Here is a 64,471-nt window from a genome sequence, read left to right on the forward strand (position 1 = left end):
TTCCTGAGAGCTGGATCATGTCCAAGCCGCCCTTCCCTGCACACTGGGCCTGGTTTTGGGAAGGCTCTGTGCCCCATCTCCCCTTGCTGCAGGCGCTCTTCCTCAGGGATACAGTCCCACCTCCCGTGGGGGACCAACATCCCCAGGCTCTTGCATTCAATGGGCACCCACTGCCACTGTGGGGATGCGCATCCCCGGCTGGTTTTGGCCAGGACTCAGCCATTTGATTTCCATCCCTCCCTTCCCAAAGCACCCCTTGGCTATTCCCAAGCCGAGGAGCGCCGTTATGTACTGCGTGCGTCGCCTGCTGCGCTAGGATGAATGCCTACAGAATCCTAAAGCTATTTTTCAGGCAGTTTATGATCATTTCCCTCCCACCCCATCCCATCCCTTCCCCATAACCTGTTCCACCCCATCCCTCCCATCCCTCCCTCCCCTTCCCTGCGGCGCCGGCAGCGCTGCCAAGGGATGGCGAGGACCCCGTTATGTGACCCAGGTATCCAACCGCATGCGCTTTACGGAGGGGCTCTCGCCCTCGGGCTCGCTGTTGGCTCGCAGGAGGCCCAGGGATGAGCCGAAATCGGAGCGGGTGGGATCATCCCGCTCGCTGCTGCCTTCGTAGGAGCTGGTGTTGCTGCTGAGGCTGTCAACGGGCGAGCGGCCGGTGGGCTCGTGCCGGGGCTGGTGGGGGAAGGTGCTGAGCGGGGTGGCAGTGTTCCTCTCCCGGTTGGGTGAGACGGGCTCCGACTTGATGCTGATGTTGGGGTTGGTGTTGACAGTCAAAGTGGTGGTGTGGGATAAGTGACTCCCTTGTCTGGGCGGGCGGAAGGCAGGGGGTGAGGTTGGGAAAGGAGGAGGAGGGGAGCGGGAAGGGGGGAAAGGGGGAGAAATGGAGGAGGAGATAACGGGAAGTTGCTCATTATTATCTCTGCGGTGGCCTTTCAGGTGCCTGAGCACAGAACTCACATCCCACATCCGAATGAATCCACAACTGCCAATCTGGTTCAGATTATGAATTTGATTCCACAATAAATCCGGACTCACAGCCAGAACTAGGAATTATGATGGCCCCAGGATCACAATCCATGCGCTCACCATGAAACAGTCACTGCCACGCCAGGATCAGACCCTGTACAACCCTAATGGGCAGCATCAACTGAGTGCCCACTGGTACCCATTATGAGAATCATTGAGCCAAAGGATGGTTTGGGCTGAAGGGACCTTAAAACTCCTCCAGCTCCAACCCCTGCCATGGTCAGGGACCCCTTCCACTGGAGCAGGATGCTCCAAGCCCCTGGCCTTGAACAGTGCCAGGGATGGGGCAGCTACAGCTTCCCTGGGCACCCTGTGCCAGCGCCTCAGCACCCTCCCAGGGAAGAGCTTCTGCCTAAGATCTCATCTCCATCTCCCCCCCTGCAGATTAAAGCCATTCCCCTTGGCCTGTCCCTGCATCACTTGCCCAAAGCCCCTCTCCAGGTTTCTTGTCAGCCTTTCACTTACATTAAATTCCCTAGTGATACAGGAACCAGATGCTGCTGTGGCTGCTGCTGCGGCTGTTGCTGCTGCTGTTGCTGCTGCTGTTGTTGCTGCTGCTGCTGCTGTTGCTGCTGTTGTTGCTGTTGTTGCTGCTGTTGCTGCTGCTGCTGCTGCTGCTGCCAGGCAGAGATGTTGCCAAGGGACAGCCCACCGGGTGAGCTGAATGCTGGCAGCGAAGACAACTCAGCACTCGGCAGCTGATAATCTGGAAAGGAAGGAGCCCTTCGGTCACTTCAATGTCAAAGCTTCTCCAGCAGAGCCCTGAGCACTGCGAGGAGATGGAGACCAGAGACACAAATCAGCCACGACTTCAGAGTGTCAGCTACTGCAGGGAATCACACACGGAGGCTGGGCACTGGACATGCCTCTTAGCATCCCAGACTGGGTTGAGATGGAAGCCACCATAAGGTCACCCAGCTCCAACCACTGCCATGGGCAGGGACCCCTTCCACTAGAGCAGGATGCTCCAAGCCCCATCCAACCTTGAACACTGTTAGGGATGGGGCAGCCATAGCTCCCTTGTGCACCCTGTGCCAGCACCTCAGCACCCTCCCAGGGAAGGATTTCATCCTTATATCCATCCTTCTTCCATGCCCAGGACGTGGGTTAAGGCTCAGGGACAGGGTTCAGGCCAACAGCCCCCTCTGCCCCACGTCCCCGCGGGCAGCAGAGGGCGCTCCCTGCCCACTGCCGATTCCCACCACCCTCTGGTCCATTCCCCCCCTTTGCAGGGTCTGGGAGGGATGAAGGACGGGGGTGATGCTCTTCCCAAACGCGGAGCATCCTGCTCCAGTGGAAGGCTGGAACCAGAGGCGCTTTAAGGCCCCTCAACCCAAACCATTCCCTGATGTGCTCCCCCCAGCGCCTCCTCCCCCTTTCTCGCTGCCGTTTTGGGTGTCCCCACCCCAGCATGGGCCCCGCTCACCAGCAGCAGCCGAGCACAAAGAGGTGGCTGCAAAGGTGCTGAACGGCTGCCAATGCTGCGGGCTGAGCTGAGCACACCCTGAGAGAGGCCCAGGGCCTGGCTCTTCGCCTTGCGCAGCCCTCTCAGCCCCAGCACCAGCTCGTCTGGTTTAGGAGCTCCCGACACCCACTGGTTACGACAGCCGCCACCAGAGTCAATGGCAAGAGCTGGAGCTGGAGCCATCCCATAGACTGGGTTGGGTTGGAAGGGACCTTAAAGCTCCTCCAGTTCCAACCCCTTGCCAAGGGCAGGGACACCTCCCACTGGAGCAGGATGCTCCAAGCCCTATCCAACCTTGAACACTGTTAGGGATGGGGCAGCCATAGCTCCCTTGGGCACCCTGTGCCTCAGCACCCTCACAGGGAACATGATCCCATACCTCTTTTGTCACATTTTACGTGAGTTTTCTCTCTCAGAGCTGAGAACAGTTGGGTTTGACTCAACCATGGGAAAGGGCAAGGCTGGCCAGTGAGAAGCTCAACACAACCTCACTGACCCGCAATGGAGACAGCTCCCACCCAATTCATAGGATAACCCTGGGAAGAACAAGGGCCAGTGCCCCAGGCTTGGAGCCTGCTCAGGGCATCAGCACCCTCCAGCAGGGTTTTCATCCAGGCGATGATAACCTCTGATACCATCCCAGCCACAGGCACAGAAGGCACTCGTGTGGGATTGCTTCCGTGCCTGTGGTCATCTGCAGGAGGAAAACAAGCCCGGAAAGCTGGAATTCAGCTCCTCTCCCCACCCTGAGTGGAAGCAGCACAGGGCACAATTAAAACCTATTTTGGGCCCTTGGGCTGGTGGACCACAGGGCTGGTGCTGCCTTCCATGGAGCCTCCTCGTCACGCACAGACAGGCTTCTTGTGGCTACACCTACTAATTAGGAGAGGGAGTTCCCAACGTGCCTATTCCGGGCTCTTCCAGACAAGCAGCTTTTGACATCTCTGCTGCTCTGAGCCCCAGTGAGCTATGGAGGAAATGCAGTGAGTCCTTAAGGTCCTGGTTGATGGGTTGCAGATGATCCCCCCCCAGCCTCATGGCCCACAAGCAGGCTGGGTTGCATTCTTCCCAAAGTTTTCGGGGCCCTGATGCTCATTTCCATTAAGCCCCTATTACAACATCACCCCCAGCTCTCGAGAGCCTGGAGACGGGTGGAGCTGTAATTAGCATCCACTTAAAAGCACCTTCACCCTGCCAGCGCAGCGCAATGGGTTCCAGAGGGACAGAATTGTGCCCTCACAGCCCTTCTGGATTTGACAGGGAGCTCTTAGGGGTTAGACAATGATTCTCCCCTTGATTTTAATGCTGGGAAACCCTTGGACTCAACCATGTCTTGGGGCAGTGACGATCCCAGGAGTGATGATGGAGCCGAGGAGGATGCTTGCACATATCCCCCCCTGCCCATCACAGGGGGCTGAGGCTCTTACCTGTGTTGTAGGCTGTGGGCATGGCAGAGAAAGGCAGCCCCTGCGTCAGCAAACTCGGAGTGGCCACAGAAACAACCGGGGTGGTTAAAGAGTGAGTGGCTTGGGAGACACCCAACCGCTGCGTGTTCTGCTGGGGAAGCAAAGGGAGAAGGAGTCACAAGGCTGGGGTATGGCACTGTTATCCCCCCCAAAACCTCAGTCTCTAGCTGCCCCCCCCAAGGCATGCACCAGGGCTGAGCTCTGGCCATTCCTCACTGCAGCAAAGTGCAAACCACACCAGCTCCAGGCATTCAGGGCCCTCGTGATGCTCATTTGCAGGTCACTTGGCATTGCCCTTAGGTCACTTCTGTACCCTGGGCTGGGCTTCACCTGCAGGGACCCACAGTGTCCCTGCATGCACAGAGGGGATGCCTTGGTCTGCATCCGCTCTGGGGTAACAAAGGGTTCACATCAAACCAGGGGAAGTTCAGGTTGGAGATAAGGAAGCTCTTCCCTGTGAGGGTGCAGAGGCGCTGGGGCTGCCCCATCCCTGGCAGAGCTCAAGGCCAGGTTGGATGCAGCTTGGAGCATCCTGCTCTAGTGCAAGGGGATGGGGCCTGGAGGAGCTTTAAGATCCCTCTGACCCAGCCCACCCTGCAGCCCTCGGGTACCCTTACACAAGCCCAGTGCTCAGCACCCTGCCAGCTGGGTGCCCTGGTTGAGGTTTGGGTGACTCAGGCATTAGCAGGTCCGCTATGGAAAAACCCTGCCCTTGGACCTGTGCAAGGCAGCCCCCCCCTCTGTGGCTTTCCAGGCAGTGACGTGGGCAGATCTGCAGGGCAGATCCAGCCCTGTTTACAAGGCAGATAATCTGGGCTGTGTCTGCTGAGCTGATTTCAATCGGCCTCAAGAGCCTTGCCTCTAAGCACCCCAGCACACGGCACCTTGTGAAGACCGGGGCAGTGCCCAGCTCCAATCAGTGCCTGGCACTGCATCCCCAGGGCCTTGGAGGGCTGGGTATGGGTTCATGGCCATGCAGGACCCTCCTGGGATAAGGCTGGAGGCTAAAACCCCTGCACTTGCCACCTCCGGAGGTGACAGCCCCCCTGGCACCCACCGATGCCTCCCCAGCACCCATTGAAGGCGATTACCAGTGCTCTAATTGCTCAAGCCCTGGGGCTCTAGGAGCAGGTTTTCCTGGCTCCTATCCCATTGGCAACCACCCTGGGCCATGCCCACAGCCTGCCGGTTAAGGAGGCTGCAGGGAAATGTCTTCAGGATGGGCAGAATCCAGCCCCATCCTGCTCCTGCCTGCACCAGAGCCTGAGTTAGAGCAGCAGGATGTGACCCCACAGCCCCTTTGCTCCCCTATAGCTGGTTTTCCCAGGAGAGCCCCGGCGTGGGGATGAATCCGACTGCAACCGAGGGTAGGGATGAGGGGATGCTGTTGAGCAGGGGGGTATCAGCCCACCCCTATTTACACCATGAGTGCGGGGATGTTAAATCTGGAAGCACCCAGATCCGCATCCTGATTGATGCCAGAAGAATGCTGAGGGTACATAAGCTGCCCCCAGCCCCACACCACACACTGTGCCCCTTGCAAGATGCTCCTGCTTGCAAAGTGCATTCCCATGGGCTTGGTGACGGGATCCTGCTCCACTCTTTGGATCAGGGACAGAGGGGGGACACATCCGAACCCCATAAAAGATCAGATTGTGCTCAGAGCCGAAAACTGCACCCCTAAAGCAGGCAGGGCAAAGGGTTAAGGGCAGCGTGAGGGGCAGCTGACTCATCCCTGTGTGTGTGAAGAGGTGGGAGTTGCCATGTGGAGAGATCTGCTGTGTAGGTTGAGCAATATGGAAAGAGCAAATCCAGGGAGAAGGTTAACGGAGCAAGGAACGGGGGGATCTGCACCACGAGGGGTGAACGCACAGAGACAATGTTGGGGTCCCCTCGTCCCGATCCAGCTGTGCCGAGCCCCCTGTTCCCCCCTGCCCGGATCTCATCCCCCCGGCTGCCACCTCCTTGCGCTTGGCTCCAGGCAGAGCCCAAGCCGGTGAGCTCAGCCTAACAATGAACGCTGCTCATGCCAAGGCTCAGTTCTTGCCTGGAGCAAGCTGCTCCTCCAGCTCGGAGACAGGCAATGCCCTCTGGCAAGTGGGAATGGTGACATGGGAGCAGATGGGGAGGCGGGAGCTGACTGCTTCCATTCTGCGCATGGGGAAACTGAGGCACAGAGCGGCTTGGGAGGGGTTTTGAGGCATGGCAAACAGCATAATTCGAGGCTCCCAAAGCTTTCCCCTTGGCCCAGTGGCTCCTTACAGCCTGCGGGAGGTATTGGCTTACTCCTGGGATTCTGGAGAGCTTTTCCCTGGCTGCTTTAGCTGCATCCTAGAGCAGCGCTCGCCCTTTCCTCGCTGCGCTGACCTGTCGCCCATCTGCCTTGCACCAGAATAGCAACAGAACAGAGTGAATCATTGCCACAAACAAGGTGGCATTCACTTTGCTGGCAAGGGAGGGCACAAAAACCCCCCAAAAGCCATAAAAAGAACACGAAACACTGCCCCTGGGTACAAAGGAGGTTTAGGGAGGGCAGGAGCCAGCCAGTGCCTTTACACAGGCTTTAAACAATGTCCTTAATATGGGAAGAGCCTGATTCCCTCCCTATCTCTCACGGGGTGGCAATGGGCCAGGTATTCCCGTGCTGGCTCAGTGAAGCCCGTGGGGCAGATCCCAGTCCCCAAAGGGCTCTGCCCTGGAGGCACCAGCCCAGCTTGGTGGAGAAGCAGGCACATTCCAGCTTGTGTCAGCTCCTCCTTTTCCACAGGGAGCCCAGTTTTCCTTAAAGCCTTGTTTTCCTCGGGATTGCCAGGGCTGGATGTGACATTTGCACTGGTGCCCGCATCCCAACGGAGGGCAGAGGGAACAGTGTCCAGCCCCATGGGCCCCCACCCCAACCATGATGCTCATCTCAACAGGGAACTCACCAGAGCCAAGTGGTCCTCGGTCTGCGCACCGGAGAATAGGGAGAAAACCAAGAGGTACCATTAACACCAACCAGCACCACCACGCTCACCAGCACCACACCCTCGCCTACCACAGGGCATGTACTGGTCATACTGGTGGCCAGCACAGCATGGGGCAAATGAGCTCTGAGGTCAAAGTGCCTGCCTTTGGGCCACAACAACCCCCTGCAATGCTCCAGGCTTGGGGAAGAGCATCTGGAGCCTGCTCATGGAGCCGGGGGTGCTGATTGATGGAGCTGAGCATGAGCAGCTTGTGCCCAGGCAGCCAGGAAGCCACCAGCATCATGGGCTGGATCAGCACCAGTGTGGCTGCAGGGCCAGGGCAGTGGTTGTGCCCCTGCACTGGGCACTGGTGAGGCCACAGCATCCCTGCATGTGATCACAAAGCCCTCAGTGCCATGGGTCCATGGTGGCCTTGGCAGTGCTGGGGAATGGGTTGGACTGGATGAGTTTAAAGGGCTTTTCCCCCCTGGTTGATTCCCTGGTTCCATGAATGGGAAGCCAAGCCCCGGGCAGCTCCCACTGCTACAGCAGGGTATAGGTGCCCGCGCTGCGTCTATGCCAGCGCCTGCAAGGTGAGGGACCCGCTCCCACCACAGTGGCCATGCTCTGCTTGGGCACTCACCAAATGATGCATCAAGCCCTTGCTGCTCTGCGAGGTGATCACGCGCAGATCCGGCTTGCGGCTGTTGCCGGCCAGCTGGGTGCTGTGCGACGGCGGCGGCGGCGACTTGGCCGGGATGAGCTTGCCCATGCTGCTGCCGTTGGACACGGGAAGGAGCCCCGGGGAGGCTCTGGCACTGACGTAGCCGTTGCCTGTGGGATAAGGGGTAAGGAGGTGAATGCAGGATGCTGGGAGCTGGATGCAGGGTGTGCAGCGCTGCACCGGGGATAGGAGCTGCAGCAGCCCCAAGTGCCCCCAGGCACCCTATGCACACGGAGCAGGTTCAAGCCCAGCCCCTGGGCAGGTACCCGTGGGCTCTGCAGCACTCAGATGCCTGCATCGAGGGCATCATCCCCAGCAGGAGTGAACCAACCTGCCCCAAGCTGCCTGCAAGGGGCAGCTCCTGGACCTGCAGGAGCCACCGTTGTTACTGCAGTAACAACCAACAAGAGGCCTGATGTGCAGCAAGGGCTCTGGGCACTGCCCTGGCAGGGTCCTGGTGCCCTGGCAAAGGGGGATAATGACTGTTCCATTCACTTTTAAGGTCTCTTTACGGTACCAGAGTAGCAGAAAAGGGACTGTGGCAGAGCGAGGACTCAGTTTATTGCTCCCACTGCCCCTTTGAAGATCTGAGGTTTCCTCCTCCTGCTGCTGCCCCACTTAAGGATTTGATGTGCAAAGAGGGATGGGGAGGGCGGGGGGAGAAAGAAACAGAAAGGAAAGGAAGACAAAAATGTAAAAAGGAAAAGATTTGATGAACATCAGGAAAGGAATAAATTGGATCAGATTACTGCTCTGATGAGGGCTGGGCTTGCTTTATGAATAGGCCCCAAAGATAGCAAAGCGTTTAGCAATCACCAGGATTCAGCCCTCATATTCATGGCACGTTAGACCGGGAAAAATAGGTCGCTGATTGCATTATTAATCACATCTACCATTGCGCTGCATCTGCATTTCAGCAGGCGGCTGGTGGCAGCCCTGGCGCCTGCTCAGCAGGGACCAAGCACCAGCCACCGGCTCTGCCAGAGCCATCCCATCGTGGCCACACCGCTCCTGGGCTCAAGCAGGCCACAGACCCGGGGCCGGTCCCATGCATGCTGCCAGGGATCAGGGATGCTGTGCCGGGAGGGATGCTCGTGGTGGCAGCTGCATCTCGTGATTCGCATCCCTGCTCCAGGGAGGGGATTTGTCCCCAGCAAGGTGCTCTCCCGATCCCAAATCACTGTGAGCAGCCGTGGATCAGGTCCTGGCTACCCCAATGCACCATGAACCAGATGCATTTTGCTTGCAAAGCCACTGGCTTTGGTATCTATGAGCAACAAAGGTGCATAAAACGTCCCGGGTGACCTTCTCTACCTGCAGTGCTGGTGGCCAAGGAGAAGCCAGTGAAGGCAAAGCCAAAAGACACGTTAAACCCCTCAATATTCCCCTTCCCAAGATGGCACCGACACGGATGCACACGTGTGTCCCACAGTAACTGCCCCTTGGAGGAACACCACATTCCTGTGCCTGTCAGAGCCTTTGCACCACCCTGGTGTGAATTAGAGCCTGGCAGCACCCTGTGCCCTCACCAAGCTGGGGGCACCCAGGGCACAGCACCCTGGTGATGGGGCAGGCAGGGTGGGCAGCATGACTCCCACCCCCAGAGGCACTGAGGACGGCTGGGGCATGCCATGCTGCAGGGATGCAGCCCGCATCGCAGCGCATCATCGCATCACGGCAGGATGAGGCCAGAGGCACCCGGTGGCTGATGATTCAGAGGCAGCAGGTGATCACACTGCAAGGAGGAGGAGGAGGAGGAGGAGAAAGAGAAGGAAGAAATGTCCCAGGTACCCCAAAAACCACAGGAGCGGTGCCAGAGCCGGAGCCGTGCGCTCATCCCGCAGCCGGTGCAGGGAGCCCCATGGGGACAGTGGGGGTCCGGGGCTGGCCATGGCCGGGCTGTCCCTGCTCCTTGTGCCTGTTTCCTGGAGCAGCAGCAGGAACGCAGGGAATGCTCCGGTGACGTCAATGCTGACATTCACGGGCCCTGCCAAGCTCTGTGCTGCCGCGGCTGCTCCCAGCAGCTGACGTTGGGATGGCCTTGGGATGGGGGGGGAAAGGGCCATGAAGGTGGTTGGGGGCTGCAGTGTTGGGAGATGCCAACCCCATGGATTGTCCTGGCAGGGTTTGCTGCAAGAACCCCCCCTTCCATAGGGAAAAGGTCCGGTTGTGGTGCCAGGGAAAGGGGATGCGCAGCCACGGTGCTGCGCAACTGAGCCTGGACCAGCCCCATCCACACAACAGTGGGACCTGGGCTCCGCTGTGGTTTGAACTGGGGCAAAGCTGAACTTCACCCTCCTCCTCCATGCCTGGAGCCCCATGGCAAAGAGCCCCCGAGGGGGTGCTGAGCCAGGCCGCTGGTGCAGGGCAGCCTTCCCCCTGCACCTCACTGGGATGGCCACATCCACTCTGCTAAGCCCTGGACCGCAGCCCACAGCAGCGGTGCTGGGAGCAGCAGCTGCTTCCCAGCAGGATCCAGGGGCTGGTGCTGGCGTTCGGGAGGTCCCGACGCAAGCACTGGTCCCAAAGAGCTCGCCCTGCAGCTGGTGGAGGCAGAGCATGGGGCAGGAGGTATTAGAGCATCTGATAGCTGGGGAGCTGAGCTACAACACTGAGCCTTGTTCGCACCCAGGCTCTCGCACTGGAACGACCTAAAGGAGCTTTTTCCCTTGCAGTAAAATACCTTTATAGGGCCCAAGCGCACGGAGGAATCAGGTGTTAAGTGGGGAGGAAGGGGGAACTAAACCCAGAGCTGCCCAAATTGTGGTCCCCGGTGGCCACCTCCATCAGCCCCTTGGTTTGCAGCTCTCCCAAAGAGCCAGGGATGATGCTGGCCCTGGGCCATGTACCCTGCTCATGGGGTCCCTCCTGAGCCCAGCAGCCCCAGTGAAGGTACTGATGGTTTTTGGTACATGAAGGAGAACCATGCACTGGAATCTTCCCTTAGCACATCTCCACCGACCAATGGTGCCGAATGGCAAAGCAAAATCCTATGTTAGACATGGGGAAACTGAGGCAAGGAGCAGCAAACTGAGCCAAGGGCACTTGCCCAAAGGGGATGATGGCTCTTCACTTACCCACAGGGCTCGGGCAGGCTCCGTTTGTGTTGTTCAGCTCCCCTCCGAGCATCGCCCCTGCAAAGCAATAGGAAACATGGGATCACCATCCGCCTGGGAACAGGGTGAGCATCCCTCCTTTTGGGAAGGAGGGAGAGGGAGAGCAGGAGGGAGGAACACAGGGGAAAACGAGCAGCGTTGGCTTCTCAGGGAGAAAGTCCTGGGCAAAATGAGCAGCATTCCTGGTGATCAGGTTGGGAAACATTACCCAGTCATATCCATTTCCTTTGGGAAGGAGCCAGGCAGCACAGGAGCCTGCTCCAAAGGAGGCAGCTTGGAAAACACTGTGCCTATTCTATTCCAAACCCTGCTTTGGGGGGACACGGGGCTGGTGCTGCTGGAGAAGAGAGCCCCAGCAGCAAGACATGAAACACAACCTCCCCTGTAATGTTCACACCGAATGGAAACCATCCCTGTGCTGCCAGGACGGGGCTGCAATCCGGCCTCCCGTGGTCCCGGCGCTTGGAAAGCACCACTGCTCCCTGCTGTGCCGGGAAGAACCATTCCAGAGCCCTTCTTATCCCAAGAAACTGAATGTTTTGCCTCTCCTGCAAGGAGATTTTCCTTCTTTTCAGCCTTGCTGCTGAGGTATTTCTCAAAGCCACCTATTGACAGCCCAAGGGTGCCTTGGCCACGCTGCAGGCAGTGATTTTCCAGCACTGGAGCTGCAACCGCAGTCATCCCGGAGCCCTGGGCAGGGGAATGAAGAGCCTCGGATCCCAAACCCCTCCATTAACCACTGCCCAGATGGGGAAACCTGAGCCACGAACCTTTCTTCCAGTCCCGTGCTCTTGGTTTGGGCTCACAAAGCCCTGAATGCGGGAGTGCTTCCTGAGCCGCTTCCATGCAGGGAAGTTGCTTGCTCCCCACATGGGAGCAGGACTGGGGATGCTGCGGGTCCCTAAAGGACTTTACAGCTTGAAACAGGGGAAGGTGGCCTCCAAACAAGGCACCCTCTTTTGTGTGATCACCACAAAGTGGGGTCATCCCCTTGGGTGAGTGATGCCAGCCCCATTCCCAGCCCTGCAGACCCCCTTGGGTCCCTGAGCTGACACTGGGTACTGACCCACGGCTGTGCTGCTCGTTGGCTTTGGGAAGGCGGCTCCGCTCCCCATTGCTGTAAAGAGAAGAACAAAGGGAAAAAAGAGCTCTAATGTGCAAGGCTCTGGCTCCTATAAACAGGATTCGGCCGTGTCCCAGGCAGGGAATGAATGAGATGCAGATGGTTGGACTTGGAACACCTCCGTGCTCGCAACCACGAAACGATCCCCCTTCAGATGAGCGACGGGATGGAAACACGAGGAGCCTCCAGCGCATTCTGCACTGCAGAGAAGCCTCTTTCTTTTCAGCAGAGGGGCCTGGGAGAGGGCAGGGACCCAGAGCTATGGTTTTCCATACCCAAGGAAGGCTCTGCTGCTCAGGCGGCTCTTTTCAGAGCAGGAAGACCCCTCTCCATCAGGTCTGAGGGCTCATCGTGGTACCTGAGCGCTTCAAACCATCATGAGACCATGCGGAGAGAGCAGTAAGCGAACAAGGCAGCTCCAACCACTGCTCCTGTTGCATCCCAGCCCTGGCAACCCTTTCTGCTCGCTCTGATCCCACTCAACCAGGATGCACTCCTCCAGTGCTTCTCCCACCTCTCCAAAGCCCCTTTACAAGCCCCCTTGGAGCTCTCAGCACCCAGATGTCCGGGCGGTCACAGTCACTGGCTCTGCCGTTTGCAGCCTGTTGTGATTCCTCCAGACCATCTGTGACAACCGGAACAGCAGGCAGGGCTTTCTGCATGCTATTCTTATTCATGATCACCCTGCAGGGCTGTGGTCACACCTCGTGTGTGTGTGTGTGTGTGTGTGTGTGTGTGTGCCCCCCTCTGCTGCTGCAGGGTGCGATGGGTGAGGAGCTGCTCCTCTCCCCATCCTGCCCTCCGCCACCCATGGCCGGTCCCCACTGGCGATGCCTGCTCCCTGCGATCTGTCACCGGATCCACATGAGGAATCGCTCGGCCACCAACTGCAACAAGCACAGCCTCACTTAAAAAAAGCCCTTTTTAGGCAGCAGTCCCATGTCACCGGAGTGCCACCGGCGATGGGATGCCGCCAGCCACCCCCAAGGCTGGGAACGGCGCCGGGTGACTCATCCCCTTGTGCTTCCCAACCTCAAAACAGATCCCTGCAGGGATCCAGCTCTCAACAAGACCTAGGGTAGGTGGGGGGGGGGGGTCACCTCTCATCAGAGGTGATGCTCACACTGAGACCCTTGGCCTGGACCCATGGCCGCGGGGGTCTCCTGCATCCCGGGATGCTCCACACACACCAAGCAAGGCTCCCCCAGTGAGGATGAGGAGGAAGGGGTGCGAAGGGGCACGGCATGGCTCACCTGCACTGGCCGGCCTCTGCGGCAGCCCCGGGGACACGGTGTTCCTCTGCAGCGTTGGCTGCTGTGGCGAGAGGAGCCGTGGGTCCGTCAGGGAGGATGTCACCAGGGACTGTGTCACCAGCGAGCTGCCGGGGTTGCTGAACTGCAGCGTGTTCTGGTTGCTCACCGGCACCGTCACGGGCATGGCGAAGTTGGGAGCCGGCACTGCGGACTGAGCAGAGAGCAGCGGTGAAGGGGAGCAGGGCTGGAGGTCCTCACCTTGCAAGCTCTGAGCGAGAGGGGGCCTCATCCTGCTGGGAAAGGGGGGGGGGGGGGCAGTGCCTCAAAGCCCCACTTCACTGCTGACCTGCACCACTGTGGTTGCACCCTGCCCATGCTGGCATCTCACAGGGATGCACCAGAGCATCCCTCCAGGGATGGGGCAGCCACAGCTTCTCTGGGCACCCAGTGCCTCAGCACCCTCAGAGGGAATAACTTCCTAATATCTAATTCCTAATACCTCATCTAAACCTTCCCTCTGTGATGGGAAGAGCCAGCACTGGATCACCACCACAGGCTGGCACTGCTGCCAGTGGACAAACAGCTGGGAAAGGCTCATTTTGCCTTGTATGGTCCCGGGGTGACACTGGGATTCATCCTGGCACCTCTGGGAGCTGCTGGGAAGGAGGAGCTGACCCTGGGAAGCAGGAGCATCGCTCAAGCCCTATCCTTGGCTGTGGGTTGAGGACCAGCTTCACCTACCGGTGCCCTGCCTGAGCCAGACTCCCTGCGATTATCCCAGCGGCTGTCTTATGTCACTGATTTGCTCTTGGTTAACAGGAGCAGGCACCTGCTTTAGCAGGCTTTAGCAGGGGCTTTGCTAAAGTCCCACTTTAATTTGCTCAGGGACGGAGGGGCAGAGCAGCCGGATGGGACCATCATGGGGCTGGAGCTGGGAGTGGTGAGGGCAGAGGGAGCCGAGCATCTCCCCACTGCACAATGATGGGGGCCCATTGCCCCTTCAGAAACCTGCTCCTAGATGGGTGATTGTCCTCTGGGGATGGAGAGGAGGCCGGGAGGAAGGAGTGGGATGGTGCTTACCCACGCCTGGCTGCTGGAAACCCTCCCCACCAGCCTCTCAAGGGCATCCCGTCCTTCAGAGAGATCCTGTGGCTGCAGCCAAGCTCCGGGAACGCCGGCTCTGAGCCTGCGCTGCGGCACCACGGTCACAGGGACCCGGCTCGGCCTTTCCCAGACCTTTACCCACTGCTGGGGGAGCTGGAATCGCTCTGCTCCTGCCGGCAGCTGCAAAGCCAGGAGGAGGAAGGTGGCTTGGGCATTGCAGGAACACCGGGAGCGGCATCGGGGATAAATCACAGCATCCCACACAGAGTCACAGTATGGTTTGGGTTGGAACGGACCTTAAGATCATCCAGTTCCAACCCCCTGTCATGGGCAGGACACCTTCCAATCATGGGTTTCCATCACTGCAAACCCACCAGTGTCCATGCACAAGGGAAAGGAAGGGAAAAGCTACCCCTTGTGCATCGCATCTTCAACAAGGCCTCGATAAAACCAAGAGGCTCACACCCCACCTGCAGAGAGGAGGTTTGCTTCTCATCTGTCTCTTATCTCATTGCACAACCCAGGCCACCAGCTACATGGTCCCAGCTCCCCCCGACCCCCAGGGAGGACACAGCTAGGGAAGGCAGCTTGCACATCAATCCAAAACATGGGCCAGAAGATGCACGCAGCAGCCAAACCTCAAGGATTCCTGTTCCCACTCAAAGCAATTCCAAACACCAAACACAGAAGCCACGCCGAGGCCTCTCTCGAGCAAACAAGGCTGTTGTTAAGCTTCCCCGGGTGCTGAGGCCGGTTAGTTCTTGTCACACACAAAACCAACCCAGCTGGTTATAAAGGAAGCAGCATCTTCTTCAACTGCATCACCCGGTCCCTTTGCTGCACAGGGAGGTTTAGTGGGGGAGCCAGACGCTATGCCCTGACTATGACACCTGAATGCCACCAGCCAAAATGACTTTAGGGGATGGAGTGTTCCTTTGTGGCACAGCTGGATGCTGCCTCCAATGATGGGAGCCTGCTTGGAGCCCTCCCTTTGCAGCAGGAACACACAGATGCTGAGCAGATCCTGCTTTCTGACGTTATTCTACACTCAGCTTAAACCTCTGCACCAGTGACAGGGCTTGTGTCAGGTACTGGGGTGGTACCAGGGCTAAAACCTGCTCCCTAGTAGTGAAATCATGGAGGCCAAGGCAGAGCCAAGCCTTACAGGAGCTCATCCTGCACTAAAGCCAGCCTGGAGGGCACAGTTCTGAGCATCCATCACTGCCTACATCCCATTTGGCTTCCCCTCCCCAGCTCTCCCATGGCTCAGGGCAGCCACCCCCATCACCCCTGAGATGCAGGGGATGGAGATGCAGATGCTGGGGACCTTGGGAGGCTCCTGGAGCTCACCTGCTGAGTCAGCAAAAGGAAGAGCTGTGCACATCACAAGAGCTAATTCTCAAGGGGAGATGGAGTTTTAACTCGTGGGGGTTGCACAGCACCAAAGAGCAGGTTATTTGGGGGGGGGGGTGTCTGCGTGTGTGTAATTACAACACTGCTTCATCCAGCCCTTAGGAATGAGCCTCCATCCTGCTCCAGGCAGCATCAGTTGTGGCTGCAGCAGCTCAGGGCTAATCCCTCTGAAGGAGCCTCCCCTGCACCAAGAGCCTCTGCTCCCTTGAACTAACAACTAATTTGAAGTGTGTCCCCCCCTCCTCCTCCTGTCTCCTGACACAAATCCCTTTCAGCACTGTCCTGATGCCACCCCGGTGCCGGCTCTGGGATCACAGGCTAAAACCTCCCTGGATTCCTGCCACGGCCACCAGCTGCCCCGAGGGCTCGGTGGATTTGGGGGGGAATTAATGTGGAATAGCCCAGAGTCTCACAGGGATGTGAGGGGCTGGCAGGGCATGAACCTGGAGTCCTAATCCAGGCAAAACAACCTGGTTTTGGGGGGGAAAAAGGAGGCCTTTATCCAGTATTTGCAGCACAGATGGGGAGAACATCCTCCTTCACTGCCAAGCTGTAGCCACAGAGGCTCAGGAATGCTGGAGCTAATGGGAATGGTTTTCCCAAAGGATGTTCCTGCTCCTCCAGGTGGGAAACAGGAGGGACCCCTAAGGCCCCTCATGCCTCTCAGCCATAGGGTGCATTCGGGACTGCAGTGGGCTGCACGCATCGGCTCCCAAGGCAGGGCACGGCTCCGAAGCAAAGCCATGCACAAGGCAGCCCCTCCATCACCTGGAAGGGACAGGAGGGAGGCTGCAGACCACCAGCTACTCACTGCGAGCCGGTAACTCTGCATCATTTTATCAAACTCCTCATCAATCTTTTTATACTTCTCTTCGGTCTGCGGGGTCAGGGCAAACACTTCATCCCCTTCCGGGCTCTCGCATTCCCTGTGCTTCTTGTTCAGCGCCTGTCACGTTCGGGATGGGGGACACAGGACACGGAGGGGGGTGTCGGGGAGGGGGAATGGAACAAGAGGAGAACAAAACAGAAGAAGAACATATAATGAAGGTTTTCCAGCCAGGGAGCACGGTACTTACACCATAGCGCTTGAACAGGATATCCAGATCCTCGCTGCCTTTACGGTACTTATCCTCCATCAAGGGGCTCTGGTCTATCGAGTCATCGCCGTCGGGCTCCGGGCTGTCACAGCCGTTAAAACCTTTCTTTCTTAACGTCTGCAAACACAACCGGGACAGTTTGAGATCTGGGAGTGGGGATGGAGAACATGGGGAGATGCCCGAAACGGGAAGGTCTCCCCCAAAACAGCCCCTGGACCAGAAAGGTGATGACTTTGCCCTCGCGCAAATTCACCCCAAGACATCATTGACCTTTGTGGAGTTAGAGTCAGGATCTGGCCCTCGGGTTTTGACATCAGGCTGTCCCTAAGTCAGGAATTACAACATGGGGATGCATGGATGGATGGATGGAGAGAAACTTCTTTGCTTTCAAAGGATCTGTTTATGCCAGAGCTGACTTTAGGCCCGTACCAGCTTAGGTGCATCCATCACCTACAATGAGTACAATGGCAAGGAGGGGAAATAAACTTCAATATCTGCTCTCCTGCTAAAAACAGGGAAAAACCTTCTTCCAAATAGCAAAATAAGGACCAAAACAATAAGCAAAGAGCAGCTTGTCCTGGCAAAACCCAGCTGGCTTATAATGGGGGGCACTTTCCATGCGCAACGGTACCGCATCAAGAGCATCGCATCAAGAGCATGGCACAGGTGATACAGGAGGATGACAGTGACAACACCCCAGGGCAGCAAACCCCACACCAAGCCCTGGCTGCACAAGCAGCAAAGGGGTAGAGAGCTACTGCTGTGACATCTCCTCCTTCGTTAACAGGAGCCTGGTAATCACACGCATGGTGGAAGCCCCCATAGCTCCTCTTGCGAGCACAGTAGCCGATCTGCAGATTGTGTTACCCATGCACATTTAATCGTTCTATTTTCAAAATACCAAAAGCAATTAGATGCTATTACAGAACCATCTCTTGCCAATTCAGGGGGGTTGTATTTAGAAGTCAAAGCTACAGAATTTCCTGGAAGTCTTGATCTCTTTTCATGCCAAATTCAGCAGGAGGAAAGAAAAGAAGCAGGGAGCCTTGACAATTCTCCTCTTGTCTTTCTTAAACTGTAACAAACATCAAGGCCAGGTTGGATGGGGCTTGGAGCAACCTGCTCTAATAGAAGGTGTCCCTGCCTGTGGCAGGGGGTTGGGACTGGAGGAGCTTTAAGCTCCCTTCCAATCTAAACCATTCCATGGTTCTCTGATGAGAACCGAATGGATCTGCCTTTTCCCATTGGTCCTGCTTGGTGGATGCCTGACATTGGTCAAGCAACAAGCACCAAACCCATCACAGAATCCCAGAATCCCAGCTGAAGCTTTTCACCCTGTTTCCAGTTGGACTTACTCCTTCACCATCATCAGTTGAGCACTCCACACTTAGATATGAGCAGTGGGGAGAAGTCCTCATCCACATCCAGCTCCACCAGGGAAGGGCCTGGCTCACTCTTGATCACAGTGGCATCTGAAGCCCTGTTTGGTGTTACTGATATTTCCTGCCTCCTAATAATCAGTCCCTGTCCCTGATCACAGACTTCATAATGTTAGTTATAACTTAACTGTCTTTGGGTCTGACCCCCACCACCACGTTCAGATCAGAGCATCCCGAGCTGTGACAAGTGGCTGGGATGCCACCGTCCCATTAAAAATCCAGCAGCAGCCCCAGGAAACATCAGGCCAGTTGTGCATGGGGAGAAAAATCCCTCCTGGATGCTACAGGCAGCTGCCTGCAGGCACAGAGGGGAGGAATGGAATGGAGATGGGCTCCAGAGCTGGCACAGCAGAGGATGGAGATGATCTGCATTGTGGTGGGACAGGAAGCACTGGAACCCAAGTTGCAGTAGGTCAAGAGCCAAAGTAAAATCTGCTGCTCCAAAGGAGCTTTGGGACAACAAAATGCCATTTCCAGCCATGTGAGCTGCTGGGGTTTTCATTTCTTTGGGATAAAATAATGTGTGTCCCACATTTTCTGCTCCCTGACAAGATGATGTAAAAGGAAAACCATCCGGCTGGAGCAGGAATCAACCCCAACCATTCCCATTTTCAGGATCTCTGCAAGGTCTTTTGGAAAAGAGCTTTCCTTCTCATTCCTCCTCATTCCCTTTTCCAGGGGAACAGCAGAAGCCGCAAAGAGGCACAAAACCTCTTTATCACCAGGCTGCACCCCAAGGAGCACCACTCTCTTCCCATAGAAAACAGACCTAAAATCAATCCCTTCACAGCAGAAAGTTTTCAAGGAAAACCAGGGGGAGAACTTCACATGGCAAAGAAACTCCATTCATTGCCTTCCATCTCCCTGCCACCCCCAGCCCCCCCCATTCTAGTGGGTGTACCCCCCCATGGCAGGACCCTCTGCAGGTCCCGCTCTTCCAGGCGGTGTTCCCACTCCCATGATCCCAGCTCATATGGGAACAAACTTCTAACCCCAAGAGCAGCAGGAAATGCAGAACATGTGAGAGGAAACGATGCTCAACCAGGATGTGGTTGACTTCCCTTCGAGGAGGGGGACTCAACCAGCCCAGGCTTTGGGGAAGTCTGGATAAGGACAAGGATGAGGATGCAAACACGGCACCGGCAGCTGCCTCTGCAGCATCCTGCATGATGCCCTGTGAGGAATGCCAGCCCCAGGAATTAGGGAGCTCTCAGCCTTCCCTGTGACATTCAGCCAAGGAAAGCAAGGAGAGGCACTGTTGTGTGGCTTGAAGTGGCTCTGGAGCATCCCCGTGCCCGGCTCGCTCTGCCCTCATCCCGGTCCCTGGCACATCAGCCTGGCTGCAAGGAAACGAGAAGCGACAGCGAGGAGCAAAGCCGGCGTGATCCCGGCACGTGGGCCCCCAGCGTGCCTGGCCGGGGGCCTCAGCTGTCCCCCGCCTGATTAAGGAAACCCCCCTCTGCATGGAGAGAGATTTGCTCTGACTTAAAAGCTTCCAACGGCCAGGACTGTGCCAGGCACAGAGAGAGCCGCAGGGGTTTGCAGGGCTCCATCCCACTGCTGCCAATCCCCAGCGCGGAGCTGTCCCCACAGGGGATGCCATGGGGTTATAGAATAGAACCAGAGTGGTTTGGGTTGAAGGGACCTTAAAGCTCATCCAGTTCCATGGGCAGGGACCCCTTCCACTGGAACAGGATGCTCCAAGCCCCATCCAGCCTGGCCTTGAGCACTGCCAGGGATGAGGCAGCCACAGCTTGCTGCTGGGGAAGCCTCAAGGATGCAAAGATGCACTTGGAGGAGTCAGGTTCAACTGGGAGTCACCAAAAAGCATGAGATAGACTGGGTCTGTGGGTGATGGGGACAAAGCCAGGCTGGGAGGACCTGAGCTGGGCAAGAGGACATGGCTGGAGGCGAGGGGATTGAAATCAGCACCCGGTGCGGGAATGGTCTGAGCAACCCTAACCCTGCCCCAAGACGAGATGAGGATAAGGAGGGATGCTTGAGCAGCCTCAAAACCTGCCTCCCCCCCAGTCGGTTTCACTCCAAAGCAGCTCTTCCAACCAGACATGCCGAGCCTGGCGTGTTTGGGCTCTGTTCCTTGCCATCCACCAATATCCTTCCGCTGCCGATGTTTCTCTCCTCGGCTTTGGATGCGGCTCCAGCTTTTCATGTGGTGCAAACACAGTATTTCTTTGGGTGCCAAGGACTGTGTGTAACTTGTCGGCTTGGGAGTGTTTGCAGCTTGGACCATAAGGGAACAGCGAACGCTGCCCAAAATGTTTATGGTATTTTTAGGCCAAGACAAATCTGTTCGACGCCGCGAGCGCCACGGTCGGAGCATCCCGGAGAGGCAGGAGGAGACGGCGCTGAGGAGCAGGCAGGGAGCGGTGCCGGAACAACCCTGGCATGGGCACAGGGGATGGGCATCACCGGGCTCAAAGAGGCCAAAAAGGGACAATTCAGAACCATTCCTATGGCCCCTCCACAAGCGGGCATTGGCAGACAAGGAGCCAAACCCCAGGGAGGGCAGGCAGGAGCTGCTGGATGCTTGGCCATGGCCATGGCCCTGTTGGTGGAAACCAACGAGGTGAAAACCTGAATCCAAACCTCTCCAAAAAAGACATTTCACAGAGAAAACACCAGAAAAAGCAGGATTTAGGAAGGACGTTGGTTGGGGTTTTCCTTCTTCATGAAACCAAAGCCCAAATGTGCTACCCAAGGTGCACCAAAGGGATTCCAAGGCCTGAATGGCAGCAGAAGCCGATTCCTCCAGCAGCGCTTTGACATGAAGCTCTGTGCCACGTGAGCTCCAAGTCTCTGACCCACGCAGGGCTCTCTGTGGGGCTGTGCTGCTCCGCTCCATCGGGGTTAATTCATGCCCCCCTGGAACATCAGTGACCAGCCAGGCAAGGGCCGATCAGCTTGGACTCACCATCCTTAGGAGACCCCCAACCGCAGCTGGACAAGTCTTGAGCAACCCCATCTACACAAGAGAGTGGCCACACTTGGAGCAGGTTGGACCACAGGCACCCAACGGTTCAGTCCCTGGTGCCCTCCTACAACCCCACCATGTGTCTCTGAAACAGACAGGGGCAACATCACCATTGCACCCCAATGCAACCCTGGGAGATGCCTCCTAAACTCCATGGTTTGCCTGGACCACAGGGAAGTCCCACAATGCAGTATCCCAAAAAGTCCAATTTTATGGCACTAGATCAATACATGAACCAAGACAGCTTCAAACTCTACTACCCAGACCCAAGTCTCTTCATAGCCTGGACCAAAACCATGGACCAAACCCATGCCACATCAGGTTGGCACCAAGTCCTGCAGATCTCCTTGCTCCCATCCCCACCCAGCACCGACCTCCTGCATCCATCCGGCTGTGGTGCCAGACCCGGCGCTGGCTCCACCACCACGGCAAAGCCCGGACAAGGATGGGTGACCTCACCTCGATGATGTCCGCATTGGTCCGGCTCTCATGGGGCTCGTTGTACTCGGTGTACTTGAGCAGCACCTTGTCCATGTCGGTGCTGGCATACTGGAACAGCTTGTTGGAGTGGTTGAAGATGATGAGGGCGATCTCGCAGTCGCACAGGACACTCAGCTCGTAGGCTTTCTTCATCAAACCGAACTTGCGCTTGGTGAAGGTCACCTGAAAGCAAGAACCACGGTCAGGAGCCATCCCCATGCTGCCAAACCGCCCCAAGAAAACCGGGATGACCCATGGAGGAAGAACAAAAGGAAGAGGAGGGCAGAGGGAATCTTCTCTCCTCAGCTTTCCCAACTGGACACCACAGCCCAAGCTCTCCTCTCCCACCTCCCTCTTCCAACCAGTTCCTATTGCTGCCTATTTTGGGCTCCTCCCAAGGCAGACACTTCACAAGCACAGAGATGATGATCAGCGTTGGAAATCATCACATCTTGCCAAATCAAGAGCAAATGAATCTCAGCCCCCCCCAACAAGCAGAGCTGCCATCTGTCCGGGGGCTGTGTGGCGCTGGGTGCTCATCAAGTTGAACATACAAGCACTGGAGATCTCATCCTCACTCATTGCAGCAGTGCTGGGAGCACCCAACCCTGTGTGCCAGGAGGTGGGGGCTCAGCCACCCCAAAGCTGCCCCATCCCATCCCACCCCAGCCCTGACCTGCTCTCATCAGAGCTGTCACCTAACGAGGCATCTTCTGCCAGCCTGATGATGGAATGGGTTGGGTTGAAGGGACCTTAAAGCTCATCCAGTTCCAACCCCTGCCACGGGCATGGACCCCTTCCACTGGAGCAGGATGCTCCAAGCCCCTGTGTCCAACCTGGCCTTGAGCACTGCCAGGGATGGGGCAGCCACAGCTCCTCTGGGCACCCTGTGCCAGGGCCTCAGCACCCTAATAGTTAAAGAGCTTCCTCCTTGCCTCCAGTCTCTCCAACCTCCATCCATCACCCCTTGTCCTATCACTCCAGTTCCTAATGAAGAGTCCCTCTCCAGCATCCTTGTAGCCCCTTCCAGACACTGGGAGCTGCTCTGAGGTCTCCATGCAGCTTCTCTGCTCCAGGCTGAACAGCCCAAGTGTTCCCAAGCCTGACTCCAGCCCCTGCTCATCCTCATGGCCTCCTCTGGACTTGCTCCAACAGCTCCATGTCCTTCTTATGCTGGGGACAGCAGAACCCAGATCCTTGCAAGCTGGCTGGGGGATGAGGACAGAGCTGGGTGCAGGCTCCAAAACACAACCCAGATGCCAGACAGATGCTGGGCTGCATTTCCCAGCCAAGGCTCCTAACAGGACCCAGCTGGTGGGGAAGGAGCTGGTTTGGGCTCTCCACCGTGGCCACTGAAGGTCCCACAGCTCCTGCAAGGAGCAAATGCACCCCACTTGGGCAATGCCCTCTTAGCAAATGAACCATACCCTAACCCTAATGGTGCACCCCTCAAGCAGCAGCAGGCGCATCCCTCTGTGCAGTGGGAGGGCAGAGGAGGGGCACACAACGGCCTGTCCTGCCCCTCCATCATCCAGAGATGATTAAGCAGTAACAAGATTGGGCTCTAATCTCCTCATCCCTTGGGAAACACAGGCCTGGCCCCGCGTGCCACGTGCGCCTGCTCTCAGCATTGCTCACATTGCCCATGTCCCCCTTCCCGGTGGCATCCAGGACCTCTCAGCCTCCCAGAATCCCTCCTGAGATGCTGGGATGCTCCCAGAACACAACGGTGGCACCACCAGGACAGAGGGAACAGCTGAGGATGGTGGTTCCTGCAGTGCCCAGTGCTGGGGACCCACTTTGCTGGGCACCGTGAGACCCCTTGATCCAAGATCATGGAATCATGGAATCAACTGGGCTGGAAAAGCCCTTTCAGCTCCTCCAGTCCAACCACTGCCCAGCACTGCCAAGGCCACCACTAACCCATGGCACTGACGGCCTCATCTACACTTTCAGGGATGGTGACTGCAGCCCTGCCCTGGGCAGCCTGGTCCAGTGGGGCAGGAATTGGTCCTCAGCTCCATCTAAACCTGCCCTGGTGCAGCTTGAGGCCGTTTCCTCTTGTCCCATCCCTTGTTCATGGGGAGAGACAACTGGATGAGGCTATAGTGTGTGAGCAAGGAGGCAAGTCATAGGGGGTATTGTCATAGAATCATAGAATGGTTTGGGTTGGAAAGGACCTCAAAATCACCCAGTTCCAACCCCTGCCATGGGCAGGGACAACTCACACTAGACCAGGTCACCCAAGGCTGTGTCCAACCCGGCCTTGAACACTGCCAGGGATGCAGCATTTACCACTTCTTTGTCATCCTTGAGCAATGAAGGAGAGCATGGGGTTACCTGCCCCAAATCAACCAACAACCTGAGCTGAGCCAAGCAGAACCCAAAGCACCAAAGCATCCCTCTATAGACAAGGGGTTATTCGCTCTGCAGGTAGGGACAGGGTGGAGGAACATCCTTTTGCCTTGGTAGTGCAGAGAAAAGCAAAGCCTTGCCATTTAGTCAGCCCCAATACACAGAAGGATCAGCCAACACTGCCTTGCACATCTCCCTGTGACCTGGGACAGAAACCCCAAACCTTCCCCTACCACCGTGCATGAGTCTCATCTAGAAGAATTAACCTTCTAAGTCTAAGAGGGTAATCAAATCTCATGCTCCACGGCATAAGCTGATCACCAAAGGGGTCAGGAAGGAATTACTGCCCCACACTAGCAGGGGATTTTTGCCTTTCCCCTGATGTAGACCATATTGGTCGCTGCCAGAGTCAGCAGGCTGGCCCTGACGGCCTGATGGTCTGATCTGTTATGGCAAATCCTCTCCACTAAGTCCTTTAATGACATTAGTGACTCTTACTTGCTCTCCTCCCCTGGTTTTGGCTTCTGCTGTCATTCTGCTCTCCTCTGTGTGGGCTCATGGTCCATGCACCCATGGGAGGCAAGGCACAGGGTGAGAACAGGGTCGGACTCACTGATGCTGCAGGTTGGATGTAGGATGCATGGGAAGAACTTCACCTCGCAGCAAAGGCTTTGGAAAGCTCCTGTTCACCCTTTACTCCTGAGTGTGCTTCAATCCTGCCCCATCCCTGGCCAGGCTTTCCTGAAGCTCCTACAACAGGGCTCAGCTGTGCCATCAACCCCCAGCACTACCAAATACCTTCTGCTCACCTCAACTTCTACTGGGGCTCCAAGAGCTGCAAATCCCTCCCCCCCGTGCAACATTGACCAGTGCTGCCCCATAAAACACACTCCAGCTTTGTTACTAACCCTTCTAATTATGGGACTAAGCAGTGCCATGAGCAACTAGGAGATTATCAAAAAGCATTTTATGCCCATTGCATGCCCCAGTCCTAATGAAGAAAACCTGCAATTTCCTCTGGTTTTGCTGTGGAGCAATAAAGAAGCTCACCCAGTGCTGGCATTGCCCCTTCTGAAGCATTAGGATATAGAAAACAATCCTGTTTTCCGGAATAAAAAGCAGGAGAAAAAGTGGGGCAGCCCAAACTGGGGCATCGGCAGCAGTGGCTGCACTGGAGGCACAGGCTTGGATGTGCTGAGCCTGACTCAAGGACCGCAGGAAGCCACGGAGCAAAGGGATCCGCCTGGAAGTCTTGTGGTTATGGCAAAATCCAGCAGTGGAGTCACCCCAGAGCCAGCCTGGTGTGGCCAAATGCTGCCACCCAGTTGGTGCTGCTCAGGAACATGAGCACGAGGGAGAAATGGGGTTCTTTTCATCTCTGAGATACACACGGGCATCTCTACCCACGCGTGATAGGGCTTGGCTTCAAGGGTGCCCAAGGGGGAAAAAAACCCTGGATCCATCCGAGTTTTCAGTTGAGAAAAACAAGGAAAAAAGGGAATAATTTGGGCTGTTTGCATCCCCCAAAGCTGGAGACTTGCTGTGGCTGCTTTGCATTGGAAAAACCTCATGGAAAATGTCAACTGAAATGGGTTTTCTGCAAGACACACGAAAGAGAAAAGGGAACTAAGCGGAGAAGAGACTTCCTTCTGGAAAAGAGCTTAGATGGAAACAGCATGAGGAGCTCCTGGATGAGGAACAACGCCCGGGTAAGGCAGAAGCGGTGCTGGGATCCGCCTGGATGTGGCCCTGAGGCTGAGTTTCTGCTTCTTTTTATGGGTTAGGCACAAGAAAAAGGCATCGGTTGGGCTCAAATGGGTCACTTGGAAGCAGAACCCTTCCAAGCCCCAAGACAAGAGTGGGTGAGGAGGAGCAGAGAGGAAGGCACTGACCTGCCGATTGCGCTCGTCCGTGATCCGCTGGATCTGGATCTTTTTCCTCCCCATCTTCTCTGGAATTCCTCACTGCAGCCGGGACGACTTCGCTCCAGGGCAGGGGAAGAGGAACCCCCGGTTAAAACGCTGTCATGAAAGGCTATGGGATGGCTTTGGGTCAACAGGAAAACCAACCCCCAGACAAGGCTGTGGCAGGGGCTGCGTGCTCAGTTCATGGTACCCTCCGGCGCAGCTGAGCTCTCAATGGCTGCTCAGGAACCTATGCAAGGACAGAAACAAGAGTGAGACCCCTCTGGCCCCAAACCCCATCCAGGGTCCAGCACCCTCCCCATCCCCAGCATCGCTCCAACCCTGCAGCCAAGCGGAGTCTCTGCTGCATCCTCCTGCCCAGCTTGGGGCCAGGAGGAGTTTCACAGACTCAGAGAATCCCAAACTGGTTTGGGTTGAAGGGAGCTTAAAGCTCATCCCGTTCCAATCCCCTGCCATAGACAGGGACCCCTTCCATAGAGCAGGATGCTCCAAGCCCCTGTGTCCAACCTGGCCTTGAGCACTGCCAGGGATGGGGCAGCCACAGCTTCTCTGTGCCAGCACCTCAGCACCCTCACAGGGAAGAGCTTCTGCCTGAGAGCTCATCCCCTGCTTCAGGTTAAAGCCATTCCCCTTGTCCTGTCCCCATTGAAGCCGGGTCATGGAGAGCTTCTCACCCAACACCCCCAAGTCCCCCTCCTCAGGTCTGCTCCATCCAGCCTTGTGTTTGTGCTTGGAATTGCCCTGGCGCAGCTGCAGCCAGGCTGCATTTATCCAGCCTGGTCCCAGTTCACCCCAGGGATGGAGCCCAAAACCGCCTGCACTGCAGGACACGTGTGGGCTGGACACAGCGATGCTCATGGAGGAGGAGGAGAAGACAGCACCGAGCCCATGAATCATTATCCCTCTGTGACACTCCAGGCTTTTTTTTCCCCCTAATAAAGTCAGCAGCAGCCGAGCGGCTGGTGATTAACTTGGGCAATTTAAATCCGTCTCCAATTCCTGCATTAATCTTCAATTGGGAATTTTAAGAAGTCTTTATTTGATTACTTTATATATATATATATATATAAAATCAGGCACAGAAACCTACTTCTTATGGGCATGCTTCTTACTCCATGATTCCACACCAGATAATGGGACAGGGGCTCGGCATTCCCCAGCACTCGCATCCTTAGATGCAAGGGGGATAAAAGGGAAACCCACCAGTTCATTCTTCAATAGGGATGTTTTCCTCCTGGTTCTCTCTCCAAGTGGCCGGATAAGGGCAGTGATAACACTGCATTTAAGGCAAGGGTGTCCCATGCCAAGACAAAGGCAGAGGGAAAAGCCAGTCCCAAAATAGCTTCCTATCTGCCTCCACTTGGCAGGCCCCAGTCCTCGGTCGTTACCAAAAGCATGGGGGAAAAGGCTTTTTCTCCTCCTCCCATCATCCCAAATTCACCTGCAGCATCTGCAACCCAGCTCCTCCTGCTCCTCTCCCACCCCAGAGGATGGAGCCCCTCTGGACCTCACTGAAGCCTCCCAGGGACTGTGACCCCATCCTTTGCCTCCTCATAGGACCATGCTGGGACAACAAACAAGTCCTGATGGTCTCACTTCCACACTTGTGTTTTGGGGGTTCACTGAGTCATGAGAGTCACTCAATCTTGTTTTCTGCTTCTTTTAGGGGAAAAAGTATTCATTGTGCAGCATGTCCTATGGTTTCAGTGCTGGTTCAGGCAGCCAAGAGGCAAGCAGGGAAACCTCTCCCCTCCTGATATCCGTAAATTGCCTTCTAGGGAAGATGAACCATGGGGAGCCCAGGAAGGAGACCAGAGAGAAAACGGGCAGCAAAAATCCTAGAGCATCACTGGTCCTAGAGCATCACTGGTCTCAAAGTACTGCCGATTCAGAGCATCACTGGTCCTAGAGCATCAATGGTCCCAGAGTACCACCGATTCAGAGCATCACTGGTCCTAGAGCATCACTGCTGAGCCTGGCACCTGTGAGCAGCAGATGAAGGCACCAGCTGCCACAGGAACATCCCTCAAAGGTTGATGATACAGGAAGAACCCAAAGGAAAACAAGGATCTCTGTTTCATCCATCCAGGGTGTCCACTTGGCATTTCCACCAGCCTGAGCCCACGAGGGAGAGAGGATGAGGTGAGGTGAGGCTGTGACATGCACGGAGAACACTTGGCAGAGGAGGAACTTTCTGCCCCATTTGCTTTGCAGCTTTTCCCTTTGGGGTTGTCATTTCTTTAAACCAGCTGCAGAATATTCACCTTCATCATCTTCAACACCCCCGGCAGCAGTGGGAAGCAGCAACAGCTCCACATCCGGACCCAAGGCAAGATGTTCATTCTTTCCTTGTGCTGCAGCTCTTGGCCAGAGAAACCCTCTGAAAAGATGACGGATTTACTGTCCAAACCAGAGCAGAACTCTCCAGAGCAACAATAAACACTGGAGAACCAGGGGCAGTGAATTGAAACCGACTGAAAGGAAACATATTTTAACACAATTTGGTTGTGGGACTTCTTCACAGGACGCTCTCGTGGCCAAAAGGGTTAGGAAAAGAGATGGGATTAGGAGAAAAACCCAGCACTGCACATCCCTGCCCCAAGCTTCCCACAACCTGGTGCTTCTTACGTGGGAGTGGTGGCATCTGTGCCACAAATAAACCCAGGTGCTTCCGTACAAATCACCTTTTTCAACCACCAGACCACATTCCTCACGCTGCTCTTGAATCCCAGCTCCTGTATCCTCATCCTGCTGCCTGGATAGGGACCATTGTCCCAGCCTCAGGGTTTGCTCATGCTGCTGGATAAAGTCCCACGCAGGAAAAATGGGACTTAGCAACACTTGGCTTGACACCATGGGGAGAAAAGGAGCTGGCCCCTTGATGCTCTTCATCCCTCTCTCCTATGCAGGAAGGAAAACACCCACAGAGCATGCAGTCCATGGATGGGATGAAAAGGAGGGATGGGGAAAAGCACAGCTGGGATTTCAAACCCCCTCTTTTCCTCTTCATGGTCCTGGTGTCGGAGTTTTGGGGTGGGTTCCTGCGGTTTGAGGGTGTTTTGCTCCCCACACCATGTTTTCAAGGCATGTTCACGTTTCCTGCCCAGGTGGCTGTTTCAGAAAGTCCCACCACAGGCTTGAGTTTCTGATCAGCATCAGTGAGCCCAAATAACCTGGAGAACCTCTTGCTCCCCTGCTCAGCATCCATGCACTGCCACTGCATGCTCGGGTCCAGCCCAGAAGCAGCCACTCTGCACCAAGCACCAGGACAAGAGCCTCCAGAGCTCCCTAAGCAAATTGCTCCATTACCACACCAAACCATCAGGATGACCCAGGACCCTCCTCCCTGATCAGGTGGAACTGAAGCACCTAAAGGTACACATTGTCAAGCACCCAAAGCACAGCACCCTTCCTGCTGCTCACGCTCTGGGGGTGCTGCACAGCACACAGGTCATGGGGAGCTTCTCATCAACCAACACCCTTATGTCCCTCTCCTCAGGGCTCCATCCATTCTCCACCCAGGTGATGTCTGTGCTTGGGATTGTCCTTTCCCACACACAGGGCCTGGGTGACACTGAAAGACACGAGAGAACCTCTGCAGCCCTCTAAGGCAGATTAACTTGACCAATATGTGACTCAGTGCAGTCCTGAACCAGGCTTGGGATGGCTCAAACATCACAAGACCAGGACAGGGCCAACCCAGGCACCCACAGCCTCCCCTCCATGATGCCGCTACACCCAGTGGTACCCGTCTCCATGGTGACCATCTCCACGCAACCACTGAGCATCTCGGCTGCTCCACCACCGCAGCACAGGGACTTTTGACAAGGGTCTGCAGGGACAGGACAAAGGGAATGGCTCTAACCTGCCAGAGGGGAGGCTGAGCTGAGCTCTTAGGCAGGAGCTCTTCCCTGGGAGGGTGGTGGGACACTGGGATGGGTTGAATGGAGAAGGTTTGGATGCCCCATCCCTGGCAGTGCTCAAGGCCAGGTTGGACACAGGGGCTTGGAGCAGCTGCTCCAGTGGAAGGTGTCCCTGCCCATGGCAGGGGTTGGAGCCAGAGGAGCTTTAAGGTCCCTTCATCCCAACCCAGTGTGTGAAATTCAGCATCGCCCCAGGGAAGCAAGCAGAAGCACCAGGATGGAGGCAGCCTATTAGCACCCGCATCCCTCCCTCTGCCCTCCACCCCCCCGCCTCACGCTCGCACGCCTATGACTATGGCAGCAATTAACACACTCGCTAATTAACTCGGAGCAGGTGCTGGTTAACTCTGTGCTGAGTAATTCCAAGCCGGCTCCAAGGAAGGGATCCAAGCAGGGATGGCATTTTGCAACTGGGGGAAGAAGGAGGAATCTCAGCTGGGAGATGCTTTCACAAAACAAGGAATTTGGGGGTGCTGCATCCACAGCTCCAGAACCTGGGAAGGGGGAGGGGGGCACGAGAGCTGCTCTCTCTTCCAAGTCTTTGTTTCAGGATCTTTTCAGCCACTACACCCATTTCCCAGCTCTTTGCCCTATAATGCTTTCCCCTTGGCACTGGAAGCAGCAGGGTTCTGTGCATCCTCCCTTTCCCATCGCTTCCAGATAGCCCCGTGTTTCCCCCTATGTGCTTAAAGCCACTTGGACTTCTCACCCCCACTTCCTCCAGCCATTTGCTGTTTTGACTGGACTTTTATCGCATCCCTTTTTAGTCGCCTCCATGCTAAGGCCGGCCTCGCTGCGGCCGCTCCTCTCGGAGGTGAGGCTATTCAGCTGTCCTTCCTTAAACCTCCACCTTGGAAAGCCTTGTGTGCTCCCAGCACGATGTCAGCTTAAATAAACCAAACCTCGGCTGCGCAGCTGCGAGGGGAAGATCAAAAAGCTGAAGCCAAAAGCTTTAGGAAGAGAAATCAAGGCAAAGCAACGCCTCCTTTCCAAAAGTGGAGCTTCCTTTCGGGCCCTCCACAGCCTTAATTTTCCCAGCATCTGCTCCTGCTGCTTCCCAATCCTGTGCTGAAATACATAGGAGAGCCAAAGTGAGGCCAAAATGTGGATGGGTTCATCCCAGCACTGGTTCAAGGGGTGTTTTCCCCATCTCTGTCCCCCAAAGCAGGCCAGCGCCACAGGGATGTCCTTGGCCACAGGGAAACCTGCAAAAGCAGCTCAAAGGACAGTTGGAGGCTGGGGAGAAAAAGGAAGGAAAAGGGAAAAGAAGAAAATCTCTCCTGTGAAGATGCTGAAAGGACCAACGTGGTTCATGTTACAGAGGACATGAATGGAGGATGTCTGATAACGGCATAGAAAGTCCAGAATCAAAGGGATAAAAGCAGATGACAGCTACAGCAGCCCATTCTGCCCAGGCACCAGATGCAATTCCTGCAGGACAAACCCATCCTTTACCCAGGATTTGCAGGAATTCTTCCAAAGATGGGGTTATCCTTATCTGGCTCCAGCAAACCAAGGGGCTGGCTCAGCATAATGGGACCAAGCATCCTTCCCCTGGCACCCAACAGGACTAATCCACCCAACCCAGCCCAGTGGGATCAACATCTGGGGGGGGGATCAGCATTTATCCACGTACAGAAACACCCTCAGTACCACGTTCCATGGACACCTTCCCCATCTTGGAGCACCTCCAGGTGAGGAGGAGCATTGCAAGAGAGTTCCAGCACACAGCCCATGGGCACAGGGGGTTACAAGGGGCAGGGTTTGTCCCATCTCCCTGCCCATGACGGGACAAAGCCCACGCTGGGGCAATGCTGCTGTGCTGCAAAGCAGCCTGTGAGCTGAGCCTGCCATGGGAAGTGGTTCACAGCCTCTGTGCTGCTGCTGAGCCCTTCACTGTGCTGGGGGAACCGGCCAAGCCAAGGGAGGGACTGATGCTGCTCTGGAGGTGATGATGCTGCTTCAGCAGCAGGGAGAGCAGCCCTGGTGTGATGCTCCCCACTGCACACCTGCAGGTCTGCCCATGGCAAGGGGTTGAGTGGAGGAGTGATGGGGCACAAGCAGCAGCACCCATGCGATGCTCGGACTCGTCCTCCAGCTGCAGGAGAGCTTTAAGAATCACTGCAAACAAAGGCAGCAAAGCACAACCGAGGGCTCCAAACCTCAGCTTGAGGCTGCCCAGGTCCTGCCCCAACACGGCCACTTCCCTGGCTGCGGACAGGGCTGGACTTCCATCCCTTAAGGATATGGACTTAGCTCAAGTCACCTCTTGAACCCGACTGTTTAAGTTCAGTTCTTGCCTTCCTGTTTCCTGCCTTTTGTGACTTAGTGGTTGTTTTTTTAACATATCCTCTCTGCTGACACCAAGGACTCTGAGTTTCCTTCTCGGTGGTTTCTGGATGTGCAGGACCAGCTTCCTCCTCCTCTGCAGCAGGGCGGGGGGAAGAGCCACCCTCCCTCAAATCCAGTCTGCATCCATGTTAATGATGCCCTTCCCATAGAATCACAGAGGCCCAGACTGGTTTGGGCTGAAGGGACCTTAAAGCTCATCCAGTTCCAACCCCTGCCATGGGAAGGGACCCCTTCCACTAGAGCAGCTTGCTCCAACCTGGCCTTGACCACTGCCAGGGATGGGGCAGCCGCAGCTTCTCCCTTCAATCCATTCCAGTTCCTCAGCATTCTCATAGGGAACAGCTTCTGCCTAAGAGCTCATCTCCATCTCCCCTCTGGCAGGTTAAAGCCATTCCCCTTGGCCTGTCACTGTCCCCATTAGCCTGCAAAGGCATTGACATGGCTCTTGCCATCACCACTGACCCAAGCCGGCTTTGCTGCGGGATGCAGCAAAGAGGATGTGCACCCATACAGCGATGTCCTTGGCACTGCAGCGGGCAGTGAGCACAGCCATGAAGGACTCCATCTCGCCAGCGTAGCATTGTTTAGCACCTCTTTATCTCCAAACCAAGATCAAAACCACACCAACAAGCTAAAGTCTGCTCCAAAGCTTCTATTCTGGTTTCAGGATGATGCTATCTGGGTTCCTGTGTCGAGCCTCCAGATGCAGGCAGGGGGAGGGGAAGAGGAAGGCGGCCGAAACATGGCTCCGGAGCACAGCTCCTGCTCACAAACGCAGCTGGAGCCTCCCCGGGGCCGAATCCTGCTCATCCACAGCAAGTGCAAACCCAGCACCACAGCCCCAATCCCCCCCGCATGCCTATGGTAAGGTCCCCACTTCCCCAGCATCAACAGCAAACCCGGCGGCTCAGGTACAGGATCCATCCCAGCGGCTGCAGGTACAAACCTCGGGAGGCTCAGGAGAGGAGGAATGAAGCTGGATTGGATCAGGTCCCTGAGGAATAGGAACAAGACACGGATATTCCTGACCCAGATTCAGGATGCTCTCTGGAGGGAAGCAGATGCCAACCAGCTCTGCTGAGCTGTAACAAAACCATGCACCGTGCCAAGACCGGCAGAGTCTGGGGAGGGAGCAAGGCACATCCCATAGTGATGCCGGAGAGCTGGCATTTGCCTGTGCAAGGGCAGGGAGACGGGAAGGACATGGAGGCAATTACTAACTGGGGGGTACCCAGAGAAGCTGTGGCTGCACCATCCCTGGCAGTGCTCAAGGCCAGGTTGGATGGGGCTTGGAGCAGCTGCTCCAATGGAAGGTGTCCCTGGAAAAAGGGAGCCTGGGCAAGGCCATCAGGGAGCCATCATCACCCCGTGCCAAGGCAAGGACACAGCTTCCTGGAGGAAGAGCCCAGGGGACAGCATCCCCTTTCCCTGGGCCCAGTCTCTTGCATGGAGCATCCCTGTGCCACCTCCATCCATCCCCAGGGCAGAGCAGCCGGACCACAAGGAGCCACATTCCCCTTCCCTCCTGTCCTTATCCATCAGCAGCTCCAGCGCTGGAGGCTGGGGGTAATTTTCCCCTCTGTGCTAAGTAGGGTTTTCTAAATGAAGGGAAGTGAGAGCCCATTATCCAGCTCCATCACCCACCCCACGGCTCCCTGCAGGGCATGAAATAACCAGCTGCCAGCTCCCCATAGCCCCGCGCCGTGGCAATGAGATCGCAGCTTCCCCTGTCACTATTGTCAGAGCAGGATTTAGATACCTGGTAATGAGGAGGTTGAATGTGACAGATGAGAGGTTGACTCATTAAAAAAGAACGGAGCGAGAAGGAGGGAGCGGAATCCGGGCTCGGATCCTGTGCTCAGAAATCGGGAGGTTGCCAATGTTGTCCCCGGAGCATGGAAGGGATCCTAAAGCAGGTCTCAAGCCCACCTCAGACCCGCTTGCCCCAGTGCTGAGGCCACAGGGAGGGATGGAGGAGCAGGGCATGGGGCCACCAGTTCCTACCCCCAACACACAACGCACCAAGAGGGGGTAACTGCTGCCTTCAGCTCCTGCACCGGAGGTGGGATCCCAGCACTGGGACACAGGAATGGGGTCCCCAGTGGTCTGAGGAGGAAACCTTCCCTGCAGGGAATTTAGGGGCTCTCCTTGCAAGGGGATGGGATTCCCCCCCCGGTAGCACTGTGCACAACGCTCACCATGGTGGGTTTTACCCAGGGGAAACTCCATGAGACCCAATTGCTGCTCTGCACCCTCTGTGAGTGATGGAAACCCATGGCAGCCCCACGGAACACAGCAGAGAGTGGAGCTGTCCCAAGGGAAATAACAGCACCCCCACCTCCCCCCCATTCCCGTGTCCATGGGGATGGGGGTTGCACCCTCCACGGCCAGCACAGGGCATCCTGCTGTCACCTTCCCTTCATCCGAGGGCAGCAGGGTACCAAGCTCCATCCCCAGCCCTCGAGCACATTCCCAAAGGCTCAGCCCTTCCCCAAAGGCCACCAAGATCTTTCAAACCAGCCTCCCCAAACCACTTCTTGTTCTTCCTCCACCCCCAGGCTCTGGTGAGTAAGAGCAGCAATGCCCTAAGTCATGGGGCTGCAGTCTTATTTGCATCTCCTCGCTGTCAAACCACAGCATGCCCACAGCAGCCCTCACATCCAGCAGCTCTACACATGTGAAGGCAATGCTGAAGCAGATGCTGCTCCTGCATTGCCCCATCCCACCCTCAGGTCAGGGTTTCACCCCTAAGCTCCCAGGCAGTGAGCACCAGCATCCTCAGGGTCTGCAGGGTCCAGCACAGGTACTGAGGAGCTGGTGAAGCCAGGAGCTTCCCAGCATTGGGAAGGGGATGGGAATCACCAGCTCCTCCTGACCAGGAGAAGAAGGATATGAACTTAAGCAAACTCAAGCTTAGGAGTGTAACTGATGCAAATGAACCCAATTTGCCACTGCTGTGACAATGCTGAATAGTGGGAGGGTGACAGCAGAGAGAGGGGAGATGGATGGGCAAGATGTGGCCAGCACCACGAGGCCCAGGCCCCTGCCTCCATCCCAATGCTCAGCCTCAACCATCACAGCTCTGATCAGCCCTTGGCACTTCCAACATGCAAATAAACCCACAGAAATCCATGTCCTGCCCAGCTCCTTTTCTCAGGGGTGGACCCTGCACATCCCCACCACTGCCATCCCAAAACCTACTCTGGTCCATAGCCACGGGCTCATCAAACACATGGATCCTTACATGTCCACAAACAGCATTAATCATCTGGGCCTATAAGAGCACCATGACCTGCAAGCAGAAAGGAAAGCCCCGCTGCCCTGGCTCAGCAGCAGGATGCATGCCCATGGTGGGATGGGGACAGCTCCTCACCCCGTGTCCCTGCATCACAAGGCAGGTGGGTGAGGATCCAGCCCCGACAGCTGGTGCTCAGCTGTTGCTGCTCACTCACAAGAACCATTCCAGACCCAGGGACACCAATCCTGCTCTGCCTGTGCCGCCAACATCAAGCCAAGCCAATGGCCATCACTGGCAGCTCCAGCCAGACCCATTGGTGATGGTTCCCATCAGCAGGGAGCAACCAACTCCTGCAGACCCCTCTAACCCCCCCACCCCCTCCCACATCCTGCATCCCACTCTGGGACAACACAAGAGGGACATGGAGGTGCTGGAGCGGGGCTGGAGCATCCCTGCTCTGGAGTCAGGTTGAGAGCTGGGCTGGGGCAGCCTGGACAAGAGAAGGCTCCTGAAGGGGAGACCTGAGAGCAGCTCCAGTGCCTAAAGGGGCTGCAGGAAACCTGGAGAGGAGCTTGGGACCAGGGATGCAGGGGCAGGACAAGGGGAATGGCTTTAACCTGCCAGAGGGGAGATGGAGATGGGATCTGAGGCAGAAGCTCTTCCCTGGGAGGGTGGTGGGACACTGGGATGGGTTGAATGGAGAAGGTTTGGATGCCCCATCCCTGACAGTGCTCAAGGCCAGGTTGGACACATGGGCTTGGAGCATCCTGCTCCAGTGGAAGGGGTCCCTGCCCATGGCAGGGGTTGGAGCCAGAGGAGCTTTAAGGTCCCTTCATCCCAACCCATTCCATAACTGTATGATTAAGATGGAAAAAGCTTTTCCTGGGATGAGCCAAGCCCAGCCCCAGTCCCAGCCCCACCACATCCACCCCTCCTCTGGCCAGGCTGGACTCTGGAGCAAAGAGTTAACAGAAGGCACTAAAACCCCCAACACCAACCTCAAGAGGAAGCACAATAACTCACCTCCCCAGCACGAGGATGGAGCAAACACGATGCCTGCTCCCTGCTTTCCTGTTTGCTGTCACACATCCAAGCTGGAACAACCACTTCCAACCAGCCACAGCACCCGTGTCCGGCCCCAGCATCATCCCTACCATGGGGGACCATGTATTTGAGCTTCCCCATAGGGGCTGGCTTTATCCCCACTCCATCTGCCTGCTGTGCTTTCCTTCCGCACCTATATCCTCACAGGAGGGAATCTCTGCTCACCCACTCCCCATCGGTGAGCCGCATCCTCCCTCCCTGCCTCAGTTTCCCCCTCTCCATGCAGCTCAACCTCCCAACACTGGAATTTCCCCCCCCCCCCTTTTCCGCCCCCCAGATCCAAAGCAACGGGTCCTGATTTCCAGGCACTTTTGTGCTTTACCACAAACACAAAGGAGAAAGGGGGAAAAACCCACAAAATAGAGGCAGACTCACATTGAAAGAGCTGTGTCAGGAGCAAAAAAGGGGGGGTCTGGGGCAAACACCCCCACCCCCCCCCCCGGCAGAGCAGCGGTGACCGTGGTGGAGGCTGACCATAGATAAGGGCTCTATATTCGGCGCTGTAAGGCGATCGGGCTGGGGGTGTGCCGGGGCTGTTGCTCTGGCTCCAAACTCAGCCCCGAGCCTGCAGCGTCACCCGTGTTTCAATAAGGAAGGAACGAAAAGAGGAGGAGGAAGGAGGAGGGGAAATCAATAAGGGGGGGGAGAAAAGCGCCTGTATCAACAGCACCGAAATCCCCCCCCCCAAATCCAGGGAAAAGCAGGCACGGGGAGGGGAAAGGAATGAAAGGAAACCCGGTTTGGGGCTGGGGAGCTTGGGAGCGACGCCTGCTTTATAAAAAGAAGTTGCTAATTTTAACTCTCCAGTGGAAAGAGGGAGAGGTGCTCCAGGAGCCAGGGCGGCTGCGTCCTTCTCCTGCCGGGAGCGAGGATGGAGCCGCTGGTCCCACATGGAATCGCCCCAAAGACCCCTGGTTTGGGTGCCTGAAGGGTTGGAGGAGGCAGGGAAGAGAGCACCCAGAAGGGCTCACTTCAAACAGCCTGAGAGCAGCACCTCCGGGCTCACTTCCTCCATCATCCCAAACCTGAGGCCAAGGAGGCAGGATGGGGATGGACCACAGGGCTGCAGCGGGAGGATGAGCCCGGCTGCTGGGTCACTGTGGGCAGAGGACATTTCTGCACACACATTCCTGACCAAGCTGGCTTCTCCCCACGGGAAAAGGGCTTTGAAGGCATTTCCCCAGCACCACCCCCCAAAGAGTGGGTGAGCTCAGGCAACCAGAGCAGAGCTGGCACCACCAGAGGCCACGTGGCTCCATAGGGAGCTAAAAGGTGATGTCCAGCAGCATGGAGAGCAGGAAACCAGGATCCCACCTCTCCCAAAGCCAGAAAGAGCCAAGAAGTTGAGCCCATCAGTTGGTTTTCACAAGCTCTCTCCAGAGATAGGGAGGATCCTGCTGGATGCAAACAGCTCGGGACTAAGAAGGTGGCACACTCATGCTTGGAGCTGCAAACTGGAGCATTAAACCTCAAGACAACTCAATGCAAGGCCTTAGAGGGCAGAGGAGCAGAGCTGCTGACCCAAAGGCTCTTCCAAAACAACGGGAAAACAACCTTGGGCTGCAAAACCCCATGGAGAGACAAGGAGGTTGGCACAACCCCTGCAGCTCATCCCTGCGGCTCTAAGGGCCACGTGCTTTCCCTGCACGGCTGCAGCGAGATGATGTGACCATCTCCAGGACATGAAAGAGTCGATTCAGTTCAGGTCACAGGGCCTAGGAGATGGGATTGGGCTGCGTGAGGTTTTCCTGGTGCACCTCAAATGGGGCTGGCCTCAGGAAGACAAAATGCCTATTGATCGTGGGCAGTGATGCTGCACGTCGCAGGACGCGGCTGCCTTGGGATGAAAGCTCCCGGTGCACTCATCGCACGCTCCCAAGCCCGGGTCGATGCTGCTCTTCTCATTGCTCAGCTCCTGTGGCTCACAGGGTGAAGGGGATGAGCTTCAGAGCAGCCCCCAGAGAGGCTCTGGGTCCCCCCGAGCTGCACATTGCTGCTCCTTGGAGCGAGCAAGGATGCGGCTGAGCAACCACTTGCACTGCTCCTCCTCCCCTGCTCAGATCACTGTGCTGGCACCAGCAGCAGCACGGGGCTCTGTGGGAGGATGCTGCCAACCCAAAAAGCTGGGATTTGTGGGAGCCGAGGAAATAAGGAGCCGTTGGAGCCGGTCGGAATGGAGCTGCTGGAGCAGAGCATCCTCCTCCAGCAGCAAGCAGGGGGTTTGGGGGAGAACGCAGTTCTCATCACAGAGTGGTTTGGGTTGGAAGGGATCTTAAAGCTCATCCAGTTCCAACCCCCTGCCATGGGCCATTCGCCCTCATCCATGCACAGAGACCCTGCCAGGGTCCTGGTGTACCAGGCCCATGGCACTCAGTTGCTGTGTAGATCCTGCCCTCCATTCCCAGCTGAGCCATCCCAGTCCCGCTTTCCTCCAGCATTCCACAGCCCAGCCCTGGCACAAACCGAGATACAGCAGGGCCCTTCCTCTGCTTACCCTGACACAAGCCTGAGGAGCTGCTCTTGGTTTCTGCCATCATAAGTGATGGCAGGATGAAGCCCTTGGTGCTGACCTTGCAGAGGAAGCAGTGACTGCTCTCCCCATCACCCATCACCGAGCCTCCGGATAAATCACTGCCCCTTCTCCAGCATGAAAAACCCATCTGAAGCCAGCCAAAGTGCTCCCTAAGCAGCAGTGACAGAGCCCCCTCCTTCAGGAGCTGCGCTCCCATTCTCCTTCCTTGTATTGATTTCAGTATCAGGTACAGAAGATGCATCCCATCAAACCACAGAGCCCTCATAAATCGGGGCCATGGCGTTGTCTCTACCACAACCTCCCTGCAGCCAAGGGAGATGCCAACATTTACTGGAACAGCAATAAACAGGCAGAGAAGGTGGAGAAGGGAGAAAACCAGGATACGGAGAAGGGAGAAAACCGGGATACGAGGCCCTCACCCAACAAGGAACAAGAGAAGAGTGGGTTTGCCCAGAGCAGGGGGGATGCACAGCCCCTAGCAAGGGAACTCAAGGGGGAAGGAGCTCCAGGAGGTTGGGATTTCCCCTCCTACCTGCTACACAGCCTCCTGCATCTCTGTTCCTGCCAGAGGATGAGCTGCAGGCACCGCTCCTCAATCACACTGCAAAGGAAAAGCAAGCAGACATCAGGGCGAGGGGCTGGAGGCAAGGACAAGGCTCCCCATGCTTCAGAGGGGACACTGAGAGGGTCCCAGACCCCCCCCGAATGAGGGGAAGGGAGCTGGGGATCCCCTCCTGCACTGCCCTGATCCTGAGCATCACTGCAAGGATCCAGGAGCCCCAGTGCTGTGAAAGGCAGAGCATCCCAGTGCTCGGAGGTGGGGATGGGACACAGGAACCTGTGGGAGCACAAAACCAAAGGGGGGAAAGGAGTTTTCTGCCCCTTTCTCCTGCTGAACAAAAGGGAAACTGAGGCAGCAGGGCCAGAACCTGGCTCTGGGAATGCGTCGGAGCCTCACCCCCAATGCTGCAACAGAGCAGGGAATTGTGCTGGGCTCCCTCATCCTCTGCTCCAAGCAGGGACCCAGCCTCCCTCCCCTCCCACAGCAGCTCACTTCCTGATGTGACCAAATCCAGCCCCAACAAAGCCCCGGAGGGGAGTGCATGGCTCCGGCCGGGAATGCACATGGAGAGGACATCCCAAAGCAGGCACTTTCTGGCTTGCCAAGAACATCAAACCCTGTGCCATGTATCCGGGGTCCTGCTGATGGGTGCATGAGGTTGGCACCCAGGCTACAAAGGGTGGTCCAGGAGCATCCTCTCCTGGGAGCAGATGAACCAGTGTGATAGAATCAGAGAAGCCCAGCCTGGGTTGGGTTGAAGGGACCTTAAAGCTCCTCCAGCTCCATCCCCCTGCCATGGGCAGGGACAGCTTCCACTGGAGCAGCTGCTCCAAACAACCAACCTGGAAGGTCTGAAAGGGAGAAAAGCTGCCCAGGAAGAGGGAAAAGGATCATGGTTTCATAATGCTCCTTTATGAGCTGAGGTGGGGAAAAGCATGGAGGGGAGGGATGGAGGCAGCAAAGGCGAGTGAATTCCCCTTTCTAAGGGAAGAAACGCAGGGGAGGAAAAGGGGGGAAGAGCACACAAGCTTCCTGTCCAGCTCTGGGGCAGAAATGCTGAGCAGGCAAGAAAACGGTTCCTGTTTGACAACCAAAGCTTTAGTTTCATCAAGCGACAAAGGAAAAGGTCTTGGAGTGAGATCTGCCCCAGGAACAGTGGGAAACCCAGAGCTTTAAGGGATGGACTCAGGCTGGTGCAAGCTGACAGGGAAAGGATGCTCCAACCTGCCTGGAAGGATCCCAGAGGATGTGAAGGGATGGCACCAGGTGACTACCCTGGATGCTCGGGTACCTGCTCGGCTGATGCTCAGCACAGAGAGCCTTTGCTAATACCCCCAAATACATAGAATCATAGACGGGTCTCCCCTTAAAGAGCCTTCTCCAGGCTGGACAAGCCCAGCCTTCTCAGCCTGCCATATATGTATTTAGATATATATATATTTATATACACACATATACATATAAATCCCTAAATATATATATATACACCCATATCCCCAATATATACAACCCCATATATATATATATATACATATATATACACACACACACACCTGATTACATCATATATATATGTAATACCCCCAAATAAATAAACCCCTTGAGCCATTAGAGGAAGGGTCTGAGGCGAAGCCCATCCTCGCTGTACACAGAAGGCTGGAAGCCACTAAATCCCTCAAGTGAGCTCCCAGCTGGGTGCTGGTGTCCCATGGGATACCCTGCAGGGCCATGGGGACATCCCAAAGCCGAGGGGAGATGGATGGAGCTCCTCTGGGCTGATGGGGACAAGAGGGAGGCGCAGATTGCGGAGGGGAAGCAGCCGACCGCAGCCTCTCCTTCCCCTTTCTCTGTGTTTCCTTTAGCAGTGGGCTCAGGGCTGCAAACATCTGGATGCCAAACCCAAACTTCCCCCCCCCCCCCGCCCCCCATCTCCATGTTCCTGACCTGCTCCATGGCTTCTCTGGCAGGAATCCTGGACCCCCATCCCAAAGAGGCTGACCCCAGGCCCCAGCACCTGGAGCTGGGCCATGCCGAGCTCAGAGGGTCCCAGCAACAGCATGGATCAAAACCCAAGCCCCAAAAGGACATTCTCCTTTTCTCCAGCCCATGAACCCAAAGCATCTCAGCCATAACTCAGCCACAGGGAACACCCCCCAGGGCTTACTTAGGCCTGATGAGTCTTTTCCATTTGGGTTTCCTCTGCCTTGCCACCAAGAGATGGGAAGGGACAAACTGGGAGAGATCCCACTGCAGGCAGGAGCACTGGGCAGGACAGTGCTGGTGGTTAAACGGAGCAAGAAACCACAGCTCCCAACCGCCCATCGTGCCGGATCCTGCACCGAGTCACAGGGATGGGAGCCAGGAGGGAGAAATCCTCCTCCAGCAGCACCAGATGCTCAGTTGGAGATGCTGGGATGAGCAATGGCACGGGAGCGATGGCACAAGCCACTTGTGCCAAGGACACATCCTCACCATGCAGAAGGTGCAGCCACCACCACTGATGCTCCTCCAAAGCCTGCACAGGGATGGGGCAAAAGCATCCCCAGCTCAAGGCAGGCTGGGAATCATTGGGGGGGGGACACCCCCACACAGGGTCCCAGCATGGGCTTCCTGCCCAAATCCACCCCTTGGGTGCTCTCTGTCGCCAGGGATGGTCACAGCCACCATGGAGGGGTTGAGATGTTGGCCAATGGCCCTGCCAGGACCTGGGGGACACCAAGGGGGTGCTGGGGGGGGGGGAGTGCAACCGTTGTAGCCGCTGAGTTTCGCTCTCACCACCCGAGTTCCCCCTTGGGTGAAGATGCAGAACTGAAACCTCCAGATGTATGGACATGGGTGGGGGAGATGGGAGGGCTGGGGACCAGCATGGGGCTCAGCAGGGGGATGGAGAGGGGACCAGGAGTTGCCATAGATTCACAGAATGGTTTGGGTTGGCAAAGACCTTAAGATCATCCCTGCCACAGGCAGGGACCCCTTCCACTGGAGCAGGATGCTCCAAGCCCCTGTGTCCAACCTGGCCTTGGACACTGCCAGGGATGGGGCAGCCACAGCTCCTCTGGGCACCCTGTGCCAGCGCCTCAGCACCCTCCCAGGGAAGAGCTTGTGCCTTATCTCCAACCTGAACATCCCCTGGTTCAGTCTGAACCCATCACCCCTTGTCCTAGTGCTGCGCTCCCTGATGAAGAGTCCCCCCTCCAACATGCAGATACCATACATTGCCTTGCATGGGGGTCCCAGCTCCCCTATTCAGGAATAGCATCCCCATGGGCCCCAAGGGGGTGTTCCCAGGCTGATGCAGCACTTCCCGAGCGCAGGAAGCCAGGAAGAGGAAACCACCATCATGAGCAGCAAAGCCCTTTTGCTTTGCTCTGAGTCGTGCTCTGCTGTCGCCTGAGTCAGCAGCCTGCACCCAGCCTCTCCCTATGGAAACCAAACAAACACCTTCCCCCGGGTCCAAACCCTTCAGCCCATCCATCTCCCTGCTCTGACAAGCAGTGGCAGGTCCCCAGTCACCTCCTGCCTGCCATCGAGGTGACACAGTGGGGTGGCTGCTGCCTGTCCCCTAACCCCTGTGCCAGCACAACCACGGATGCAGAGGGAGGAGGTGGGAAGTCACTAGGAAGGACCAGGCTAAAACACTGCACATCCTCCATCCCATGGTGGCAATGGGGACACGCTGGAAAATCCCAGCCCAGCTCCATGGCTGCAAGCTGGGAGCTTCTGTTGGGCTGTTTATAAAGGGTGACTTGCAAGCAAGCAAGAAGAAGGCCCTCCCTATGCACAGGAGAGGGCAATGGGAGATTGGCATCTCATGCTGGCTTGTGCCACAGACCCTCCTGTATGTCCTGAGCTAAACCAGCCTCTGCTGATGCTCCAGGCACCCAGCACCTCTCCACAGCCCATCGGGTGACTCCAGCGCTGCCTGTTCCAATGCCTGAGCACCCTTTGGGGAAGGAATTGCTCCTCAGCTCCATCTAAACCACATCCCAACAAAGCCAACATCCACCAGGACCATCACCCCTGGCCTTAACCAAGGGTTTAAGCCCCCAGACCCCCTTGGTAGCCCCGTGCAGGGAAGGGAACTGCTCCCCAAACCCCACATCCACTTCTTTGATGCTGGAGACAAGAAAACCTCCGGATGAAGCTATTTCTCCCCAGCGAGGTGCACAGCATCACTCGCACATTCGGTGCCGTCGTCAGCAACTCCCACACTGCCCCCCACGTACAGCACTGAGAGGGGAAGGCACGAGGTTGGGGGGGGGAGTTGGAGGTACCTACAAAGAGAAGGAGAAGATCTGGGTGTGATTGGGTGAGCAGTGAAGGGACCAGCATGAATCCATAGAACACCCCCCCCATGGGGCAATGACACCTCCATGGGCAGCACAAGCAGCACTTTCCAGGATGGGAAGTGATGGATCTGCCCCAGTCACCCTGGGAAAAACCCCCAAGGCAACCCTCACCCGCACCAGCCAACACAAAACATGGGGTTTACCAAGTGCTGGAATCCCAGCCTGGTTTGGGATGAAGGGACCTTAAAGCTCATCCAGCTCCATGGGCAGGGACACCTTCCCCTCGAGCAGGGTGCTCCAAGCCCCATCCAACGCTGCCAGGGATGGTTCATCCCAACCTGCCCTCTTGGACCAATTTTCAGTGGAAACCATAGCGTTCTGATGCAGAAGGATGGAGCAGAAGCAGCTCTGGGGCCTGGGAGCCAATCCCAACAAACAGAAAGGGTTTTCCTGTTTAATCCCATGATTTTCTTTAGCTAATCTCTCTGATGGAAAGGGAAGACAGGCTCAGGATGCTGCCGGTGGGATACAGCACATGTAGTGCCCCAGCCAGGTCTCCATGCCCTGCTCCCCATTCCTATCCCTTTTGGTCATACTTATTCTGCCTCCTTGGAATCACTGTACAGGGCTAGAACAACAGCAGAGCTCTGGGAAACCCTTCACAAGGGGGGATTTTGCTCCATTTCCCTTTTAAAACTCCCTTTTTCCCTTTGGGTTTCCCTGCTTTGCACAGGAGGATTCTGAGATCCCTTCCCAGCCCCAGCAGATCCCTCTGCTCCCATGTGCTTTGCCCTTCCCTGGCAAAAAGGTGGAAAAGACCTTTTGGATCATGGAGATGATGCTTTTCCTGCTGCAAAAGGAGCCCTGCTCATGGGATGCTCATCAAAATGGGAAGTTTTAGAAGCGGAAAGGAGCACAAACACCCAGGAATGGGGTTTGTTTCCTATCCAAAGCAAGACCTTGGATGGATGCAGCCGAAGGGGAAAACAAGACCCAGGAGCAGTGCTGGAGCAGCACACCGGAGCCAGGAGCCGGTTACACCTCTTTGCCAATCCACATGGACAAATCCATCCCCCAAGGAAGCGGAGAGCCGGGGCAGGGAGGAGGCTGTCGGATGCCGTGCCCAGGGCCCATAAATTACAGCAGGGAAAACGAGTTGCATTTGCCCTATTTCTTATCTGCTTGGAAACGGCACCGCTTTCCCAGCTGCAAAGGCAGCTCTGTTCCCAGGAATTTCAGCAAAGCCATGACCTCCTTCCAGGATCATACAGTATATGGTGGCCGGGAGCCAGGGCTAATTATAGGCACAGGAAAAGGGGAAAGAGGCGGTTGGAAAAGCTCTACCTTTCCCAGCGGTGGGAAGCAGGGCAGCATGGCCCCAAGGTGGGAGCATCCCAAAGGGCAAAGTGAGAAGAGCACAGCCCCGTGCTCCCGGACATCACCATTCCCCTTTTCTGGAATGATAAAAGTCGGCGCAAATCACAGCTCCCCAATTCCTTCATGCTCTGGGAAGCTCCACAACAGGAGCAGGACCCAGCAATGGCACAAGGAGCACAAATAAACCCAGCAAGAACCAAAGTGCTCAGTCCTACACCGGGTTCCCTGTGCAGATCCCATCTCCTGGAGCCAAGTGATGCCCCAAGCCCTTCACTGTACCCTGGCAGCGTCCAAAAGGATGCTCTCCACAATCTGAAGGCAAATAAATGTGCATTAAACTTTCAATAGCAGCAAATGCTTTGGAGAAGGAGCATTTAGAGCCTGGGTCATGTTCATCCCCTTCTCCCAACCCCACCATTCTTGGCATGGAGGATGGATGAGGACACATCAACCTACACGCCAGCAAGGAGGAGGTTGGACAGGAAAGCACTAGAACCCAGCAAGCTTTTAGGCACCAAGGTTCTCCTCCAAGCCACATTTCCACCCAAAACCAAGGGATAATAAACACATCCCACCTATCTCCTTTGGGAAGGGGGGGAAAAAGCCTCTTGCTTGAGTCTCTGCTATGGCTGCTGCTCACTTATCCCCCTGGATTGCACTTCCCTGTTTGCTGCGCATGTGGGAAGTGTGGGTTTGGGTTTGCTTTTGGCACTCACTCTGCAGACCATCTCCTGAGCTCCTGCAGGTCACAGCCTGCAAGGCAAAGCACACTCAGCCCTGCTCCATCACCTGGCCAGGCAGAATTCCCACTCTCCGGCTCCAAAGCACCTTCCAAACCTGAGGCTTGCAGGTATCCTGACCCCACCGGGGGATGCAGAGCTGCTGCCATCACTCAGCAGGACAAGGGAAGGATGCAGAAGCTGGTGCTGCAAAGGGAGACCTGGCAGCATGGAGCAGCAGGGCATCAGCTCCAGCTTCCCAGCAGGAAAGCGGCTGCTCGCTAAGGGAAGGAATCCACCCGCACAAGCTGGGTCCATCCAATGCCCTTTTTAAGGCTCCTATGGCAGCAGGAAGGGGGATATCCAGCACCGAGCTCACTGGATAACCCCAGCTAAAGCCTTGGCACCCGGGGGTGCCACAGCAGGGACACTTGGGAATGCTCCTAAGGCAGATCCAGCCTCAGTACGAACCGGACCTGCTCCGGTTCACACCACACTGGCCCCCAGCACCAACACACGCAGTGATGGAGGGGAAGACAACCTGAAACAGCCCTGCAGACCACACCAAAGTCATCCCCTCCTCTTTGTGTCACCCAGACCTCTCTGAGCAGAGCCCATCTCCCCCAGTGCTGCCGGCACATCCCAGCAGAGCACATGGCACCAGTGGGAATGACACAGCCCCATCCCACCCCAGCACTGCCACCACACAGGGCTCTAAGCCCTACCAGGATAACAAGCTCCCAATGAGATCCTAATGAAGGATTAGGGAAATAACAGTTTAAAGAGATTAATCTGGGTGCAGCACTGAAACTTCTTTTTCCATGGGCCCATCCACATGGAGCTGCTGGATCCGGCTGCTCGGGATGGTTTTTCCATGCAAAAAGGGGCTGTGCCTGTGGAAAGGATGGAGGAACACAGCAAACCCCAGCTTATGGCGCCTGCAAGGCCTGCTTGAGGCACTTTAAAAGCGAGCCAGAGGCTCCGTTCATCTCTCCCCTCCCACACCAGTCCCTTCCCATCTGCATCCCAGCTGCGCGCAGCGATGCTCCGGTCCCGTTCCTATGTTATCCGCCTGAGCCGGAGCCTTCCAAGGAGCCCCAGGGAAGCAGGTACTCAGCTCTCATTCAGGGAAAGTTATTAATAGTCATTTCTTGGCTCTATGCAAACAGAGCAAAGAAGAGGCCTCAAGGAGCTCGGCGCGACTGCCAGCCCCACGTGCTCCCAAAGGTCAGGAGTCTGCTTCGCCCCCCAACCAAACAGTGCTGGTTTAAAATAGAAAGCAACACATCTGGGGGTGCTTTTTGGGGAAGGGGGGGCAGGATTTGGCCACTCATTCTTTTCCCTGCAATAACAACCACCAGAAACTTTCTCCTCCGGAGAAAGGGCAATGAGACTTCTCCCCCCATACCGGGATTCCAGGAGCTGGGAATGCACTACCCCAGCCCCAAGAGCGGTGAGCAGGCAGGGATGGGCTCATCCCATGGGAGCAGGGTGACGGCTCCAAGCAACCCCCTTTGATTCCAGCGGAGGTGGGATGGGGATCTGACAAACAGCCCCGTTGAGAGGCTACAACCCCAATCCAATGAAGATGTTTGGAGCAGCACCTCACTGGGGCACCAGTTTAACCCCAGTAATGCCTGGATATTCAGACTGGAGCTGCCAGGACCCAGACCTCATCTGGACACAGCTCTGGGAAGGGAAGGAATGGATGAGGTGAGGGTGCAGGGAGCTGAACCCTGCCCCGTGCTTGGCACTGGCTGCAGGTAATGCGGCATCAGCAGGGATAGGAGCCGGTTGTGGCATCGACCGGATCCCTCCATGCCTGTGAAAACCCAGCTGCTTAAAATACACCAGCAAACAAACCCCTCCCTGGACCAGCAACCTCAGAGCCTGGACACTGCAATCACCAACAAATACATGGCCCACAACTCCCTCCAAATGGCACAGGGGGGACAGCAACAGCACTGTGGCCACCAGCGACCATCACAGCATCACCACCGAGCCCAAGCCAAAGGCTTCACACACCACTGAGAAACAGGTCAAGAAAAGGCTTTAACAGCTCCAACCCCCCCAACCTGAGCTGCTCTCTCAGCATCATCAAACCTACCCCATGTGGAAGGTGCTGGTGGCCCTCACCCCCCCCACCAGCATCCCAAAAACTCCAGCATCCCACCAGAGGAGGCTGGAGAGGAGAAGGGTTGGAAACTTACGGTAGGAAATGGGCTGCTCGGCTCCGACTCCCTTGTCCCTACTGGTGGGAAAGTCTATAAATCTCTAATAAAGAGGAAAAAAACCCCAACAATAAATCCCCTCCCATTTTATTCCTTGTCTCTCCCCCTGCTTCCAAAGGATTGCGAAAGCGAGAGGGCAGCCGGGGCTTGGATCTGCGGCATTTCTGAGTTCCTACGGAGTCTGGGCTCCCTGCCACCAGCAACAGCGGCTCTGGGGGTGTGGAAAAAGAGAAGGGGGAAAAGGAGGAGAGAAAAAAGAAAAAAATAGGGAAAAAATAGGGAAAAAAAGTCCTGTTTATTTTGGGGGATGAGGCACAAAGCGCGGCTCCGGCATTCCCGCAGGATCCGCAGGCGCTCTAACAGGAGCGACTTTGGGATCCAAAGCCTGGACTTGGGGTGGGAATAGGGAGCTGGCAGAGGATGCTCATTCCTGGGGGTACACAGAGGTGAGGAGCGATCTCCTCTATAAGGAGCACAATGCATCCCAGTACATGGACCCATCCCAGAGAGCACCCATGGGTGCTAATGGTGGCTTGGCCCTGCCCTGGTCGCTGTAAGGGGAATTACCAAAGACAAGCTGGAAGAAAAGCCTGCTCCAGCCATGACCCAGATTCCCCTCCAGCCTGATCCCTACTGAAGTCATAATCCTTGGAGGGCTTCTGGTCCTTCTCTTCCCCCCCCCCCTTCAAATCCATCCTTTCACGTTGCCATGGCAATGAGGGTGATGCTATAATTTCGGCATTACAGACTTCAGCCTGAGAACAGGGGGAGAAGGTGGCTGAAACATGGATGAGCTGCACTGGGGCTGCCTTGAGGGAAGAAGAGCTAAAAGAGAGAAAGAAAATGACCAAGGCAGCACCTTGGCCTCATCAGCTGAACCAGAGCTGATGAGATGCAGGGGATGGATCCTCCCTACTACAGAGATCTGCAGATCCCCCTCTCCTGCCCTCCAGGTGAGCATCCTGGGGCAGCAACACAAGAGGGACATGGAGCTGTTGGAACAAGGCCAGAAGAGGAGCTCTTGCGGTACCCAAGGCAGCCCTGAGCTTGAACACCCTATTATGGGGGTGTGTTGAGCCCACCATGGTTCAGCACCCAACCAGTGCCAAAACCAACCAACTCTATGAAGCAGCAGCTACAAAAGAGCTCCTCAGCCCTTATTTTACCTTCATTTTCCACCTTCCTTTGCCCACCCTAGGTCCTGGTGGCATCCCATCACCACCAGCATGTGGGAGCCCCTGAGTTCCCGTCCAGCTCCCAATGGAAGAAAACCCCTCTGTTGCTCCATGGCTTTGCAAGGCCACGATACAGCTCTGGGTGCCCTCAGGGTCTATGCGGTACCAGTGAGTTTTCAGGCTGGAAGGTGACCTGTGACCACACAGGAGGGATGAACCAGGACCCAAACTGGAGGACTGAGGGCTTCACCCCCCCAAACCCCACCGGCCACAGCTCTCCTGCAGCACAGGAATAGGAACACTGCACCAGCAGAAGCTAAGCCAGGCTTAGGCACACTTCCACCCCCCTGTGCCCCTTCCCACTGCATCGCCCTGTGCCCAGGGCACCAAGTTTCCAATGGACGCACAAATAAAGCCGGATCATACACAAACAGCACTGCCCAAGCGCAGCCCAATGGCCTGTGACCCCCAGCATGGGGGATGTGAGCTGCCAGCAGGCTCGTGGGGTCCCAAAGGAAGCCAGAAAGCCCCATGGGGGCCACCTCGCCCCATACCAAGCTCACCTACGCACCCTTCAAGCGGGTGAGGTGAGCAAAAGGTGCTTCGGTCCAGTGCACGGCATCGGGCACAGCATCCACAGCCTGCACCCATTGGGTCGGCTGTAAGGTGTGAGGAAGACCCAGTAACAAAACCCCAGTGGTTGACATGAGGGGAGGGTGTGGAAATCACCGTGCCAGAGCCACGGTGCCTGAACACAGCTCCAAAAGGCAGCTTAAAGCAGGGATGCTTGGAAGGGGCTGGGATGCTGGGGCAAAAAGGTCTCCTGAGCCCATAAACACATGGAGAAAAGAAATCACAGCACATCATTGTAAAACCAGGCAATCCAGCCATGGGATGGCACAGCGGGGCTTGCAGCACTCCTCAGGGCACATCCACTTGTATAACCTCAAGGAGACAAGAAAATCCAGAGCATTTGGTTTCAGTCCCCAAAAGGAGCCAAACACTCAACTGGGCACCTTTAGCATCCAACCTGTCAGCCTTGAGCCATCAGGGTGGCTTTTTGCAGGGCCCTCAGCTCTGTATTTAGCCTCTAAGGTGTTTATCTGCGAGATGCTCAAACCCAAGCTGCATTTGCATGACAAAAAGACCCCGGGTTGCTCAGTACCTGTGCAGCAAGGCAGGGACAGGGCATGCAAAGCAGCCTTCCTCCCTCACCAAGCAGAAGGCGCTGAAGGTCACCCGAGCGGATGCTGAGCTTGCGGTGGTTGGTCCTATCTGCTGGAAAGGACATGGCAAGAACATCATCCCTTATGGGAAACCTCTTCCCAACCTCCCCACTCACATCCCATGCAGGCTGGAGCAGCCCTTTGGGGCACAGAGGCAGGCATGAAATCCTGTTTGCTAAAGCACAGGCATCTGGACCTTAAACCTCAAGGATCAGAGGGCAATCAGCAGAGCTTGGACCAACTCACTTGGTTTGCAACCAGAATCCATCGCTCCGTTTCCTCCCCTGGGTGCCAGCACCGGGCAGAGGACACATGGCTTCATCCGCCCTTGGAAGCAGGGTCTGCAGGGTGAGGAGGAGCCCACAGGCAGCGCAGTGATGGGCAATGAGCCTTTCTCCACCACGCTCCTTCCAAGGTGGTCCCAATACAGCTCCTCCAACACCCCAGGAGTGCACACACACGCACCCAGCACCACACTGGCCTCAACCCAGCACCTACGTCATTGTTTTGGGACAAAGTCCCTTCCGTGACCCGGTGCCACCCAACTCCCCGTCACCTCCTTATCTCTACCACAACCCCTTCCCCTCCCCACAGCTCAGTTAAAGCCCAACCACCCCCAAAACCAACAGGGATCACACCAAACCAACAGGGATCACACCAATCCCCCCCTTCAAACCAGATGCTCATCTCTCCCAGCACCGGAGAGAGGATGGATGGAGGGAGCAAGAAGCAACCACCAGCTGCCGCGGGAAGAGGCTTGGCTGCCTCCACCACCAGCATCCTGCTCCAACCATTTGTTCTGCTTCTATTTTGGACCGTGCTGGAGCTCGGCTCTCCACGGCTCCCAACCTTCCCAGCACGACAGATTTCTGCTAAGAGGCAGCGCCGGCTCCGCTCCCCATCTTGGCAGCAGCATCCGAGCGGGGCCAGGGATATTTTTGCTCCAGCGAGTCGGGAGGTGCGAGTTTTCCCGGCGGCTCGATGCCGGCGCGTGGGAAGGACAGCCCTGCCGAGGCACGGAGCGGTGCCCATGGAGCACGGATGGATCCCTGGGCTTTCAATGCAAGGGATGGCGAGTTGAGACCTCGTAAACAGTGGAGCATCGAGTGCTAAGGGGGAAGCATCGCTCCAGAAGAGCATGGAGAGCCCTAAGCCCACAGGCACAAGATGCACTCGGAGGAGGGCCCGGTGTGCACAGAGCATCATAGAGCGGTTTGGGTTGGAAAGGACCTTAAAGCTCATCCAGGTCCACAGGCAGGGACAAGCTTCCACTGGAGCTGGATGCTCCAAGCTCCATCCAACCTGGCCTTGAACACAGCCAGGGATGGGGCAGCCACAGCTTCTCAGCCAGTGCCCCAGCACCTTCACAGGGAAGAGCTTCTTCCTTAGATCCCAGCTGATGTATCCAACCTGACACGCTGCCTATGTGATCCCAAGCGCTGGAATAGCAGATGAAAACTGCCCCCAGCCCATGTCCAAGCATGCCCTGCCCTCACCCAGCTGCAGTGGAGGAGTTAGCAAAGCACATTGTCTGTTATCCCTGAGTTTGCTTAAGGGCAGAGACACATCTCCAAGGAGCACTGGGTTTATCCCTAGGGATAACTGCACCTGGAGACACCACCTCACCTCCACTACGACCTCTCCACTGCTCTAGTGGAAGGTGTCCCTGCTCATGGCACAGGGTTGGAACTGGAAGAGCTTTAAGGTTCCTTGAACCCAACCCAGGCTGGGATTCACTGATCCTATCACACTGATTTATCCCCCCCTCCCAGGAGATGATGCTCCTGGACCACCCCAGCCTGGGGCTGCAGGACAGGGCAGCCTCGGCAGCAACACAAACACCTGGCAGGTCCAAAGGACTGCTTCACATTCCTCTTTTTACACATAATTATCTTTTCCTTCCTTGGCAGTGGAAAACTCCTGCGCTGAGACCGCGTCTCAAGGTTACTGCCTGGGCTGGGGGAGGATTTCAGGCTTTACAACCCAGGAATTCCAGACAGAAACCCAGAAACTTTGCCAGCTTTGTACTAAACACGACGTTTTTTCACCCAAATTATTCCATTTCTTTAACTTGTCTTTTTTTTCCAGCAAGTTTTAAGTAAACCCCATTTTCCAGTCCCCAAAATATGGATGATTTGAGTAGAAACCTTTCACTGATGCCATGGATGCTTTCCCATTCCCTATTCCTTCTCTTGAGGAAAACCAACGCAACCCGACCCCATGTATTTTCCCCACCTGCAAGACATGGGATGTGCTCCTGGGTTTCTGTGGCATCCAAGCAAGTCTTCCCTGAAGGCTTCCAATAATTGGAGAGGAAAAATGCTCTTAAAAAATAAGTTTCATTTAATAATATTATTATTATTAATAATAATATTAATAATAATAATGATGAAGCTTTCCAAAAGGATGGAGAAAAGTGACATTGTTCCAAAAGGCACTTTCATTTCAAAAGGCAGATGCAAACTTTCAAACCAAGGCTATTTATAACCACTGCTTATACCCATCAATAACACCTCCCACCCCACAAGCTCCACTGCATCCTCCTGGGTAGGAAAGATGCTGCCAACAGCCCTCGGCACCCTGCTGTGGGGTGCAGGACGATGCCAATAATCCCCCCCCTGTTGCAGAAGGAGGAAAAAGAGGAGGAGGAGGAGGAATCCCTTTGCTGCCTTCCCAGATGAGCCCTTGCAGCTCTGGGATGGGCACGGGTCAGGGACCTGGCCCTGTTTGCTGCCTCCCAAATCTCTTTACTCCTTTTGGGGGCTGGGAAAAGAAACTAAACCATCAAAACTCAGGGAGCTGCAACCTCCTCCTTCCTATAAAAGGGGGAAGAACTGCAGGGGAGATCCCCCTTCCCTCCCCATGGCACCCAGACCCCACACGTGCGCCCCGAGCATCCCATATGGGAGGCACCTCCTGCTGTGGAAGCGGTTTTGGGCTGGTGCCGGCCGCTTGCTGGAAGCTGTTTGAAGTTCTGGAAAGAGAAACGATTCCTCCTCCTCCTCCTCTTCCTCCTTAGCCAGAAATAGGTCATTTAATTACCCCCTTTCCAACCCCAAACCAACACTGAGTCAAGGCAGGAGGTGGGAGCACTTCAGCCCCACGCTGGCTCATGCCCAAAGACACCGCAGCACAGCTTTGACCTTGAGATGTCCATGCTGGGGCAGTGGGGCAATGCCAGCACAGATGGCAAGGCCTCAGCTCCCTGCTCCTGGAGTTCAATCAGTGCTGGTCAGTTAAAAGGAGGAGGGTTGGGAATGTGGGTGCTGCAGAGCCCCCTTCCATGTGCAGCCAGTGGAGCCTCCAGGAAAACCAATGGGTAATTGCACGTTGGGAAAGCATCCGTGTCCTGCTCGGCACAGCCCCAGCATGGTCCAGTCCAGCTGCTTCAGGACAGGACACCACAGTGGCTCCTGGGTGGTGGCCACAGCCTGACACATCCCAGCATGGGCACCATCCTGCCCTGCCGGCTTGTCCTCACCAAGACACCCACCTGGCACTGATCTGGTGCTTTGCTGTCATAGAGAATGGTTTGAGGTAAAGGGACCTTGAAGCCCATCCAGTTCCAACCCCTGCCATGGGCAGGGACCCCTTCCACTGGAGCAGGATGCTCCAAGCCCGTGTCCAACACAGCCAGGGAGGGGGCAGCCACAGCTTCTCTGTGCCAGCACCTCAGCACCCTCACAGGGAAGAGCTTCTGCCTTAGATCCAACCTGTGTTTCAGTCTGAACCCATCACCCCTTGTCCTGTCCCCACAGACCCTGATGAAGGCCCCTCTCCAGCATCCTTGTAACCCTCTCCAGGCACTGGAAGCTGCTGGGAGGCCTCCACACAGCTCAGCTCATCCACACCCACTATCCCACTGTTATCCAGGGGCACCTATAGCTTGGGAGATGGGAAACTGAGGAGCAGCCCCAGCCTCAACACAAACACCATGGTCCGAGCTTCCCTTCAAAACTATCCCCACGGAGCCTCGTTCCCCCCATCCTGCATCCAGGATGCAGATCCCCCATCCAGGATGCAGATCCCCCATCCAGGATGCAGATCCCCCATCCTTTCAGCCACCTCTGAAGATAAAGCAAACATACAGCCCCCCCCCGCCCATAAATCCATGTCTTTAACTCCACGTGGGCACTGGGGCTTTATTCCTTAGAGGATGCAAGCTCCTGTCTTGTTTCCAAGCGGCGCAGAGCTCCAGCAGGGAGACACCAGGAGCGAGGGAAAAGGGAAAGACAGAAGGAAAAACCACAAGGAAACCAAACTGGAGCACGAGATGAAACCCGACAGAGCTGTGGAGGTAGAGCTGCTGGCAGGCAGGCAGCTAGATCCATCTTGAAAGCAAAAGCAAACTGCTGCTCAAACAAGGCACAGGGAAAAACCTCGAGGTCTTTCCGGCACTGCCTAAGCTCCCATCAAACAAAATGAGGGAGAAATTCCAGCTTTTTCTTGAACACTGCTCTAATTAAAGGGGGGGGGGGGAAGAAAGGAGAAAGGAATTAGAGGTGCATTGATGGGAAAGGGATAAACACCATCCCGAGGGGGCGAGGGGCTGATGCATCCCATGGTCCTGCTGTCACCGGGGGCATCCCGCTCCCACCCGGCATGGCAATGGGATTCTGCTCTTCCTCCTCCTCCCTGCCCCTGCTGTGACTCACTTGCTCTATGCTGGCTAGAGCAGAGCCACAGCTTCCCGGGGGCAGGAATGTCATCTGCAATAGAGTCACCTCGGAGCTCGGGATGGCTCGGCCTCGAGGACCTGCCAAAACAGCGACCGAAGGCCCTGGGCGCAGATGGGGAGAGGCAAAGGGGGGGGTATTTTTAGCTGTGGCTGCAGATGGGGAAGTCCGGCCACGGCATCTACACAGCAGCCCCCATTAGCTCAGGCCACCTCCACGTGCTCCCGGGTATTAACGGGATTTAATGGGATGCTGCCGGCTCACTTCCCAAGCCTCGGGCAGCGCCTGGCCAGGGCTGCTCGCTCCACCAGCACTGGGCACCCAGGGGCAGCAGCAGCCCCAGCACCACGCATCCCTCTCCCCCCTTTTCCCTCTGCTCCCAAGGAAGCCACCCATCACTGGGGTCCATCACACAGCATCCCAAGTCGGGTCTGGCCGAGCGATGCCGACCGGAGCCCAGGGAGCAACCCAGTTTTGGGGACAAAAAAAGAGGAAAAAGCCATTTCTGTCCCTTCACCAGTGATGGGGTTTGGGGTCACAGGGGCAGAGCCCTCCTGGTCCTGTGAGATGAATGGGGCAGCATCACCCTCCACTTGCTCCATCCTTCCTCTGCGACATCCTTCATCCGCACCTCCTGGTACCATGGAGCTGGGTCCCACTCCCAGACTTTTGGGGGCTTTGTTCTCCTTCGCACAAAGATGCCGTTTGGCTGCCCTGGCAGCACGGAGGGACCTCGAAGTGGATGTGGTTTATGACCATATTTAGGCTCCTTTACGTTGCCAGAGTCGCAGGAAAGGGCTGCGGCATTCAATGAGAATCAGACCCCACTTGTTTCACTTGGCAGCCTGGGAAAAATCCACCCCGGGCGACTCCGGCACCGTCCGAGCCTCCACCCTGCCTGCTTGGGGCTGGGATAAAATAGCAACAGCCCTTTCCAGCTCTGCAGTTGTGCTTCCCAAACGGAGCCGAGAGCCCTACACGGACGAGGAGGGAAGGGGGGGGTGGGAATTACACACATGAGCCATGATCCCCTTCCGAGAGCAACACCAAAGCAAAGGGATGTGCCCAAGGTCACTTCTCAAGGTCCCCATAGAAGATGCAGGGATGTGACCCCCCCCAGTACAAGATGGCTTGTGATGGGGGGGAGGAACTGGGGCAGGACTGGAAGTGCTGACACCCCCCCCACCCCCCACCAGGCGCAGGAGGTAAACCCCCTTCAGCACATTAAACCCCTGGCGTGGCGGAGGCGACGGCGCTATTCCAGCATTCTGGAAACCCGAGCGGCGCCGGGGGGACAGGGGCCACCTGCTCCCAGCAGAGCACAAGTGCGGATGCCTCAGCCTGGCAAAGCCACGACAACTGCAGGGATGAAGGGCAAGGAAAAGGGGGGTTGGAAAGGAGAAGCCATGGGGCCCATCCAGAGGTCTGTGACCTTCAGGAGCCCACGGGCAGCAATCCCGAGGGCAGAGCAGGCTCCGCTCCAAGGGACACGGGCAGCCCCAAGCGCTTCCCAGGCCAAGGCCACCAGCACCCAGGGAGAAACCAGCCCAAATCAACCTTTCCCATCCTCAGATCCCGCAGCCTGGATGCGGGGATGCAGCTCCCGCAGCGTCCCTGTTGTGCTGAGCCCCATCCCTATGGCCTGGATATCTCGGGACACCAGGACATGGGAGCACCCACCTCGGCACAGCAACGCCAGCTGGAAAATCCACGTGGGACCACGCGCTGCGGGAGAAGAGGCTTTGGAAGGGCAGGATCAGGGTGGGAACGGGGGCAGGGACACTGGGAGGAATTCGCACCAGATGTGCTCCACTTACTGGTGCCTGCGGCCGGTCCCCAGCCAGATCCGCATGGACAGGGAGGATGAGGACGGGGGGGGGACACCCCAGTTTGTGTCCCTATGGAGCCTGGGGCACACACAAGTGCCTCGCTGGTGTGTGCAAGGCGGGGGTGGGGGGGGGTGATCAATACAGAACCAAAGCCCCCCCAAAGCCGAGGGGTAAAGAGCGCTCCATATGCACCAACTGCCGATGCCCCGCATAGCTCCCCGCACGGCCTCGACGTCCCGGGGGGGGGGGGGGGGGGGCCGCAGCGGGGTTTTGCCCCCCCTACCATAGGAGCCAACTCTACCGCTGGGGGCACCGGAGCAAGGCCTCGATTCAGCCCCTAAAACGCTGCTCTTCCCAATCAAACCCCACAGCATCACCCCCCCATAAAACCCTTAATCCCCGCTCCTTCGGCTGTCACTGGGGTGCGTGGGGGGGGGTCCCCACGGGGGTGCAACCCCTCGGCCCCCCCCCCCACGCCACCAACAGCACCGAGCGGGCCCCATCCCGGCGCATGCCCCCCCCTCACCTGCCGAAGCGCCGCTTCTTCCCCTTCCTCCCCTCCTTCACCTCTGCACCATTTTGGTGACGGTTTGTTTTGAAGCGGCGCCGGGGAGGGGAAGGGAAGGGGAGGGGAGGGAAGCGCAAGGGGGGGTGGCTCCGGGTGTGGGGGGGTGGCTCCGGTTGGGGGGGAGGATGTGCTCGCCCATCCCCGCCGCCTCGGGGCGGCACCGCGCAGCACTGGGGATGGGGGGTACCAAACCCCCCCCCCATAAAATCACAGCCCGACGGCACCGCGGAGGGGGGGGGAGATGTCGGAAGTGGGGCGGAGGTGATGAACCCATAGGGATGGATGGGAAGGGGGCGGTGAGGAGCGCCCCGACCCCCGCGGACGGCACCGAGCGGGGCCGGACCCACCTGCGCGGGCGCGGAGCCCGGCGGCCGCCTCCTCCCGGGGCTGCGGCGGAGCCGGCGCGGAGCGACCATGGCCGGGCCCGGCCCAGCGTCAGGACGCGGCGCAGAGCGGGCGGCCAATGGGGAGCGGGGGGGTGGGACGGGAGGGGGGGCGGGACTGAGATTGGAGGGGGGAGAGGATGGAGCTGGGGGGGGGGCAGAAGTGGGGGGTAAGAACAGAGGATGGAGCTTGGGGGGGGGGGTAGAACTGGGGGTTAAGAACAGAGGATGGAGCTGGGGGGGGCAGAACTGGGGTAACAGAGGGGGGTAAGAACAGAGGATGGAGCTGGGGGGGCAGAGTTGGGGGGCAAAGCGCGGGGGGGGGGCGGCAGAGCTGGAGGGGGTGACAGAAGTGGGGGGAAGGAAAGAGATGGGGAGGAACAGAGCTGGATGAGGGCAGAGCCGGAGGGGGGATGAAATAGCTGGGGGGGGGGAGGGAAGAATGGGGCTGAGGGGAGCAAAGCCAAGACCCCCCCCGTCCCACCCGCAGTGCCCAGCGCAGCCCCACTCGTGTGGGTGCTTCCCGCAGCGGTGATGGGGGAAACAGGGGGGGTCCCATGGGGGGGATGAGGCTGGGGGGGGGGGGGTTCAGTCTTGGTGTGGGTCCCTGCAAGCCACGTTTGTCACCCCCATCCCAGTGACTGGGGCTGGATCCAGCGCTTGGAAGCAGGAAAACGTCCTGGTACGGCCACATGGAGCCATGGGGCTGCTCCGGGCACCTCCACCCACGGTGCTCCGGCAGGACAAGGGCACTTCCCGCAGCACCAAGTCCTTGGGGCCGGGCACACGCGGTCGGGGACGCGGCACCAGCACGGCCTGGCCACATCAAAGCACATCCTGCGCTGCGGGGCATTGCGTTCCCTGCTCCTGCTCCTCCCATGCTTCAGCCCCGGTCAATTGCTCTGCGGTTGCCCTCAAGAGACCCAACCTGTTGAACGATGCCTCCTGCCGCAGCGCTCGCTCCTCAACAGGGCTCTTGGTTGGGGCAGGAATTGGGTTTTGAGGGGTATTGAGGACCTGAGTCCTCCCATTGTAGCATCTGTGGTGCTGCACATCAGGGCAGTGCTGGACCGGGGTACCATGGATGGGTACGGACCAAGGAGCGTGGCTGGTGGTGGTTATCCCACTGCCATGCAGTATGGGATGGCCGGGACACAGGCTGCCTTTTCCCAGGGATTCATGTGCCATAAAGCAGCACAAAAGCTGGCCTGGGGCTGCTCCCAGCAGAAGGAAACTTGTGTCAAGGATTGGAGGCTCCATGGGAGATGTTTCATGGAGCCCCACAACTGATGGGTGCATACCAAGATGATGCCGGAGCCATTGACCATCACCCCTCTGGTGCTGGCCTCCTGCTCCTCCAGGAGGTGCTGCCTGAACCCCAAAACCCCAGTTACCACCCCAAAGTCTGAGGTGATGAGGGAGGCTGGGGCTGGCGTTTGCTCCCATCGGGACTGTTCATCCCGGATGGCTCTTCCTCAAGGCCGGGAGGGCAGGAAGAGGTTCCCAATGCCAGTGACTCAGCCGAGGGGGTGTTTTGCAACACGCTGGGTGTGGGATGAGGCTCTTGGTGTGTGGATAAGGAGATGAGGTGTGTGGTGAGCACCCGGCTCCAGGAGGCGCATGGGCAGGGACGGGTGAGGGGATCCGCATCCCAGAGCTGGGAAAGGGGTCCTGCTATGAGGCACAGTGGGTGCTTGGCACCGGCATGGTGGCATGGACACGGCCCCTCTGGGATGGGCTTCCTGGTGTGTGCCCCCCAAGCCCAGCACCTGCAGCCTTAACGTGGGACAGACCAGCAAAGGGACAAGTGTCAGAGCCCAGAACCCCCCATGTGCTGGGAGCACCCCCAGGGAGGGTGCAAAACACCCCCTCAGCTGAGTCACTGGCATTGGGAACCTCTTCCTGCCCTCCCGGCCTTGGCTGCCCCATCCCTGGCATGGTTCAAGGCCAGGTTGGATGGGACTTGGAGCAACCAAGGGGAATGGAACTGGATGAGCTTTAAGGTCCCTTCAATCCAAACCATTCCATGGTTCTGTGATTCCATCCCATTAAGACAAGAGGTAGGACACGCTCAAAGGAGGGGCCGGCTCCAACCGGAGCATCACCAGTGGCACAGGCACCTCATCACCCCCCTTCCTCAGTGACACAGTTTCCTGCTGGCTCCTTCCCCCATCCCCACACATATTTCTGGTGGACTTTTCCATGTGTTTGGCTTTTTGGGGCTGTTTGTTGTCAGTTGGTTATTTTATGATATTTATTGTTAGAAAAGGGGCTATTTTTAGCACCCTGTTGGTTTAGATAGAGATGGGATTAGTCATCTCCACCGAGCGCTGTTTGCAGCCTCTCCTCAAGGATTCTCTGGGGTTTGTTTTCCAATCAACTGAGCTCATGGAGCCAAAGGAATACCAAACAGAACTCATCCGCCTGATGGGCAGCTCCGGGGCCTCCCTTTGAGCCATGGGCTGGGGAAGAGGGAAGAAGGATCCAGCCCAGGATATTTAGGAGCCGAAGCCGAGAGCATTACACTGAACCTCCAAGTATTTGGGAAAGTCGGTTGGAGCTGGTTCTTTCTCTTGGGAACCCAATGCTGAGTAACTCCCTTCCCACACCAGGCTGCTGCTTCGTGCAGCTGGTACGCAGCCTCCTGACAGTGGGAATTGCTTTCCCTTGCCCTGTGCCAGCGGGTGAGAAGGGAGGAATCCTGCATCCTCTGAGATGCGCAGGCACCTTCAGCCTCGGGGGGGTCAAGCAAAGGGACACCCCAAAACCCCAAGTGGGAAAATCGGTTGCTCCTTCCCTGCTCCAGGGCAGGGAGAGGAGCTGGCTGAGGGCTGGTTTCAAAGGCAAGAGGCTGAGAGCTGGAGCAGCATCTCTGCTCTCCTTGAGACCTTTGCTCTCTCTGCTGCCATCCCCCATGGAGCCAAACTGCTTTTGGGGAGACCACCTTGGTTCCTAGGAAGGGACTCGGACGCAGTGAAGAAGCAAAGCTTGTGGCTCACCTGAAGTGCTGCCCAGCAATGCCATAGCCCTTGGGATGCCGCAGAGCTTCAAGCCAAGGAGAGGGCTGGGGGGGTCTGCAGCCAGACCCTGTCCCTGGGGTGTCCCTGCAGGTATCCCTGGGGTACCACTGTGATGCCCACAGTGGTGGCAGCAGTCACCCGTGGGGACAGGGCATCAAACACATTGTGGTTCCTCACTAGCCCTGTGGCACTGTGATGGGGTTCCCCCCCAGCCCTGCTCCCCATCTCCCCATGGCACCACAATGGAGGGTCCCCCCCAGCCCTGCTCCCCATCTCCCCATGGCACCACAATGAGGGGTCCCCCCCAGCCCTGCTCCCCATTGCACCACAATGGAGCCCCCCCCCCCATGGCCCGTAGCGGGGAGGGGGACACACACACACAGAGGTGCCACACACACGGTGACAATGCCGGGGGGGCCCACGGCTCCTTCCCGTGTCCCTGTTTGCGCTGGAGCAGCCTGCGCAGGGCCCGGGTTTGTCTGGAGCTGGAGGGGGGGGGGCCGGGGCCGTGGCACGGAGCGAGGGATGCTCCCGAGGGGCCGCAGGGCGCTGGAGCCGGGTCCCTCGTGCCCGGGGGCCCCCCGCTCCCTGCCGTGGTCCTTCCTCCCTGCCCCCCCCTCAACACCCCCCCCCCCCCCCTCTTCCTCTCCGGGTCTAAATTCTCCCACAGCGCCCATTGACGTCCCGCCTGCGTCACCGTCTCCAGCACAACCGACAGCACGTGGGAGAGGCAGGTTTAAAGCGGCAAAGCCCTGGGAGGGCTCCAGCTGCGCCCCACTGACCCGCCCCCCCAGACCTGCACAGGGTCCTGCTGCCCCCCCCCCCCCCCAACCGGGGTCTCCCGGTGTCACCCCCGAGGTGCGGGGCAGGTCTGGGGTCCGTTCTCGCCCATAGGAAGGGAGCGTGGCAGCGGTTTGCTTCCCTGTCCGTGCCTGCGCCCTCCCCTTCCTCGCTTCCAAAGGCAGCTCCGATGTGGAGCAGGAGCGGCCGGGGACGGCGCTTGCGTTGGGTATCCAAGCCCACAGACCCCGCTCCAGCATCCCGTGGTTATTCCCGGCTGCCATTGCAGTCCCTGCACCTTGGCAGCCGGACTTTGCCTGTGCCCAGAGGAAGGTGCAGCTTGGCTGGGTGCTAAGGGCTGGGAACACGCAGGGGAAGCGCCAGATCCCTGCAAGGACTTGGGGTGCAGCGAGTTTGGAGAGGGCTCAGGCACCTTCCCTAAAGCCATCGTTCCTGGCCCTGGATATTGCCCTATGGAGCACTGCAGGTCATCGCCTTCCCCGTGGCTCATGGCTCCGGGGTGGGTTGGGAGAGCAGCCCCCTGACCCCAGAGCAGCCCCGCTTCCTTCCCGGGACTACACTGGGGGCTATTTTGGTCCTTTTCCCTTCTATTTATTGCACTGAAGCCCTGTGTGGTCAGAGGATGCTCTGCCCTTTGCTTTCCGATTGCTTCCTTCCCACCCGTTGTCTTAAACCCAGGATTCATCCTGATCCCATTGACGCTGGCTCCTGGGGAACAGAGATTCCTGACCCTGCTCCTGCTTCGGCTGCAAAGTTGAGTGCAGCTGTGCACTGGTGAGGACCCTTCACCAGCATCCCCATCCTGGTGCTGCCTTCAGTGTGGTGTGATATGGAATGTGGCACTGCATGGGGTTAGACCAGATGACTTCTGAAGGCCCCTTCCACCCCACACTGTCCTATGATTCCCTGATTATCTGCTCCCTGATGGGAAACATCCAAAAGCTTCTGCAAGCAGCAAACCCAGCCTGGGTTTAGCTCAGCCCAAGCTGGTGGCAGCGTTGCTGGTCTGCATTAGAGGTCTCCAAGTAGGAAAGCAGTAGGAAAGCAAGAGGATTCCCAGCTCCTGCTGCTGGGGGCTTATCAGCATCTTTAGGCACCCCTGAGGGTTAAACCCAGCACCCACCTTATCAGCTAAAATGAGGCTGTGAAAACATCCATCCTATCTCAGAAGGAAAACACTACAGAGCATCCTGAAATCCCACATTAACCAGATCTCTCCTTTTCCTTCCAAAGCAGAACACTGCAGCCCCTTTCCCAGAGCAGCCGGTGGGGCAGATCCTCACCAGGCTCCCCAGCCAACTGCAGACCTCCATGTGTTGGAGTAGCTGCTGACTGGGAGCAGCCCAATTCCAAGGAGTCCCCCGAAGTTCCAAGCCTTGCTTGGATCAGAGCTCTGCTCTCTGCAGCCTGAAGAAAGCAAGGATGTGGCTTTCTGCAGCCAGAACCTCCTTGCTGTACGTGAGCATCTCCATTGCCCTCCTAGGGATGCTGCCTGCAACCCCTGCACGCACGCCTGGCCCTAATGAAAGGCCCCAGCACCTCCCCATTGCCCAGCCAGTTAAACCAGCACAAACTAAGCTCAACACACACAAAAACCCTCTCCTGGGTGAGGTCCTTATCGCCCATGAGTCAAAGCAGCCTCCAACCCATCTCAGCGCCGAGGGGATGGGAGGTGCCTGGGTTCTGCCCCCCGCATTGGGCTGCTTTGCACCCTGGAAAAGGGCTGGAGCTCTCCCAGCCGTGGTCCTTGGGACCGAGGCCAGGCTGCCCTCGCTGCTGCTCACTTGATCCCGTCTCCCCTCCGCCTAATCCGTGCTCCCCTCCCGGTATCCTCCGCTCCACTCTAATGCCAAGCGCTGGCCGGCAGCCACCCGGCTCCGGAGGACGCCTCTTCTCCCGGTTATGCAATGTGTGCATGAGCTGTTTGCCTTTCCCTGCGAGGGAGCTTTGGGAGCTCGGGATGGGGTGCCCCAAAACGGGGACCCAAAGGCAGCAGCGCTGGCTCCCTCCCTTGCCTTGCGCTGGGGCTGCCACACATCCCCAATCCCTTCCCCTTCCCATCGCATTCCAGCGCTCCCGCAGGGTCCAGCCCAGCTCCTTTTCCCTGCGGGAATAATGCATCCTGTTCAGAGTGGTGGCTGCAGCCTGTGCCCTGGCACTGATGACACCGGGTCCCCTTCAGAGGGCCATAGCATGGGCATGGTCCTGAGTCCCTGCACCCTCCCCAGCCCTTGCCCCAGGGCAGCACCTTTCCAGGCGATTGATGGGCTTATCTGCTCCACCACAGCCCAGCTTGCATGCTGGAGAGCTTTGAAGATAAGCATGGGCTTGGGACAGGGGGTATTTAAAGCTCAGGCTGCCAAGTCCTGGGATGCTATTCCTATACACAGCAGCACCTGAACCACAGGCTGGCTGCCTGACCGTGCCACTGGCTTATATTGGGGTACATCTGGAGTGCTGGGGTGGAGGAGAAGCCTCCAAGCTACAATGGGGGGCCCAAATGGGTCCCTTTGCTGCTGCAGCCTGGGAC

At 57.1% G+C, this 64,471-nt stretch overlaps 1 protein-coding gene across 7 annotated transcripts; it reads right to left on the bottom strand.

Moving 5' to 3' along the window:
• Positions 1-452: 452 nt before the first annotated feature.
• MEF2D (myocyte enhancer factor 2D) lies at positions 453-58,164 on the bottom strand. 7 transcript variants are annotated; one of them, XM_034071044.1, is made up of 13 exons: positions 48,243-48,261; positions 39,618-39,686; positions 28,200-28,315; positions 25,903-26,164; positions 21,635-21,838; positions 16,724-16,861; positions 13,131-13,341; positions 10,716-10,772; positions 7,558-7,748; positions 6,894-6,914; positions 3,928-4,057; positions 1,501-1,741; positions 453-814 (listed from the first exon to the last, which is right to left on the bottom strand). In XM_034071044.1, the coding sequence occupies exons 4-13, from the start codon at positions 25,954-25,956 to the stop codon at positions 484-486; spliced, it is 1,578 nt and encodes a 525-aa protein (XP_033926935.1). In that variant the 5' UTR covers positions 25,957-26,164; positions 28,200-28,315; positions 39,618-39,686; positions 48,243-48,261; the 3' UTR covers positions 453-483. The 7 variants fall into 7 exon arrangements, with proteins under 7 accessions (XP_033926935.1, XP_033926940.1, XP_033926933.1 ...); XM_034071049.1 differs by lacking the exons at positions 28,200-28,315; positions 48,243-48,261 and adding an exon at positions 58,085-58,164 and having other exon boundaries at positions 3,928-4,054; XM_034071042.1 differs by lacking the exons at positions 28,200-28,315; positions 48,243-48,261 and adding an exon at positions 58,085-58,164.
• Between the last annotated feature and the right edge of the window lie 6,307 nt (positions 58,165-64,471).

The sequence above is a fragment of the Melopsittacus undulatus genome, chromosome 20 (assembly GCF_012275295.1).
Source record: "Melopsittacus undulatus isolate bMelUnd1 chromosome 20, bMelUnd1.mat.Z, whole genome shotgun sequence".
Lineage (NCBI taxonomy): Eukaryota > Metazoa > Chordata > Aves > Psittaciformes > Psittaculidae > Melopsittacus > Melopsittacus undulatus.

Excerpts from the sequence above, each read along its gene's own strand:
- MEF2D (XM_034071042.1), bottom strand. The coding sequence starts at position 25,956 with ATGGGGAGGAAAAAGATCCAGATCCAGCGGATCACGGACGAGCGCAAT. Across the intron at positions 21,839-25,902 it reads CGGACGAGCGCAATCGGCAG|GTGACCTTCACCAAGCGCAA; the intron begins GTCAGTGCCTTC and ends TCTTGCTTTCAG. Across the intron at positions 815-1,500 it reads GTATCACTAGGGAATTTAAT|ACAAGGGAGTCACTTATCCC; the intron begins GTAAGTGAAAGG and ends CCGCCCGCCCAG.